Source organism: Leptopilina heterotoma, unplaced genomic scaffold, assembly GCF_015476425.1.
Source record: "Leptopilina heterotoma isolate Lh14 unplaced genomic scaffold, ASM1547642v1 Lhet_168, whole genome shotgun sequence".
NCBI lineage: Eukaryota > Metazoa > Arthropoda > Insecta > Hymenoptera > Figitidae > Leptopilina > Leptopilina heterotoma.
In genome coordinates this window covers 892,404-963,539 of record NW_025110884.1, presented here as the reverse complement: position 1 = coordinate 963,539, position 71,136 = coordinate 892,404, and the positions used below count along the sequence as shown (strand labels likewise).

Below are 71,136 nucleotides of genomic sequence, written 5' to 3'. Positions count from 1 at the left end.
TTAAATTATCAAAGTTTAGTATTTAAAGTAAATACTATTTGATTGACTTAAATAAAAATTATTTGATTGGAAATTATTAAATAAAAAAATGTTCTTCTGATAAAAAGTGAAAATTTTCCCCCTGAAAAAAAAAATTTCCCTCGTTTTATATAAAAATAGAAAATATTTTATCACACACACACATACATTTTTTGCCACAAGATGAAAACAACGAATAAATGAAGAATTCACCGTGAAATTTTCTCACGGGATATATAGTAGTTGCCTATATAATAGGGGGAGCGTAATCATGCAAAACTGAGTTTCTGCGAAAATTGGTTAAGTGTAAGTTAGCTCGCTACCGTCAGAGAAGAGGAGTCGATAAAAACGTCCCGTATTTTATCGTGAGTTATGATTCACAACTAAAAACTTTTTGAAATTTATTGAGTAACCGTTGAAAATTACTGAAAAAAAATATTTTTTCCCCTTTTTTGCCGAAAAAAAGAAAAACGATTAACATTTCTCGCTTCACAAAAAAGAAACATATTCATATTAAGTTAATAACAGCCAATTATTTTCTCCTTCCGAAAAAAAATATAAAGTTTGACAAATTAATTGAATAATTATAATTAAATAATTGCAGTACCTTTTAATTTTCTTCCGCTGCTATATGTGATATTTTGTATATATTTACGGAATTAATCAAACATTTTAGCATTTTGATCAATTGTTCCTGAAATCAATTACATTCGCAATGAATTTATTATACCAGAAAAGAAGAGATCGGGGATTTTTTTTTTTCTCGAGAAAAAAGTGAAACATGATGCATGTCTCGAGAGTTTGAATAATATGATTTCTCGTTTGCCTCAATTCTGGAATTAATAAAATCTTGACAATACGATTTTAAACACTTTGTATAGCTTTCTGGGGCCTTTAAAGAGTATATTTTATATTGGCGATGAGTGAATTTTTTAAAAAAGAGATACGCACTTCCTTTTTGCAAGATATTGAGAAAAATATGACAATGCTTTTTTGCACATAAAAGACAATCGACTTGGGTATATAAATCTCTCGTGGACCAAAAACCGATGCACGAAATCATTATTTATGGTGCTACCAGCGCGATTTCTTACAATGTGAACGGGTTGAAAAGGCGATCGGCTATAGAATGTCCAGCGGCAGCTGTTCTATAGTTCTTCCCTTCTTATTGATTTACGTCGATAGCTTCTAGAGCTTTCAAATCGCAGTCGAGATATTACTTCAAGTCTGCTTTTTTTATCAAAAGCAAAAAATAAAAAAAAAAAATGAATACAGAACGAAAACAAAAAGTGTATTTAAATCGAAGCAATTTTTATACAAGTGTATAGTGTGAATTGATGTTTCCAATATTTCGAAATTCTTAAGGAACTGGAAATTTTACCCTTTAAAGATAATTCGTATTTTGTTAAAATTATTTGTTACAAATATTATTTTTATTACGACAATTATCCGTTATTTCAATAATTATTCACTTAATTATTAATTACTAGAGTAATTTTTAATTTAATTATTAATTACTAGGGTAATTTTTAATTTAATTATTAATTACTAAAGTAATTACTTAGTTACTAACAATTAACATCTAAATTCTTTTGATAAACTTCATAAGAAAAAAATATTTTCAACTTTATTAATGGAAATAAATAAAATTTTAATAAAAAATGTTTTCCTGGAAAATGAAATAATTTTAATTCACAAGTCCTCGTATTTAAATCAAATTAAAAATAATTGAAATACTTCAAAGAATTTTATTATTTGTGAAAATAATTGAATTCTTGTAACGAATTTTATTAAAAATTTTGAAAATAATTAATTTTTTTCGAAGATTCTTGCAACGAATTTTATTAACATTCTTTTTTAAATAATTGAATTTTTTTAAAGCATTTTTTATTCAAAATTTTGAAAATAATTAAATTCTTTCGAGGAATTTAATGATAATTGTATGAAAAATAATTAAATTCTTATTAACCAACATTATCAAAATTATTTTTAATAATTGATTTTTTCGGAGAATTTTACAAAAAAATTTTAAAATAATTAATTTCTTTCAAAACATTGTTTAAAAATTGTATTTTAAGTAATTGAATTTCTTTGAAATTTTATGTTTATAAAATTAATTTAATTTATGCCAAAAATTTTATTACAATTTGTTTTTAAAATAGCAGATATTGAAAATCATTAAATTTTGAAAAATGTTGTAAAATAGTTGAAATTTTATCATGAATTTTTTAAATTCTTGAAAATAATTGAATTTCGGCGAAGAATTTTGTTATTTATAATGATAATCGAAATCATGAAGAGAATTTTAAAAAAAATTCTGAAAATAATTGAATTTCTGCAACGAATTTTATTATTTGTGACAATAATTGAATTCTTGTATCGAATTTTATTAACAAATTTTTAAGAATTTTTTATTAAAAATGTTGAAAATAATAAATTTTTTTCGAAGATTGTTTGAAGAATTTTATTATTCATGAAAATAATTAAATTCTTGCAACGAATGTTATTAACATTCTTTTTTAAATAATTGAATTTTTTTAAAGCATTTTTTATTCAAAATTTTGAAAATAATTAAATTCTTTCGAGGAATTTAATGATAATTGTATGAAAAATAATTAAATTCTTATTCACCAACATTATCAAAATTATTTTTAATAATTGATTTTTTCGGAGAATTTTACAAAAAAATTTTAAAATAATTAATTTCTTTCAAAACATTGTTTAAAAATTGTATTTTAAGTAATTGAATTTCTTTGAAATTTTATGTTTATAAAATTAATTTAATTTATGCCAAGAATTTTATTACAATTTGTTTTTAAAATAGCAGATATTGAAAATCATTAAATTTTGAAAAATGTTGTAAAATAGTTGAAATTTTATCATGAATTTTTTAAATTCTTGAAAATAATTGAATTTCGGCGAAGAATTTTGTTATTTATAATGATAATCGAAATCATGAAGAGAATTTAAAAAAAAATTCTAAAAATAATTGAATTTCTGCAACGAATTTTATTATTTGTGACAATAATTGAATTCTTGTATCGAATTTTATTAAAAAATTTTTAAGAATTTTTTATTAAAAATGTTGAAAATAATAAATTTTTTTCGAAGATTGTTTGAAGAATTTTATTATTCATGAAAATAGTTAAATTCTTGCAACGAATTTTATTAACATTTTTTAAAAAAATTTAATTTAAAAATTTTTTTACTAAAAATTTTGAAAATTATTAAATTCTTTTGAGAAATTTCATGAAAATTATATTTGTATTTCGTTCGGAGAATTTCATAAAAAAAATTTTTAAAATAATTATTTTTTGTCAAAAAATATTTTTTAAAAATAGTTGCTTTAAATAATTGAATTTCTCTGAAAATTTTATTATTTATTAAAATTAGTGAATTTTAGCGAAGAATTTTATTAAAATTTGTTTTTAAATAATTGAACTTTTTTGTGAATCTTTATTAAAATACATAGTTGATATTAAAAGTAATTGAATTCTTGGGTAAAAATTGCTTACAATTTTTGAAAATAATTGTAATCGTTTCAAAGAATTTTATTAAAATTTTGTGAATTATTTCTAAGATATTTATTAAATATTATATTAAATTTTTTAAAATGGTTTCTAAAATTTTTATTAAAATTTTTCAGAATAATTATTTTATTTCAATTATTATCAGATTTTCACTATAATATTGCCAAGTTCGATTATTTTATTCTATTTCTCATTCGAAAATATAAGTTTTTTTATTACAACAATTATTATTATATAAATTTTTTTTACTGAAAAATTTGTTTTCATTGAGAAAAATAATGCGCGCATTTATGTGTATAATATGAAGAAAAACTTAAAAAGAATTTTTCTCCGAAGAAGACTTAAAAGAATAATTCAAGGGCGTGAATTGCGAGAGTAAAATCTTTTTGCAATAATTTTACTTATATATCATATCCTCGATTTCACGCCTTTTTTTTGAAGAAGAAGAAGAAAAAAGAAAAAGATCGTTAAAAATCTTCCAAGAGCGCTGTTATAAGAGAGCTTCTTCCTCTCGAATGAATCTTTTCAAGCTACAAAAGGAGATATGCGCGCATTTGCTTCCAGAGAAAAGTTTATTTCAACAAGTGCCAAATTGTCTTCGCAATTGTTTTTAACACTTTCTTTCCATTTTTTTTTTTTTTGCTCACTTTTGATAATAATTGCCCCCTTTCTGAAAGGTGCAAAAATCACTTCCGCCGTTTAAACGAGATTTCCCCATTTCTTCTTTAAAAATTAAAATAAAGAAAATACGTCTTCTTCTGACTATTGCACTAGATGTCTGAGGATAAATGAGGGAAAATTAAATTTCTGTTTGGTTGTTTTAAAAATTTAATAATGTTTATTGTTTCGAACCGAAATTTTTAAAGCAGTCAAAAAGGAATTAAATTTAATAAATTAAATTTAATTGTTCTAATTTGGGACAGATTGCTTATTTTTGTAGATGTGAATAATTTAACAACCAACGAGCGAATAAATAAATATAATCTTCTTTCAAATAAATATTCCTCTTCTTGATTAAATTCAACTAAAGATGATGACTAACAATGGATATAGTAAATAAAGTAGAAAAAAATGTTTGTACAACAATTAATTTTTATAGTAATGCAAATAATAAAAAATAAAAGGGAAAAAAAATCACGAATGTAATTTTCGTTTGCAACAGGTGTTAAAGCAAAATCAATGAGTATAAAGATCGCCTGTTATATACACTTAGAAATGAAGAGTTATCACTTGTGTTAACCTCGTTTTTTATACACCACGGTATATATCTAAAGTCCAAAAGTTAATTGTCCAATTACAAGAAATTTTCGACGAGACAAACGAGGTTACCGAATTCCATATGTCCGAAGTGGAGTTCTTAATAATTTTCAATCACGCACAACGGTAGGGCGCTCTCTCAACTGCAACTGGCGAGAAACAACATATAAAGATGTACAAAAGAAAGTCTAATACTTAAGAACTGCTTCCTCTCTTAAAATGTATATAAAAGCATTTTTTCAAAATTGGTTTTTCGAAAATTTAAAAGCAAAACAATGTATGGAACGTTTTTTCGACAAACCGATAGAATAAGAAAAAGAATAATTTACACTTTTAACAAAGAATTCATTTAATAACAGATTTAAAACATTTTATGCTAAATCTCTATGTCCCCTATTGAACGAATCCATTCATTTTTTAAAAAATATTTAAAATTTTACAAAACTGTATAATCTACATTTATAATGAAATCACTTCGTTGTCGCTACAAATTAACTCCAACACACACACACACACACACATTCGCGTGATGCACTTTAATGATCACTGTCCGTCACGCAATATTATTTTTTACATCTAAATCGCTCTACAAATTATCACCTTTCAAAAAAAGGGAAAATGCGAAAATAAAAAAGTGAAACAAAAGACAATCCTATAGAAAAGGATCAATATTCGTCAAATTTTGGTTTTCTAACAAAGAATTATTTCAGTTTCGCTCTTTAAAATCAACAAAAGAATGATAATTCCTTCTAAATGTATAGTATTATTGTATTACATTCGTGAGCAATTTCAATAGAATATTAATAGAACAATTTTCAAAAAATACTGTCTTTAAAATATACAAAGACCATCATATAACAGATGTTTGAAATTGAATTTTGTAATTATGTCGAAAATTGTATGGCTATTATTTAAACACTGCAATGTAAATAATCTGCAAGGTTTAAGCCTTCGTGAACTAAAATCAAGATTAAAATGTAATAGAAAGCCTTTTTCGAAATCATTAAATCATTATTGTAATCACAAATGATTTAGTTTTGGAGTAGAAATAAATTTTTGTTATAGAAGAAATTTATTTATCTCATAATAATTAAATTAACTGCGTAAAAATAATAGTAATTCACGTAGTTTTTTCTAAGGATTATTAAATTGAGACAAAGAAATCAATCAAAAGTGTAGTTGATTAGAATTTCATAGAGGAGAAAATTAGGGGAAAAAAGATGATGAGTGGAGAAAATTCGAAATGATAAGAAAGGTGAAAAAAAATATTGAAACTGGAGTTAAAATGAAGATGGAGATACCAAGAGGACAAAAGGACCTCTGCACATTCTTGTTCCCATGTTATCCACAGCACGAGTCTGACATTACATAAAGAAACACCCGCTGCTCCTGCCGCCCACTGACCAATGTTCATCGAACCGTATCGTCTTGATTTTGCACCAAAAGAACTTGTATACTTACATTCTGTATTCTACCATGCCAAAAAGATTTATAACTTCCCCTTTTATATCCAACTTAAATTAAAAAAGAAGAAAAAAACGAAAAAAAACCTATCAAATTACTTTTAAACGATAGTAAATTAGTCACACATTTTTCCTTCTTTCACGTAATACACTAATTCTACAAAAATAATTTATTGAGTATTTTTTTTTAATTAAACTTTTAACTGACTCTGCTGTCTTTTCATCAAATATATTATTTTTCTTTTTTCTACTTTTATAAAAAAAAATCCACTTTCGATTTTAACATTGACTTCCATTTTCACTCTGATTTTGACTTTCAAAACCAAAACCAAATTACGAAAATGCACTTCAAATCTGGTCCACAATGTGTTATGAAAAATTTCCACATTATCAATTCATATAATATTAGTTTAGTTTTAATTTAAATCTGAATTCAGAAAAGATTGTGGCAGGCAAAAATTAGGTTAATTCGGATAAAAATTTTGATACTGTGTAAGATTGGGTCGAATTAGGTGAAGTGAGAGTTCAGAAAAGGCTCATATATTTTTTCTCTTCACGGTAATTTTTGAAAATAAACGACGTCATAAATTTGCGACTATAAAATGTTGCAAATCACTTGACATATTATAAAGCTCGTTTGAATTTAAAATATCTGTACAATTATGGACCATAGTTGAAAATCTAAATTTTTTATGTGTATGTGAGACGATTGGACCTTTGATGTTCCTTTCTTCTTTTTTTTTTGATAAATTCTGATATAGAAAGATACGAGATCGATATCAATATCAACGATGTGCACTTTTGCAATTTCTATATCATCATATTCTATACTTATCATGCGCGCATCATTATTGTAATGGGGGTCTCAAGCATCGACTATATTCATCTAGACGAATATATATGTATATTTATATATAGTACATATATATAATATATACATATATACATATAGGAGATCCTCGAGCGCGTTCGTACATCAAGTGGACTCTAAATTAGTTTATATAATAAATTCTTTTCCTCGCGGCCGCTTAGTAGCAACAATTCCGTATGCATAGAAAAAGGAAAGATGTTTTTTTGCTCCAGGCGTCGATGTGCATGTGTACATAAGTTTACCATGCACATATACATTTACCATACACATTTATATTTATTTATATTTATTTATGTTTAATTAATTTTATTTTGATGCAGATTAAAAAAGGAAAATTCTTCTTTACATCAATTATTTTCAGTAATTATTGAAAAAGATATTTGAAAATTTTCAAATCCATTTGTTTACTATTCAATTTTACAAAATTTCGATTACTCGGAAATTCTTCAATTAAATATAAATTAAAAAATAAAGACTTGAAATAATTTTAAACAAAATTTCAAACAGAATTTAATTAAACTTTTTCAAAAATATTAATTCTATACAGAATTTAGTTAAAAGTATATGAAAAATTCAGATTTTCAAAGATTTTAATTTGAAACTTTTTCAAAATTCAATTATTTATAAAAATTCATGTTATAATGCTTTCAATATTCAAATAATATAATCTAAAATTTTAACTAAAATTCATTTTTAAATCAGTTTTTCCTAAAAAATTCCACGAAAATTAAAATATTTAAATACAAAAATAAATTATTTATTGAATAATTGAATGTTTCTTAAAATCGAATTCTCATAAAGAATTTTAACAAATTTTTAAATAATTGAATTCTTTTCACGAATTTTAACAAAACTTTCAAGAATAATTACATTCTTCGAGAAATTCGATTAAAATTGTGATTATAAATAATTGAAATTCACTGTAAAAAAATTTTATTATTTATGAAAATAATTGAATTTCGAAGAAGAGTTTTGTTATTTAAAAAAAAATATGTAATTCAAATTATAAAAAGAACTATTTAAAATTTTCTGAAAAGAATTGAATTTCTGATTAAAATTTTATTACTTTTCAAGAAAATTGCATTCTTCTGATGAATATTCTTATTTGTGAAAGTAATTGAATTTTGCAAAGAATTTTAATAAAATTTTAGAAAATAATAAATTTCTGCGAAGAATTTCAAGATTTTCAACAGAATTAAAATTAAAATTTTTTCAAAAAAATTAGTTGGTACAAATTTATTTCTTAAAATTATGAACAATGCAGATTACACAAAGATTTGAATTTCAAACCTTTCAAAATTCAATTATTACTAAAAAAATTGAAATTATTTGTCACTTCTTCAAAATTCAATATTTTGTAAATAATTGAATTTTTTTGGAAAACTTTATTAAAATAGTAGATAATGAAAATCATTGAATTAAGAAAATTTTTTGGAAATAATTGAATTTCGGAAAAGAATTTTATTATTTATAAAGATAATTGAAATTTTGACGAGAATTTTTTTCAATTTTTGAACATAATTGAATTTCTGTGAAAAATTTTATTACTTAGTATGCGAAAGTTTGATGTTTTTTTTGTCTGTTTCGTAAACTATGAAATTACCACGAATTTTAATACAAAACCTTCAATTTTTTTCAATTTATGACAATAATTTCTTTTTAAATAACTTAATTTTTCAAGAACAATCATAAAATTATGACTTACAAATTAGTTAATGAATAATTTTTACAATTTTCATAAATACTAGATTGATAGACGAATTTTAGTTTAAAATGCTACAAAAAAATTGAATGTTGGAAAAGTTACAAATAATTTAAGAAATTCAATTATTTTCAAAAGTTATAAATATTCTTCGCAGAATTTCAAATATATTCAAAAATTTTTAATAAATTTCTTCGAAATAATTTAATTATTTTCATAAGTAGTAAAATTCTTTACCGAAATTCAATTGTTTCCAAAAATTTTTATCAATTTAATGATTTTCAATATCAGCTATTTTAATAAAATGTTTTGATAAAACTCTAGGCAAACTCTAAAAAAAATTAAATTTTGGAGAAATGGCTAATAATTTTATCTTTTAGAAATAATTGAATTTTCAAAGGATTAAATTCAAATCTTTGAGAAATCTGAATTTTTCATAATTTTAATAAATTTAATTTTTTTTTTATTTTAATAAATAATTTTGTAGAACTAAATTTTTTGAAAAAGTTTAATTTCAATTCTGTTGCAAATCTTGAAATTCTTCGCAGAAATTTAATTATTTTCTGAAATTTTATTAAAGTCCTCTGCAAAATTCAATTACTTTCATAAATAAGAATATTCATCACAAGAATGCAATTTTTTTCAAAAGTAATAACATTTTTTTCAGAAATTCAATTATTTTTAAAAATTTTAATAAAATTCTTGGCAAAATTTCACAAGAATTTAATTATTTCCAAAATTTTTAATAAATTAAAATTTTTAAAAATTTTTCAAATAATATAAATTATTTAAAAACATTTTTATAACATTCGTCGCAAGAATTCAATTATTTAAAAAAATTTAACAAGGTTCTTTTCAAGAAGTCAATTATTTTTATAAGTAATAAAATTCTTTAAGGGCATTTGAACCTTGATGACGTTACACTTTGTGCAAAGCATGTGTGACGTCATCAAGGTTCAAATGCCCTTAATGAAATTTAATTATTTTTATAAAATTTAATAAAATTCGTTGCAAGAATTCAATAATTTATTGTAAATAATAAAATTCTTTACAGAAATTCAGCTATTGTTATAAACTTGAATAAAATTCGTGTTTTCGTTTTTTTTTAAAAGTAATAAAATTCTTCGCAGAAAATCAATTATATTCAAAAATAAAAAAAGAATTCTTGTCAAAATTTTAAGTATCTTTAAAAATAATAAAATTCTTCTCCAAAATACAATTATTTTAGAAATTTTTTTATAAAATTCTTGGAAAAATTTTAATTATTTTCATAAATAATAAAACTCATTGCAGGATTTTAATTATTTTTGATACAATATTTAAATCGAATTCCTCACAAAATGTAATTATATTCTTAAAAATTTTATTAAAATTTGTCAAAAGAATTCAATTATGTAAAAAATTGTTGATAAAATTATTTATACGAATTCAATTTTAACATAAACTGTCAATTATTCAATAAATTATTTATTTTTTAATTTAAATAATTGAATTCTTCTATAATTTTTTAATAAAAATTGATTTTGAAAATGAATTACCGAATAATCGATTATTTTATTATTTATGAAAATAATTGAATTATTGCAACGAATTATTACATTTTTTTTAACCTTCGTGCTACCAACGATTTTTTATAACGTGGGCTCCGATACGGTCACCCGAGGTGACCAAACGCTTTTTAATCTTTATTTTTCAAAACGATTTAAATCCATCAAAGTTTTTCCACATAATTATGTGTTAATACAAATACTGTATTTCAATAATGTTTTTATGCATATTGCAGATAAAAATTGAATAATTTTAACAATTTTTAAACAAATTATTGTTGTTAATTTTTCGATTTACTAAATTTTATATCATTACAGACGAAGAATAAAAATTGAATTATTATTTAAACAATTTTGAAACAAATTAATAATTTGATTATAAATTGTAATCTGTAATCATATATAAAGTTTAGTAAATTGAAAAATTAGGAAAAAACTACAACTTTCTAGATGCATTCCGTAAAAAGTTGGTATATAACAATAATAATTTGTTTAAAAATTGTTTAAATAATAATTAATTTTTTATTCTTTATCTGTAGTCATATAAAGTTTAATAAATTGCAAAATTAGGAAAAACTGCAACTTTCCAGGTGCATTCTGTAAAAAGTTGGTAAATAACTATAATAATTTGTTTAAATAAATAAAAAATTCATTGTAACATCAAAATATTTTGTATTTTTTGACATAAAACAATTTTACTGCAAAACTTTGATGATTTTATTTTTTTGCAATATACCAAATAAACATCCGGGCTATTTTCAGTAGTATTGTACATACGTTTTTTATTTGTTGTAAATAAACAAGAAGAAATGAAAAAAAAAATTAAATTTTTTTATTTTTCGAAAGTAGATAAAATTTTGTTTAGTGATTTAAAATCGCGATTCGATTGATGCAAAAGTCGAGCAGATTTACAACTTTTTACTTTTGTTTGGTCACCCCGGGTGACCGCTCTGGAGCGCGAAGGTTAAATAATTGATTTTTTTGGAGAAATTTTACTACTTGTAAAAATAATTGAATTTTTGGGAAGGATTTTATACTTAAAAAAACATTCCTTAACTTTTTCCTGATTTCCCTGACCAATTCTACTATCCCTGACTATTCCTGACTTATCCCTGACCTGTGGCATCCCTGCTTATCTTCTTGTAGATAAGTTTATTAACGCATATCTTCCGACTCTGTAACATTTTCTATATATATAAAATTAATTATCGTTTTATTTAACTATTTCTTACCTCTTCGCTTAATCCTCTCTCTCTCTCTCTCTCTTTAGAGAGCTAGCATAGCTCTATGTAGCTATGTTTTTTATTTCACTCACTCTCGCTCTTCCTATCTCTGTTTTCTATTTCTCTAGAGAGAGAAAAGGATACATATAGTGAGAGAGAGAGAAACTTTCTACACGGTATCGCTTTTTGTTCCTGTAATGGACCACACATTCCTCTCCCAGCTTCTTCTTCTTCTTCTACTTCTTCCTTTCCTTCATCGAATCGTCCATCGGCGAACCGCGTGTACGCTTGATTGGTAGCGCGTTAACTGTGATTTCTCGTTCTCTAATCCTGCGGCGCGACGAGAAGGCGATAAATTAAAAGCGATACGGCATGCCGATAACGCGGGAGCGCGATCGAAGCCTCTCTCTCTCTCTCTGTTTCTCTCTCCGGCAAGTAGTAGTAGTAGGATCCCAGGCGCGTGTACCTCTTCGTGGAAATCGAAGAAGGATGGTGTGCAGGTGGAGATATATTTATATAGCATATATGCTTGTATATCTATATGTTGCTGCAAGTGTCGTTGCACTAGTAGAGAGTTGATGTACCAACTTCCACGTATATGCTACTGCGGAATAGCAACTTCATAAAAGGACATTGCCTAACAAAGGGACATGTTATCCATGTTGATTTTGTCTCTTACTTTCTTGTTATATGTGTTTATCATATTTTTTATTTTTTCCTCACTCCTCGTTTATCGATATTCCTCCTTCTTGTTTCTCACTCATGTTTCATTTCTTTCATTCATAATTGAGGAAAAGAATTTTGTTTTCATTTTTTAGAATATTTTTATATTTTTAATATTATATTCTTTGAAAATTCAATTCAATTAGCTATACTCTCTTAATTTGAATCAGTATATTATTCATAAAATCATGGTTTCAATTTTAACTGACAATCAGTAACTGACTTTTTCCTTCCGAATCAGTTATTTTTAACTCTCTCTAAATCTGAATAAAAAAAATTGAATTGAATAGTATTGACGCTAATGGGGTAAATAGATTTTTTTTCTCAGTGCAGTAGCTAATTTTTCTCTCCGTGTTGAAATGAAAAAATTTCTTTGAAAAAAAAAATTTAAGGAATTACAGGAATTACAGGAGTAAAATATTAAGTTCAAAATTAGTTTAGAGAAAAAATTTGGAATTAAGCTCAAAACTGGAACTGTTGAATATAACATATTCTCTTTCTTCTTTTCCGTCAGTAAGTAAGAAGTTGAGAGTAAAACGTGTATATATATATATATAAGAGAAAAGAAGGAGAAAAAGTTTTAAAGTAAGTATTATGTAAAGTGGAGAACAAGTTGTGACAAAAGAGGCACTTTCCATGTGAGTTGTATGGAACAAGAGACTATTAGAGACAGAGAGATGATTCTAAGAATTGCATAAGCGAAATATGTAAGAAGTCGCGTGGGTTGTATACGCGAAACGTGGTCACGCGTTGGCTAAAGGACAGGCAGGTGCGTGCAATAGGTCAAAACCTCACACTCTCGGTCACGCATCATACATGCATATAAAAGTTTATGTATACACATTTTGTGTCGCACGTAAGTCAAACAATTTGAAAAAGTTCAAACAAATATAGTCAAAAAAAAAAAAAAAATACTTTCACCACTTATTTTAATAATGCACTTCATTTAATTTACGTAACATAATTTTTCGATATTTTATTTTTGAATTTAGTTAAATATATGAATAAGTTGATAACATATTTTGTTATCGGTTCAATAAATAAAATAAATTTTTGCTTTTTTTCAATTTTATTTTTTGTTTACGATTTCTTGTTCGTCCCTTTCCAATTTTATATTTTTGGTTTTTTATGACTGAACGACATCGATTTTTGATTTTTTATGATTCAAAATCGATTTTTTAGGGAAAAGTCAGGGATAGTAAAATTGGTCAGGGAAATCAGGGAAAAGTCAGGGATTTTTAGTAAAAGCACTGGAAAAAATAGAATTTTTAAAATTCATGAAGAAAACTCTGAATTTTGATGTTTTTTTTCCCCCTCCTAAACTATATGAAATTACCACGAATTTTAATACAAAACCTTCAATTTTTTCTATTTCTGGCAATAATTTCTTTTTAAATAACTTAATTTTTCAAGAACTATCATAAAATTATGACTTATAAATTATTTAATGAATAATTTTTACAATTTTCATAAATACTAGATTGATAGAAGAATTTTAGTTAAAAATACTGAAAAAAAATTGAATTTTGGAAAAGTAACAAATGATTCTAGAAATTCAATTATTTTCGAAAATTATAAAAATTCTTCGCGAAATTTCAATTATGTTTAAAAATTAAAAAAATTTCTCGTCAAAATTTCAATTATCTTCATAAATAATAAAATTCTTCATCAAAATTCATTTATATTAAAAATTTTTTAATAAAATTCTTAGGCAAAATTTCCCAGGAATTCAATTATTTTAAAAATTTTTAATAAACTTCTTCGATATAATTCAATTATTTTCATAAGTAATAAAATTTTCACAAGAATTCAATTATTTAAAATACATTTCATAAAATTTTTCAAAAAATATAAATTATTTAAAAAGATTTTTATAAAATTCGTCGCAAGAATTCAATTATTTAAAAAAATTTACAAAGTTCTTTTCAAGAATTCAATTATTTTTATAAACTATAGAATAAAATTCGTTGCAAGAATTCAATTATTGATATACCTAAATAATAAAATTCTTCACTGAAATTCAATTTTTTTTTATAAACTTGAATAAAATTCGTTGGAAGAATTAAATTATTTTCAAAAGTTATGAAATTCTTCGCAGAAATTCATTTATGTTCAAAAATTCCAAAATAATTCTTGTCAAAATTTCAAGTATCTTTATAAATAATAAAATTCTTCTCCAAAATCCAATTATATTAGAAAATTTTTTATAAAATTCTTGGAAAAATTTTAATTACTTTCATAAATAATAAAACTCATCGCAGGATTTTAATTATTTTTTATACAATATTTTAATTGAATTCCTCACAAAATGTAATTATTCTTAAAAAATTTATTACAATTTGTCAAATGAATTCAATTATATAAAAATTTGTTAATAACATTCTTTATGAAAATTCAATTTTAACAAACATTCAATTATTTAATAAATTATTTATTTTTTAATTTAAATAATTGAATTCTTCAAAGTTTTTCTAATAAAAATTGATTTAAAATTGAATTACCGAATAATTGATTTATTATTTATGCAAATAAAAATAATAATGATTAAATATTTATTTGAAAAAGAAGTTACTGATGTTTTCGAATTATTTTACTTTTAGAGAAATTTGTAAATAAATGTAATAGAAATTTTTTTGACTATCTAATAATTTTTAGAGTGAATCAGAATATTCTTCAGAGCCAGGGAAAAAGGGAAAATTTTGTCTGGAAATCAGGGAAAAGTCAAGAAAAAATAAAATTAAATATTTGTGGCAACCCTGAGTAATTTATTATTCATTACAAACTTGGTTTCTGTAATTAATTGTCTTTTTTTTTATTTAAATATTCCAACAGTCCATTGAGGACCATAAATGGCTAACATTACCACTTATAAATAAAATTGAAAAAAATGTTCTTAATTAGAATTTTAATTTGCAAATTTAGTCGATAATTATTTTGCATATATAAAATAGTAGTATTCTTGTAATTAGTAAATGAGGAGGATAAATGAAGGGGAAAAAAAAGAAGTTCTGCCGATGCTATATATGTTAGAGAGGGATTTAAAATACAATAAACCAATCTTCGTGTTCTTGTATTCATTTGTCCTGTACGATGGAACTCCCACTGTCAGATATCGTTTTCCATTTAAATTCCAGTCATCATTTTGGATCGATAACGAAGTCCAGTAAAGTCGTTATTTGTTCGATGAACATCGTTGATTGGAACAGAATCTTTTAATGAGAATGTAGAGTAGAAAATGCTTTGAACTCGAATTTCTTGTCACACACGGAAGAAATTCATTCTCTTTCCTCTGTCATTATCTTTATATTCGTTTTTTTTATTTTCATTATTTAAAAAAAAAATATTTGTCTTTAATTGTAAATATTTTAATCGAAAGATTATTTTTATTTAAAAAAATATTTTTACCAGCAGGAATATAATCTTCTATTCAAAAGAATATTTAAAATTTATTTTGAAGAATTTTTCTTGTCAAAAGAATTTTTTTATTTAAAAAATGAATATTTTTTATTCGAAGCGATATTTTTATTTCAAAGAAATATTTTTATTCGAAAAAAAATTTTTACTCGCAAGAATTTTTCTACTCGGAAGAATTTTTTTATTATTAAAAATAGTCCAATATTTTTATTCGAAAAAATATTTTTACTCATTAAGAATTTTTCTACTTGAAAGAATTTTTTTTTATTAAAAAAATAAATAAATATTTTTATTAGGTATATTTTTATTCGAAAGAATATATATTTATTCAAAAAAATATTTTTATACTCACAGTAACATTTTTTTATTCGCATTATTTTTATCCCAAAAAAGTATTAATTACTCCGCAAAAAAAGAATTCAACGACAAAAATAAAAATCTCGCGCGTGTATGTAAAAGATAAATCTAATTAATATTCAAAAAAATTTTTTGTTTATTCATATAGTTTCGTAATGATTATACGCACCTTATATATACCATTCCATAAAATTAAAATACATTACCGACACTTTGAATTATTTACGACCAGCGCTAATTGATCTTCTGTATAATCAAGAAAAATTTAAATTAAATATATTACGAGGAAGATAAAAAGAGCCGAATTTGATATTGAATTTTATGGTTATTGAAATTTAGTGATGCATCGTTGAGTGTCAGTCACAAATTTAAAATTTTGCTCCCTTCTTTCTTTTCTTTCATTTTTTCTTTTATTTCTTTTTTCTTTTTTTTTTTGTAGATTTGTTTTTTCGAGAATATTCGCAGTGGGGAGAAATTGCTCAACCATTATTGGGTTTTATTTTATAATTAAGCGAACGCGCGCACCGCCTTCGGATTAGGTTGGTTTAATTAAAATTTTATAGGCAATAAAGCTTACGCGAATACGTGAGAGGAAATCGAATATCACACATTTTCTCAAATCTACGTCTCACCTTTTTTGATAAAACATTATACATGGAAAGGAGGGCAAATATTAATTTTTTAAATTATTGTGAAATTTTGCAGTGGAGAAAAAAGGTTTTAGGGAAAAATTTATGGAAATTGCAAATTTATTGCTTTTTTTCAAGCCCGTGTAGTTATAATTAAAAAATTAAATCACTGAATAATTAAATAATTAAAAGAAATTTAAAAAATAAAGAAATAAAAATAAATGATTTAATAAATAAAGAAATAAAAAACGGAAAATTTTTTGAGCGGGAAATTTACTAATAAATTTACTAATAATGATTAGTATAATTTTAGTATTAACTTTTACTAATTACTAATTAGAAAAGTAATTAACTGCTGATAAATTTTCACCAGGATTTTAATTAAAAAGGAATGTAAAATTTATTTGCGAATTAAACTCTAAAATATAGTTGAATATCTAAAATTTCCATCTGAGATAATATTCTAAGAGAGAATTATTTCTCAAATGTCTCATAACGCCTGAAGTATGTCGACCCAACTGACTCGGGAGTAGAACGCAAGCCCCCAAAAAACTCTGGTACTTTGTCCACCTTTTATTAAAAAACTGATTTTTTTAAAAAATTAATTTGCAATTCGATTTTATTTAAAATTTACTTTTAACTAAAATTTCCAAACAAATTTTCTTTGTAGAAAAATGGATTTTTTATTCAACGTTCATAAAAAACTGTTTTGAAAATTAGGTTTTTGGTTCGAATTTTCTATAGTAATTTTAGAAATTGAGTATTTATTTCATTTTTTAGAACTTTTCATAATTTTAATTTTCAAAAACCTTAAAAATAATAATTTAATAATTAAATTAAATATTAATTATTATTAAAAAAAAATTCTTATGAATTTATCAAAGGGAAATCGAAAATAAAAATCTATCAAAGCAGAAGTCTACAAATTAATAAGTTACATTAGTAGAAATTTTTAATTAATTCACGAGAAATTAATTTATGGTTTACAATAAATAATTTATAACAAATTGATTTAATTGATAAATAAATACAATAAACTAAGTTAATTGCTAAATAAATGAATCATTTAAGGGCATTTGAACCTTGATGACGTCACACATGCTTTGCACAATCTGTAACGTCATCAAGGTTCAAATGCCCTTAAATTAATTTTGCACGAAAATGAAGAAATAAATAATCTATTAACCTAACGAATTTAATTAACTCAAAATAAAATGGATTTACTTTCCATTTTAAAAAAATGAATAAAAATAAGAAAAATCGAATTTTTTTATGTAATTTTTTGAGACATTTGATTATTGGACCTATTGACCTCCCACGTCATCTTGTATGAATCGTCGACGATCTTAAAAATAAGAAAGAAAAATATGATTTATAGTAATGGGGGATGATATGATTGTATTGTTGGCCCGCGGGTCTTATTACATGGCTGACCTTAAGCACCTACGGTGAACACGAGTATTCTGCATCGACAGTACCTTTCAAAAAGTCGGCCAGGATCAACCACGTCCGATCATAATAGTTTTATATCTCAGCAAGATTTTCAAACTTTGTTGTAATTTTTTTTTATTTCATTTCTTGATTTACACATACAAGATATCGATCAAAACTTTATTATTTTTGACCTGTACTCAATATTATTACCTTGTATTAATTTAATTACTCGGTTTAGGTTTAATTTAATTAAACGATCATTGATTAATTATAGTATATTGCTTCGATGTTTTATTTTTTTCTAAATTTTCAATTTTCAATCCTATAGTTAATTATTTTTTTTTTTAAATTAATTAATTATTTTGTTACCACAGGTCAGAGAATTTAAGAAAAAACAGGGATTTCGATTATAAGTACTGGAAAAAATTTAATTTTTAGAATTCATGAGAAAATTCTGAATTTTTGTATTTTTTTATGCTTGACTCTAAAATTAAGAAATTACCACGAATTCTAATACAAAACCTTCAATTTTTTATACATCTGAACATAATTTATTTTTAAAGAACTTAATTCTTGAATAACTATTATAAAATTATTACTTATAAATTATTTAATGAATAATTTTTACAATTTTCATAAATACTAGATTGATACAAGAATTTTAGTTAAAAATACTAGAAAAAAAAATTTAATTTTGGAAAAGTTACAAATGATTCCAGAAATTTAATTATTTTCAAAAGTTATAAAAATTCTTCGCAGAATTTCCAGAAATTCAATTATTTTTAAAACTAATAAAATTCTTTGCATAAATTCAACATATATTCAAAAATTAAAAAGAATTCTTGTTAAAATTTCAATTTTCTTTATAAATAATAAAATTATTCTCCAAAATTCAATTATTGTCAAAATTTTAATTATTTTCAAAAAATTTGCTCAATTCAATGATTTTCAATAATTTTAAAACAATTTTCCAGAATAATTCAATTATTTTCAAAAAAAATTTAATAAAATTCTACGCAACCGTTTAATTATTTTTATAAATTATAAAATAAATTCATAGCAGAATTTCAATTATCCTTATTACAATTTTTATCAAATTCCTCGAAAAATGTAATTATTCTTTAAAATTTTATTAAAATTCATCAAAAGAATTTAATTATTTAAAAATTTGTGGATAAAAATTTTTTTTGCATCGGAAATAAAATCTAAAAAAACAATAGAATTGAATTTATCGATCAAAAAAAGAATCTAAAAAAGCTCTAGGAATCTCCGTGTTTTGGAAAAAGCTCTTCTTTAATACAAATGCTTCAATTTGATGAAAAAAGACAAAATTTGATAGGTATTTGACTCAAAAAATTGTTAAAAAAAATTGTCAACGCGTCATTTTTCAATACCCAAATTTTTTTTGAATTGGAAATAAAATCTAAAAAAGTTCTAGGGACCTCTGTATTTTAGAAAAAGCAGCTCTTTTAGTTAGAAAAGCTCTAATTTGATAAAAAAAGACCAAATTTGATATTCGACTTTAAAAATTGTTAAAAAAAATTGTCAAAGCGTCGTTTTTGAAAACACAAATTTTTTTTCTAAATTGGAAATAAATTCTAAAATTTATAAATGTAAATTCTAAAAAAGTTCTAAGTATCTGCGTGTTTCGGAAAAAGCTCTTTTTTTAATAAAAAAAACTAAAAAAGCTCCAAATTGACGAAAAAAGCTCTAATTTTATTTTCGACTATGAAAATTGTTTAAAAAAATTGTCACGACGTTTTTCTAGTTACAAATTTTTTCTGAATCGTAAATAAATTTTAAAAAAGCTCTGAGTATCTCCGTGCTTCGAAAAAAGCTCTTCTTTAATAAGAAAAGCTCAAATTCTATGAAAATAAGACGAAATTTGATATTCGACTCCAAAAATTGTTTAAAAAAATTGTCGTTTTTCGATACTTAATTTTTTTCCGAATCGGAAATAAATTCTAAAAAAAGTTCTGAGTGCCTCCGTGTTTTTTGGAAAAAGCTCCAAATAGATGGAAGAAGACCTAATTTGTTTTTCCGGGTTTTTAGTCATAAATTGTACCAAGATTTGAAAATCTAATAAACTAATTCTAATTGCCTATTATTTAAATTATATTCAATTGTATTTAATTAATTTTTCATCATTTTTTTTATTTATTTATTTTAATATTAATTATATTATCTAGTAGTTTGGAAAATATGAATATAGAAAAACAGAATTTTTTAATTTATTCTCCATTTCCGCTCTTCAATTTCGTTTCATTCTCTAAATGCAAAAAGTAAAATCTTCAATTTGGAGTAAATTTTTTTTTTGTTTAGCGACGAGCATTTGTACAAAAAAAAACAGAAATGAAATATGACAGTGATATTTTTTTGATTAAATGTCAATGGTTTTTGAGGCGTGCAATATGTGAATCGATCAGAAAACTCGTTTAAAGACACGAACTGGGTCGTAAAGTAAACGAAAATTACGATTCCAGTCACCAGCGCGTGGGACAGCTGGCATCAGGTATTTTATATATTATATATACATTTATATAAAATGGTATGGTTATATATATATATATATATGAAATCTCATGAAAAAAACGCTAGACAGTAAAAATAAGAACCACCTCTCATAAGTTTGCAATTTTCATCTTACTTTCTGTACATTACGCACGAAAATCGTTTCTCAAGATGTCCCTATTTTTTTCTGGACAAATAAAAATGAGGAGAGGATTTTTTTTTGAATGTCTTTTACGCTATATTAAACATAGTTCTATATAAAAGGATAGTTTCAATTGCTTTTCAGCCGCTTCGTAAAATAAGTATTATTGTCCTATTTTTTTCTTTTTTTTGTAGTAGATGGACTTGGCCAACAATTTTCGAATCATATATTGGGTTATAGTACAGATTTAATGTTTCTCTCTCTATTCTCTAAAAAGATTTATGTTCGATTTCTATTGTCATATGTGTCCCATCAGCACATATGTACACAATATGATTTGAAGTTGACATTCTATTTTTCTCGTTTACGATGTTTTGGGAGGGAAAGAGAGAATAAAAAATTCGTTCAGTTTAGAGGCCAATAAAATGTATTTTAATAACTTGTTTTTCTTCTTTGATTTCTTGTTTTCAAAATTTTTTTTCTTTTTTTATTTTTATTTATTTTTTATGTTTCTTTGATTTGTTTGTACACACGAAATAAAATCTTCGACTGGAATAGTTGCAAATTTCACTATTATATTAGCGAAATTTTTAGTTGCTTAAAATTTAAATTAATATACTTTCGCTATTTAAAAAAAAAAAATTTCGCTCAATTCTATTTTCTAAATTTGAATCAGAACTGAAATATTAGTTATTTTTAAATAATAATTTAATTTTATATTTAATTTAATAGGGGAAATGCGCCGGTTGTGGGCACCCTCCGGTTGTGGGCACCCCTACGTAAACTTCGACGGCAAGCAGACTTTACTGAACTAAGTATTGCAAGTCGTGTTCGTTGACAATACGGACTTTTCGTATTGATAACGAAACAAATATATGCATTTGTGTAATAGCTGTGAGCATAATAAAGAAAATTTGCATTAAATAAATAAAAAAGTAATTTTGTATTGTTTTCGAAGAGCAACATATGGGTGTAGATTCGTTCAGAAAAAAAGGGTTTAATTTTTTTTTGCAGTGTTGTCATTATATTTTGTGATTTACCTTCGTGTTTAACCAAAATCCTGCATCACAAAATGTGTTGGTCTTTTTAAAAAATGACTTTCATTCCCGGTTGTGGGCACCTTTATGTTAAGGAGGCTCTACCATCTGACAATGATGAGGACTACTGTCTCATCTATCTAAACTTTCTGCCAAGGAAATTGACAGCCGCAAACTCCATTAAATGCGATGAATATAGTCGTTCAGTGCATTAGAAGTGCGTTATGGTATGCGTACTAGCTACTTCACATGCAAGCATTATGCTTTTGTTAGCGATGAGCATAGTGTGAAAACGTGTCATCATTTTTGTTCTTTATCCCGGCAAATTCTCTTAAAATAAAGAAACTTTCATTTCTTCTTTATTTGTGTTGGTTTCCTTTAATATTTTTCCATTTTTAGCGGATTTTTCAAGGGTGCCCACAACCGGGTACAAAATTTTTTTTGTCAAAAAATTCCCATTTCACTAAATTTCTAATAAAACTTTTTTATTTAAAGGAATCAATTTAATTCCTTCACTGACAGTCACCTTAGACCTCTAGCTTTAAATTCGTACACATATATTTGAATAATATGCACATGGACAAATGTTATGAGGCAAAAACAAAAGGGTGCCCACAACCGGAACACTTCCCTTAATAATTTATTTAATAATAATTTTTAGTAATAACTAAATTATAAGTATAGGAATATTACTATTTGAATTAGTGACTGATTTTTTTTATCTTCAAATCAGTTATTTTTAACTGATTTAAAGGGTATAGCCGGATAAGTATGCAAAAAGTGCCCCCGCATGTATTTAATTCATAATTTATCCATACATTCCTACCCACTTAAAGATAACATTCTGAAATTTTGAACTCAAAATTCGCTTTTTTGGGGGAGTTATGGAGGGGGAAAGAAAAATCAAAAAATGCGTTTTTCTCGAAAACTACTGAACCGATTTTAATGAAATTTAAATATGTTATAAATGTCAACAAAACAGTTTAAAAAAAAAATTTTTTTTTGAATTTTTCAAAAAAATTTTTTTTTCATTTTTTTAAGAGCGACACCCGCCATTTTTTTATTATTTACTCGTTAAAGTGTCTATTTAAAGAAAAAAATTTTGCCCAATTTTTTTTTGAGGTGCGTGATAGTGAAAAAAATAAAAACCGCAAGTGGGTACAATGTACAGCTTAAATTTTGAAAAATCCATCATATTCTTTAAAAATTTGTTATTTCGAGTCATTTTTAGGTTTCTAATTATAAATCTACTATAAAATTTAAAAAATTCAAAATGGCGCATCCAAGATGGCGGAAAATTTTCCGAAACGTGAATCATATTTTGAAGTTTCATAACAAAAATTTCAGATACAATTAACTGGGGCTTAGGGGGTTAAGTGTGCAAAAATTGCCCCCGCATCTATTTTTCTCAAATTTGGCCCATACATTACTATCCATATGACTATAACTTTCTGCAATTTTCAACTCAAAATTCGCTTTTTTGGGGGAGTTATGGAGGGGGAACGAGAAATCAAAAAACTTATTTTTTTCGAATACTACTGAACCAATTTTAATGAAATTTTAAGAGGTTGTAAAAATAGATAAGACGACTTTAGTAAAAAAAATCAAAATTTTTTTGTCAAAAAAAAGAAAAAAAATTTGTTTTTGAAATTTTCAAAAAAATTTTTCAGAGTAATTTTTTGAAGTGACCACTTTATCTTTTGTTGTAAAAAGTACCTTATAATGTCCCCTTTAACCTTTTTTTTTCCCAAATTTTTAAAAAATATACTTTTTGAGTAAAATGTCAAAAACCGGACAAGTATGGAAAAAGTGATCCAAATATATTTTTCCTATTCATTCCTACCCACAAAATAACTTTTTGAAATTTTAAACTCAAAGTTTTGAGTTTTTTGAGCTTATGGAGGGATAAAAAATCGAAAAACGCATTTTTCTCTAAAACTATTGTATGCATTTTAATGAGCTTTGTATATGTTGAAAAGACAATTAAAGAGATAAAAAAAGTTTCAAATTTTTTTTTCAAAAAATTCCAAAAATCTGTTTTTTAAAAAATTTCATTTTGAAATTTTCAGAAAAAAAATTTTTTGGTTCTATTAAAGTGACATTTTTATGTATTTTATCATTTCAGTCTCTTATGTGATCTACTTAATTAAAAAGTTTTGCCTGACATGATTTCAGTGTGTGTCACAGTAAATAACTCAAAAACCCTACCCGGTACATTGTACCCACTTGCGGTTTTTATTTTTTTCACTATCACGCACCTCAAAAAAAAATTGGGCAAAATTTTTTTCTTTAAATAGACACTTTGACGAGTAAATAGTAAAAAAATGGCGGGTGTCGCTCTTAAAAAAATGAAAAAAATTTTTTTTTGAAAAATTCAAAAAAAAAATTTTTTGGATTTTTTTGAAAAAAAAAATTCAAAAATTTTTTTTTAAAACTGTTTTGTTGACATTTATAACATATTTAAATTTCATTAAAATCGGTTCAGTAGTTTTCGAGAAAAACGCATTTTTTGATTTTTCTTTCCCCCTCCATAACTCCCCCAAAAAAGCGAATTTTGAGTTCAAAATTTCAGAATGTTATCTTTAAGTGGGTAGGAATGTATGGATAAATTATGAATTAAATACATGCGGGGGCACTTTTTGCATACTTATCCGGCTATACCCTTTAGAAGTAAGTAAAACTTTTTCTCCGTGTAAAATGAGAAAAAAATTTATTTTTTAAATTTAATTCTTGTGAAGTCTCTTTAATAAAATAGGTAAAAATTAAATATATTCCTGTTAGCATTCGGATGCTATTCTAAATTTTGTATAAAAAAATAAATAGGGAAATTAAAAATACATGATACGAACCTTTAATCAGAATTTTTGAAGAGTAGAGGAAATACGTTAAAAATGCAAACTTTAAATATAGGTAAAAAAGTTTATTGTTGAAAAAGTAGAAAAAAACAATTGTTCCATTTCTAGTTGTAGAGGTGAATAATTTATTCAGACCTATTTTTTTCTATCCGCATTTTTTTTTAAATACAATATGTAGAAAAAATTACAATAGGCAAAAAATATTTTTTGCAAATAAATATAAAATACGATGAACGTAGAAGGATGTTTTTAATTCCTAGTTCCTGTGACATTTAGATTTATAAACCTGAGCAGTAGCTAAGAAATAGTGCCCTTCCTGAAAGGATAAAAATTATTTTATTTTAATTATTTATAGGTATTATTATTTCATTCAGGAATTTATTTCAGATGAGGGAGAAATTGAAATTTACTATTAATAGGTATTATTAATTAATAATTATTATTAAATATTTATTAGTTATTGATTATTATTAATAGTATTATTAATTTTTTTACCAGTTTTCTACTAATTAAAGAGTGCGAATTCATTTATCAATTAAGTAGTGAGGATTTTGACTATTAAAAAACTACTGTTAAAGGCGAAAATTTTCCTTTATAGCTTTTCAGAATTTAGATATTTATAAATAGAATTATTTAGTGGAAAACTATATTAATTTAATATTAAAATCCGACTAAATTGATAGTAAAATAATCTACTGATTTAAATAAAGAAACTTTACTATTTTAATTAATAGAAATTTGACAAAAACAATTAAAACCGCACTGAGGTCAAAAACTCAAGAAGCTGCAGGTTTTTGAGATAATTGCAATTTAATTTTTTTAACTACTTTAAACAATTGTTAATGCCACTCAAAATATATTACTCTTATAAAGAAATTTATATTCTACTTTAAATATGAAGTCAGAATTTAAAAATTCAAAATGGCGGATTCAATATGGCTGACAAAATTGTTAAAATTAATCAGGTTTGTTTATAACTTTTTATTCGGGTGTTTTTTGGGGTCATTGATTCTGAATAATAAAATGACCCCAAAAACCCCTAGAAAAAATAAGTTTTAAGCAAATCCAAGTGACGTTTAACTCTTTTTTCCGCCATATTGGTTCCGCCATTTTGAAATTTGACAAACTATGGAAATTCTAGCAAAGGATTTAAAATCAGTGTAAAAAAATACACCGTAAAGCGTTGTTGCTTTTTTGGGGTCTAAAAAATTGTTTTTCGGGGTTGACCTAAATTTTTGAGTTACGGAGTTTCAAAATTTGGACTTTTTTGAAAAAATCTTTTTTTCGATTTAATATATCGATAAGTAAATTTAATCAAATTAAACATGTGAATAGTGTTTTTCAAATCGTTTTTCACGAGCTACAAGCTGGTGATGAAAAAAATTTATTTTCATTCAATTTGATCTTGAAATTCAAGGTCAAATTCTTAATTTCAATATATCTCAAAAACGGTTTTTTATTTTTTTTCTAACCTGTCCCAAAATGGAAAGCTTACATTTTTTCCTATGAGCTATGTAAAAATCAGAGTGGGACCTTAAAAATTTCTCAAGAAAATAATTATAAATCATTATTTTATAAAGAAAATAATGATTTTCTTGAAAAATTTTCAAGGTCCCACTCTAATTTTTACAAAGCTCATAGGAAAAAAAGTAAGCTTTCCATTGTGATAGGTTAGAAAAAAAAATAAAAAAACCGTTTTTGATATATATTGAAATTAAGAATTTGACCTTGAATTTCAAGGTCAAATTAAATGAAAACCATTTTTTTTCATCACCAGCTTGTAGCTCGTGAAAAACCCTTTAAAAATCACTATTAACATGTTTAATTTGATTAATTCTACTTATCAATAAATTAAATCTAAAAAAAAAGATTTTTTCAAGAAAGACAAAATTTTGAAACTCCGTGACTCAAAAAATATTTTATCAAATTCTATAATAATTGTTATTTACACTTCTACTAATAATAGTAAAATTTTGACAAAGTTTGGAGAAAATTAATTTTTTGACCTGGACAGTTGATGAACTTTGTCCCAAGTATAGAAAACTTATATAATTCAGATTTTCGAGATTATAGGGAAACTTACGGCAATTTCCAGAGCAGCAATCTGAATTCTCGGAGCATTGTTTTCCGTGTTTTAGGCAAGGCCTCGATGGTTCCGTTGGACATGTGACAACTGGACATTCGGGAGGTGGACATGGGGGACATGTGGGACATGGTAAAACTGAGGGACATGCAGGACATGGTGTTATTATGGGGCAATCGGGACATGTCACGGTAGGACATGTTACTGGAGGAGGAGGAGTAGGGCAACTTGGAGGAGTCACTGGAGTTGGAGTAATAGCACAGGGTGGTGGAGGAGTAACACAAGGAGGGAGAGTTACTGGAGGAGGAGGAGTCACGCAGGGTGGTGGAGTTACTGGTGGAGGAGTTACGCATGGAGGTGGAGTAACTGGTGGAGGAGTAACTGGTGGTGGAGTAACTGGTGGAGGAGTAACTGGAGGTGGTGTATCCGGAGGTGGAGTAACTGGTGGTGGAGTAACTGGAGGTGGAGTAACTGGCGGAGGAGTAACTGGAGGTGGAGTAACTGGAGGTGGTGTATCCGGAGGTGGAGTAACTGGAGGTGGAGTAACTGGTGGTGGAGTAACTGGTGGAGGAGTAACTGGCGGAGGAGTAACTGGAGGTGGTGTATCCGGAGGTGGAGTAACTGGAGGTGGAGTAACTGGTGGTGGAGTAACTGGAGGTGGAGTAACTGGCGGAGGAGTAACTGGAGGTGGAGTAACTGGAGGTGGTGTAACTGGCGGAGGAGTATCCGGAGGTGGAGTTACTGGCGGAGGAGTAACTGGAGGTGGAGTAACCGGAGGTGGAGTTACTGGCGGTGGAGTGACTGGCGGAGGAGTATCCGGAGGTGGAGTTACTGGCGGAGGAGTCACTGGCGGTGGAGTAACTGGAGGTGGAGTATCCGGAGGTGGAGTTACTGGTGGAGGAGTAACTGGCGGTGGTGTTACAGGCGGTAGAGTCGGAGGTTCCGGAGTATCTGGTTCATCAGTATTAGTATCATCCTCATCGTCCGTTTCCTCCTCAGGATCCTCGAGATCATCGGGATCGTCTTGTGCCGAAACAAAAGTCAGCAGCAAACCCACACACAGCAGAAGAATAATTTCACGTTTCATAATTGATACACACAATGGCACGTCTTATTGTCACATCCTGACTTATATACAATTTTTTCCCCAAAGAATAATAAGGAAAATTCTTTTTTTTCGTGTGTCAAATAAAAAAGGAATTTGTTCATTTTCCTCATAAAAAAATGTACACACATTGCAGAATATCAGTATTTATTCTCATAATACGAAAATTGTTCACCAATATTTGCACTTGTGTCTGAAATTTCTTTCATTTACCTTGAAAATTGTGTAAGTATGTTATAAATTTCAGCGGTGTTGCAAAATTCAAAAGGGGAAGAAATAAAAAAGTTGGGTAAAAAAATGTTTCCATAAATTTTTTCATAAATTGTTTCTTAAGAGAAACTGTCCCGCCCTGTAGTGACAGTATCAGTCTTTCAACTGGTATTATGTTATTTATCACGTGGTCCTTTCTCGACATGACAATCGTTATTTTCAGTCACAGTACATAAAATGTGACTTTAATGATATTTACGTTTCTTTTTTTACAGAAAGGGAGTAGTGTCTTCTTTCTTCTATATATATCACCAGAGTCCTTCATTTGAGGGTTTGATATTTCTTTGACATATAATGTAGATATTTCACTGTGACATATAAATTCGACGATCAGGGCTCTTTATGGCTTCAATATATATGTAGATAATATGAAAGGCTATTGCAGCTGGTACACTTTTTAAAAAAGATTTTTTACAAATGAATGTAATTTACCAAAAAAAGCTTTTACAGAAAATATAAAAGTTTTTTTTTCAAGTAATTACATTTTAAAGATTGACAAGATTAATGAAATTTTGATTGACAAGATGAAATGAAAATAAAAATTTCGAATAAAAAATGTGAATTGAATATGAGTACCAAATGAATCTCATAAACATCAACAAAGTAGTATACTCATTGCCCCTTTTCGAAACATTGATTCAAGATAGCAGTTTCCTTTAATTGTATACAACAGCAAGGGAATGCCGAGTTGCTATTTATCTGAAGACTGGCTTTTAATGTTCAATACGTGTAACCGCAACGAACGTTCCAAGCATAAGTATACGGTAACAATTGCAAACTACTGCTTGTATAAATGCAATTAAAAAAAAGAACAAAAAGTCCAGTATGCATATATCAATCTGCTTTTACGATTAATAGTGATCTTAATTAACTGTCAGTAATCTGTATAAATAAGCGACTTACGTACCAATTTTTGTACTCCAATGGCGAAAAAATTGACAATATTTCATTGTAGTAAATATTATATTTAATTATTTATTTATTTAGAATGATTATTTATTTGAAATATAATTATTTATTTCTTGGTGCTTAATATTTATTAAAGAAATAGAAATATAATCATTTATTTGTGCTACAATTTTGTTTTACAGCTTTTACACCTTTTACAGTCTTAATGAAAAAATTGTATCCACCGGGATTTGAACCCTAATCAACGTTAAACTTGGTGCCTTAGACCTCACGACCAAACGATCACATTTCTTAAAGTCCTAATATTTACTTATTTATCTAGTTATTTAGAATTAGAAATAGAATTATTTACTCCTTAGTGCTACAATTTTGTTTCACAGACCTCTTACAGCCCTAATTTTTATTTATTTATTAATTCGTTTTTTATTTATTTGTTTATTTATTTATTCATTCATTCTTCCACACTATATACATAAAAGAAAAAAATTTACATCATACATCAAAGCAAAACAGAAAATCGTAAAAAAAATATACAGAAAAATAACGAATTGCTTATAAATGATAGAAAGTAAAAGAAAAAAGGAGGAAACGATGTATACGTGTGCAATATTAAAAGCATATTATTTTTGTGTGCTTTACACGTCTCTGTAATATTTCCTCGATATCTAGGAAGAAACATTTATGAGTAAATGCATACACCCTATGGCGATCAATATATAAGCTGATTGCAGGGCTTAAAATCATGAAGGACTTTATACATAAGCTCCTTATACACATTTAGTATTGAAACTATCTTTACTGAAATTAGTCCACACATACACTCACTGTGTAAAAGATGTTAATGGAGTTTAAGGGATTTCGAAAATTCACGTAGACAATTAATAAAATATTTACAAGACTAATATATAGTACACCACACCACACCGCAAAACAATGGATAGCATTACAATTCCGTTTTCTAAACCATAAATCCCCTTTTGAACTGAAATACTACTGAAATACTGCTGTAATATATATGCACATTAAAATATATATACACTAATATGCGGTTTTACTATATGGTCTAGTTAGTAGCATATTCCACTTTTACGATAAGCTGTAAAAATTTAAATTCCAAAAATTAAACAATAAAAATGTTTTTACAAAATTAAAAAAAATAAAATTTAAAAATTAAAAGAATGAAATATTAAAATAGTAAAATATTAAAGTAGGGAAATATTAAAATAGTAACATGTTCAGATAGAAAAATATTAAAACACTAAAATAATAAAATATATAATAATAATAATAATAATAATAATAATAATAAAAACGATAGGAACTTACACTTTAAACACATCCTTGTGCAACAAATAACATCCTTTATGCAAAGTTGCCCTTTCAATAAGCAAGCATTTGCAATAATATTTGTGAGTAATATGAAATATAATATTTTACAAAACGTGACAATTGATTGAAGCATGACTTTATTTTGGATTAATAATAAACTGAAAGTTTAATTCAAATTTAAAATACATTTATACTATCAAATTTGTACGTATAACTGAAAATAGTTTCCTCCAATATTAACATTTGAAAACGATATTTAAATATTTTATTTGCATATGAATACGACAAGTTGATATCATAAATTCATTGTATTTGATGTTTTTCTAGAAATAGAATTTGTAATTTAAAAATTAAATTCTTAATTTTAACCTTGTTACTTCATTGAATGTTAAATAATACATTTGAATTTTAAATTTTTACTTTTTAATTTAAATTTAAATAATTTTTACTTTATTAACCCTTTCTCGTGCCCCTGGAAAACCCCTGGAAAACTAAGTGGATTTTGTTAAAAATTCTCACTCGAAAGTTTTCGGGCTCGTTGATTACGAATTTAAAGTCAGATTTGAAAAATTTTAAAAATTCAAAATGGCGGATCCAATATGGCGGACGTTTTTTCAAATTTGCTTAAACTTGCTTGAAACTTGTTACCCGGGGGTTTTCGGGGTCACTGATTACGAATCTGAAGACAGATTTTAAAAATTTTAAATGGATCCAGTATGACAAATATCTTTTTCAATTTTTTAATTATATTTTTTTATATTATAAAAATTGCAGGGTACCTTAACAGGTGAACTTGCAGCAATATTGCAGAAGCAGGGACAAGATAAATAAATCTAATATTTAATATTAAATAAGTTTTCAGAAAAAAAGAATAAAATAAAAATAATATACAATGAATAGGAATAATAATTTTTTGAAAAAACCTTGTATGGAATGCGTTTTTATTTTATATATATATATATATGTATATGGTCAGAATAGATGTAGGTTCTTGCTGTAGCAGCTGATTATTTTCTATCGTACAAGAAAATTGCACGCTTTGATCCATTGAGAGAAGCAGACACTGGGGAGAGTTGGGTGTTACTCGACTGGCACGGTAGGATACCACGATTACCAGCAGCAGACGAAGAGCCGAGGTCAAAGTTCGTCCCGCCTCGACTTACCGGATAGTCTGAAAGTAATTGCTAACCGCGTCACAGGAAACTGTATCCTCCAATGAAAAATTCGCTTCACCGCTTGAATGAGCCTCTTCAGTGTACATCCCGGACGTTAAATGACGTTCACCATGGTTCCGCATTTTTTTAATCCCCACCCTCCCCTACCCCCATTATCCTCCTTCTTCATATATTGCTTATCCCTTGATATCTGACAAGCAGAGAATTACAATCAGTATCAAAAATAACTTTTCAGGAACAAAAAATCAATTCTTTTTAAAAACCATTGTTTTTAAAACAAATTGATTTTTTGTTCTTGAAAAGGTTGTAAAGAATATATTTTTATATAATCTTTTTTTGACTAGTTTGATTGGAGGTTTGATTTTTAGGGTTTCGTGGTTCCTAACGCTCCCCATAGGGGCCGTTACGTTACGCCACCAACAACCGTGAATTGTTACCATAGCAACTGCTTTTCTTTGGTTTAAACTTTTAGTTTTAAGTATATGAAAAGTATAACGAAGAATATGAAAAGTACTGAAGAGTATATGAAAAGTACTAGAGAGTATGAAAAGTCAAAGAGTGGAAATTGAAAAATAAGTGAAGAGTATAAGTATATTAAATGAAGAGTACGAAGAGTACATAAAAAAGAAGATCAGAAAAAGAACAAAACAAACAATAAGAATCGATGAGAGAACAACTGATAATAACGAGTGGATGAATTATTATATATACGAGTATGAGAGTTAAAAGGTGCGAGAATGTAGCGCGTGAGATAGAAACTGTAAGATATCATCAAGATCCGATTAAGCCATGCCATGAATGTCGAGATACCAATAGCCTCTTTAGAGCCCTTGTCTCATGTGAATTACATGATTATAACCCATGCCGTTGTATTGGCCATTATTTCATCCCTCGGTCATCGCGAGTGCAGTTTAAGGCCATTATTATTATTTTCTGCGACTTTACCTCGCTCCAAAAGAGGATACTTAACCTTAGAGATCCAATATCCGGAACGCAGGTGATATCACAAAACGTAATATAGATTGTTCCAGAAAAGTCATCAAAATATATTAGGTCATCAAGTCAACACTCAAGTGAGTGAAAATTGCCCTTTTTTCCGTATCCATCCATCCATAGTGCTATTCAATTATATCCCTCATAAAATCATATCTTTTTTTTTATCTTTATTGGTCCAATCATTATTTGCCATCATTTATATCGCCTCACTGATATTAAAAGTGTTGTCTGCGTCGTAACAATTTTTTTTTAGAAAATGTCGTCTTATTAAAAAGGAAAAGGGGTCATTTCTATCGACAAGTAGCTTATCGTTTTTTTCCCCTCTAATCGAATCGACAATGGGAGGAAAAATTGTCTATTTTTACCCAAGTGAATAATAATTTTATTGTGAATCATTTTTTTGGCTTTTAACCTTTAACCTCTTTTTTTCCTTACCCTGGGGGTAAAAGAAGGAAAATTATATTCCTCCTTGGAATTATAGTTTCTCTTTTATTCTCTAGGGTAAAAATACCCACCTTTTCCTCTCCTCGTGAATAAAAGATAAAATAAATAGTCAACCATTTTCACCACTTCGTTGGCTATGCTTACAATTTACATAGCAATGGTTGGTATGGTAATGGTTACCATAAAAAATAATTAACCATTTTCATAACAACGGTTGCTATGGTTACAATTTACATAGCAACGGTTGCTTTGGCGTAACGTAACGGCCCCTATGGGGGGGCGTTAGGAATTACGAAAGAGCGCCTGAGTTTTGTCCTATTTGATGGCTACGAAAAAAGAATATTTTCAATTCCTATTCACTGAAATAAAAAAATTGTTGAGTTAGAAAATAAAAAGAAGTTCCATCGCTTTCTTCGACAAAATGAAGAAAAAAATAGCGAAAATTTTCTCCATTTTAGCGCTCATCTAGCTGTAAATAAATAATTTATTCAACGAAGTTTATAATTTTCTCTCTCTCGCTCATAATCCTTAGAATCTTTTAGTATAATCTTATATAGTGAGTTAATAAATGTTTTACAGAAATTAATATCTCACTATATATACTATGAAAGTTTCTTTTATAACTCTATATATACCGCGTACTCTCTTTTGCCTTTCCTTTATTAAACCATTTATGATAAACTTTTTCTTCTCAAAAGAATGAAAATATATTCGCGTTGCGGGAAAATTTAATATAACGAGGAAACCTTTTTTTTTATTGTAATTCCTGTTTTTTTTCTTATTTTCTTTATTTTCAAATATAAACTGAATTTTAATTGTTTTTCATTTATTTGTTTACGGTAAACATGTTTTTAGTGACCTTGTTTTTTATTGTTATTGTGGTGTATTATTTTCTTTGGTTTTTCTTTTGTTGTCTTTTTTTCTCTGGAATTCCTTGTTTTATTTTTTCTGGATTCTTTTGCTTGTACTTTTCTTTTTTATCTTCTGTTTTTTTAATTGTGGCTTTTTTATTTTCTTTTTTCTTCGCTGTACTTTTTCCTGTTCTTTTTCTATTTTTATTTTCTTCTTCTGTGTTTCTTTTTGTTTTCTGTTCTTTTTACTGAACTTTCTATTCTTTTTCTCTCTGTTACGAATTTTTTCTTTTGTTTCTTTTTTCTTGTTTCTCTAATTTTTGCTTATTTTTCTATTCTAATTGTTTAATTTTCTTCATTTTGCTTTTTCTTTTACTGAAATTTTACTTTTTTTCTTTTTTGTTCTGTATCTCGTATAATTTCTTTTATTTTTACTTCTTTTTTATTCCACATTTTTTTCTTTTAATTTTATATTTTCTTATTTAAGTATTTTTTGCTTTCATTCACTGTTTTTTTACTCCACTTTTTTTTCTTTTATTTTTGCATTTTCTTATTTTTTAATTTTCTCTTCTTTGTTAAAATCAATTTTTTTCTTTTGTTTCCTTAACTTCTTAATTCTTTTTTTTTTTTATTTTTTTACTCAAAATTTTTGTATTATTTAAAAATTTTTTTTTAATTTGTTTCTGTATTTTTTTTTGTTTTTACATTCTCTTTTACTTCTATTTTTTTGTTTCCTATTGTATTTTCTCTGTATTTTTTTGCTTCTTATACTTCAATTGTTTTATTTTCTTCTTTTTGCTTTTTTTACTGAAGTCTTTCTTTTTTTTTCTCTATCTCGTGCAATTTCTTTTATATTTACTTCTTTTTTACTCCAAATTTTTTTTTTATTTTATATTTTCTTGTTTCAGTATTTTTTGCTTTCATTCACTGTTTTTTTTCTTTTTTCCTTTTCCTCTATTTTTTATTTTGTTTCTGTATTTCTTGTTGCTCTAATTTTTGCTTCTTTTTTTACTCCACTTTTGTTTCTGCATCTTCTTATTTTTTTAATTTTCTCTTCTTTGTTTACTTCAATTTTTTTCTTTTGTTTCTTTAACTTCTTGCTTCATTTTTTTTTATTTTTTTACTCAAAATTTTTTATTATTTAAAATTTTTTTTTTAATTTGTTTCTGTATTTTTTTTTGTTTTTACCTTCTCTTTTACTTCTATTTTTTTGTTTCCTATTGTATTTTCTCTGTACTTTTTTTGCTTCTTTTACTGTAATTGTTTTATTTTCCTTTTTTTTGCTTTTTCTTTTACTTAAATCTTTCTTTTTTTCTTTTCTTTCTGTATTTCGTATAGTTTCTTTTATTTTTACATCTTTTTTACTCCAAATTTTCTTTATTTGATTTTATATTTTCTTGTTTCAGTATATTTTTTCCTTTTAGTCACTGTATACTTTTTTTTCCTTTTCCTTTAATTTTTTTATTTTGTTTCTGTATTTTTTTGTTGCTTTAATTTTTACATTTTTTCTACTCGAGTACTTTTATTTCCTTCTCTTCTTTCTACTTATTTTTTACTCCATCAGCATTTTTTTTCTCTATTTTCTTGATTCTTTATTTTTTGCTTTTTTTACTCCACTTTTTTCTTCTATTTGTTTCTGTATCTTCTTATTTCTTTATTTTTCGCTTCTCTTTCTTTACTCAAATTTTTTTCTTGTTTCTTTAATTTCTTGCTTTCTTATTTTTTGCTTTGTTTATTGAAATTTTTTATTATTTAAAAAAATTTTGTTAACTTTGTTTCTGAATTTTTCTGTTTTTTATTTTTCTCTTCTTTTTTCCCCTTTCTTTTTTTCTTTCCAACCTTTTTGTTTCTTTATTTTTTTTTCCTTTTTGCACCACCTCCTTTCTTATCATTTTCTTCTTTCTCTTCTTCTTTTACTAAATTTTCTTTATTATTTCGTTATTTTCTTTTTTTTCTCTTTCTTCTTTTCTTGTCTAATTTTCTTTTTTTTTCTTTTGCTAAATCTTCTTTATTTTTTATTTCGTTATTTCCTTCTTTTACTTCTTCTTATTCTCTCTTTTCTTCTTTTTTCTCTTCATTCTTGCCTCAACAGTTTTCCTTTTCATCTTCTCTTACTAAATCTTCTTTATCATTTATTTCTTTTTCGTTTGCTTCTTCTTCTTCATCTTCTTCTTCTTTGCTGAACAGTTTTTTTTCTTCTTCTCTTACTAAACCTTTTTTATCTTTTATTTCTGTTTTTCTTTTTCGTTTGCTTCTTCTTCTTCTTTTTCATCTTTTATTGCTTCTTCTTTTTACTTTTTTGCCTCTTTTTTCACCTTTAGCATTTTTTTTCCTCCCGTTTATATCTCTTATATATTCGTTTTCTTCTTCTATCCTTATTCCTTATTCGTTTGTTTATTTCTTGTTTCTTTTTCACTTTTCGTATTAGACCTCCTGAACAAAGGAAGAATCTTCCCTTTTGGTGGATTTAATTGAATATTTGGGAATACGATTTCTGAGTGAAGGAAATACGCTACTGTTTAGAAGGCGGTGGACACACATTGTCAACGCAAATTCCTTGCGTACGACATCCGCTCATTGTTCGCGTGGGCGTTCGGACATGTTTTGCCGAAACAGGAAAATCTGAATTTTAAAACGCGTGACGACACACGCACAATAGTCTGCTAACGACTTTGGGGGCTAAACGTAAGCGCAACATCTGTCAGAAGAATAAAATGTATTTATGTACCTGTTAAGCATAATCGTATATATACATTTCGGAATATCAACAAACGAAACATACATTCGGTAAAAAAAACTGTTACATTTTTCGAATTTTGAACTCAATACACGTTATTTTTTTCTTTTAATAAGAAGTGAAAATAAACAGATTACACAAACATTTGACAAAGTAGAAAATCATTTTTGAAATACGAAGTGTTTTTTAAATATTTCGTTTAATTTTCTATAAAAATTGCCTCTGGTTTAAATAATTTTTTATTTGGTTTTTAAATGTTTTTTTATTTTATTATTATTAAAGATACAGAGTAAAATTTTTTTTATCGAATTTTGCTGGTGTTTTATTTTATATAATATTGACACGGTAGCGTTTTCGGGTCGGGGGAATAAAATGTTGCGTTTTGAAAGGAAAATTTTCGGGGTGACAACGATTCGGATCACAATTGATATGTAAATCGTTGGTGTCATTAGTGAAGTTGAAGAAAGGTACGTGGTTGCGGTGAAAAGAAGGTGTGACCATTAGCATCATATGAAAAAGGATTCAAAGGGTGTCTGAACATTCAACGGAAGAAGTAGGAAATTACACCAGTGGTCATTCGTTGTTAAAATGAAAAATTACACTTTTCTACTTTCTTCCCAGTGTGCAGTCTATGGATTGAATTTTTAACGTTACATCTGCATCGTCTGGTCAGCTGTCCGGATGAGCCAATTATTATTTATTTCGCAAAAAAAAAAAAAACAATGAAATAAAAACTCGCCACTTCCGGACTATGTGAATCTAAAATTCTAAACAAAAACCTAAACGATGCAAAGAAATAACAAAACGAGAAGAAATAAATAAAGAAACAAAAAATAAATATAATAATAATATAAATAATATAAATAAAAATAAAACCAAACAAACCAAGAAGAAAAAATTATAAAGTAGCAAAAAACCAAAAATAAAAATTAATAAAATAAAAAAATAAATAAAATACCAAAAAGAAATAAGAAAACCAAGAAGAGACTAAATTACCAAAAAGAAACAAGAAAATAAAAGAACCAAAAAGTAACAAACAATAAAAAATAAAAGAATCCAAACAAAAAAAAAAAAAAATACAAAAACCAATAAAACCAGACCCAATAAAAAATTAAAAATTGACAAAATTTTCTATCAAAATGATTTTTTTTTTGTTATTAATTAAACAAAATGAAGAAATAAAGCACAACAATGATAATTACCAATCTCTTCATGAGGAGATAAAATAAAAAAAATGCTTCTTGTACATACAAAAGGGCGCATAATGTAATACATTTATGATAATTCACCTTATATTCGGTGTAAAATATTCTTAATTGTGTTTCGTAAATTTTCGCCCACACTTGACGTTTTGTGAGAACATTGGAGAATTCATAATAAATAATGCACTCGTGATGGAAATAATTTAAGGATAAAATGCTTGATTATAATTTTATTTGATTTTAATTCGACTAATGTCAGTCGCGCGGGAGTTTATAATCAACTGAATTTGTATGCGGGAGGCACTACCTGCCTAATTAAATTTTCGTAATTCGACGATTTTTTTTAAGAGTGTAAAATTTCTTCTCTTATATATACATATACATCTACACTTTTATATACTTTGACCCATCGTTTTAAAAATCCCATGATTTTACTTTATAAATACCCCAGGCATATTTTTTTTTCTTTTATGTCAGTGCAAAATTTAGCGCGTGAGAAATAATATACATATACTATTTTTTTTTTCCTTTTTTTTTTGGTTGGTTTTTATGGAATTTACGAGACAATTAAAATTAATAGACGGAGATAAAATAAAAAAAAAAAAATTTTACTAAGAGAATATAATTTTATTAAAATTAAAAAATTCTTCTTTATATGTATATATATAGTTTTTGTGGAATAAAATGTTTTATTAAAGGGAAAAATGCAGGAATAATTAGTTTAAGTAATGTGGAAAAAAAAAATTTTTTGTAACAATTTTTCTTTGTCGAGTATAATAGAGAGGGGGGGGGTTTTTTTTTATGAAAACTAAATTATTATATATAGAGGGAGCAGCATGCTGTTTATGAACCGTATAGCACGAACCTGACCTATAGGTCTTTTATACTCGCTTTCATAAACTCACTTCTCATGGGTTTTAATGAAAGCTTATCATCAAATGTGTTAAGCTCGTAAGTTAATTTAGTTTATAAATTGCATTTGCGGCATTAATTTATCAAGAATTAACATGCCTCTAGTTTATTTATATACTAAAGTAATTAATTCATTGTATTTTTGGTTTTTTTCTTGAAAAATAATTTTTTTTCTATTTTTTTTTTATTTTTCTTTAATTTTTTTTCTATTTTATTTACATTTTACTGAAAACAGTTCTTTACATATTTTTAATTATTGTATTGTTATTTTATATTTTTAATTAATATTATTTTGATTATTGAATATTAATTAAAATTATTTCTCATATTTATTTTTTATATTTTTAATCATTATTCATTATTACTGTTCTTGTTATGATGTTATTATTAAATTATTATTTTTTATCATTCAATGCGTATTTTTATATATTATTTTTATATTTTTAATTGTTATTATTGTTATTATTATTCGATGAGTATTTGTAATAATAATTATTATTATTATTTTTCATATTTATTTTTATATTTTTAATTATTATTATTATTGTTCTTTTATGATTTAATTATTATTCGATATTCAATTTTAATAACTCGATGAAAAGAACTTTTATTTGAACAATGGCAATTATTTTTATTGAAATTATTTTTCTTCACTACTCTCTAAATTTGAATTAGTAAAAATGTTTTCTATTTTGAATTAGTAACCGATTTTTTGCTTTTGAATTGGTAAATTTACTAATGGTAAAGTCGAAAAATTTACTAATAATAAAATAGTAAAATTTATTAATAACAAAATAGTAAAATTTATTAATAACAAAATAGTAAAATTTAATAATAAATTTTTATTTCTTTAAATTTATTAGTAAAATTTTATAATTCAAGTTAGTAAACATTTTTACTAATTCAAATTTTAAAAACAGAGTAAAATTATTAGAAATAATGTGAAACAACAAAATTTTTTTTCTATTTCTTTTCATTATAATGAATTTGAGAAATATTTCAAGAGAAACAGAGATTTGGAAAGATTTTCGTCATTTGAAAAAAACTATCGAATAAAAAAAAATGTGTATCTCTCTTTTTCTCTCGTGGGAAGAAGAAAATATCAAATTGCTCGGCAATGCGAGTGTTTTTACTCGCTTCCTCATTATGCTAATCCACCATACTTTAAATTTCAAGTCTGACTTTTAACCTGCTCCTTCGGGGGCCTGTCATTTCCCCACTGGATATTAACTGACGGAATAATGAGGCATCTCGCTAGTGTCGGATTACGTTTCAAAGAAAGCTGGAAAACAGGTTGGATTTGTTATATATATACAAACGCCCTGCAAAAATAATAATAATAATAATAATGATGAAAAAATTGCATTTTTGTAAATCAATTTTATTGTCGATAAAAATAAAATTTATGTTTATTTATAGTTCTCTAAAATATTTTTGATCAAATATTCAAGACGTTCTCATCCAATACAATTATTCGCATCATATTCAATAAGCATCTGTTTTTTCTTCCTTTTAATCAAACCGAATTTTTCTCAAGAAGCAAAAAAAAAAAAATCAAACACAGGAAATTGAGAAAAAAATTTCCCTTTATTCAGACAATCAGATTTTGAAGAAGCGATCTTTTTTTTCATATATATTTGTGAAAGAGGAATATAATGCCAAAAAGCTATTGAGTAGCTCGGCGAACATTTAGGTCATGAATGGACGCCTTCGTAATATGTCAATAAACCACTTGATATATTTTTCACAATAGACTTTTTTGGCAAAGATTTTTTTTCCCAAAAAAAAGCTAAGCGTTAAAAAAAAATTAAACAATGACCGGATGTAGATAATCCAGTAATAATAAAAAAATAAATAAAAGAATGTTCATATTTTTAGAAACGTTGCACATTTTACCAGTTAAAAAAAAAAAAAAATTACAAGAAATTAATTTTTATGAGAATGTAAAAAATTTTATTGACGAAATTTATCTTTTTTGGGGAGTAATTAAATTAAAGAACCATTGGGCCAAAGGAGAAAATTAAACAGGTAATAATGAATATTAAAAAGTGAAATAATCGTAAAAAAAATGTCTACAAAAGATGAACATAATTTTTGACATTTGTTTGCTTTTTACTACTTGGCATTTTTCATTTACATTTCTATTTTTATAATCTTTTTTTGAAATCTGATATTATGGGTAAAAAAAATGAAAAGAGAGAGAGAGAGAGAGAAAATGTTAATGTCAAAAGCTGCGTGAGAGGCGAAATATAAACAATATGAGAAGAGTGTTAAGATGAGTGGAGGTGGAATAACAAATATTAGGTTGACTGGTGGGTTTGCGAATGGCGAAATGAAATTGAGGGCAGCAAAGTATTTTTGCAGGCTGGTATTATGTCAAACGTCATGTTGTCTGAGGGTTCGACCATCCAATTATATTTCACGAATTACAAGATGTCGGAGCTAAATTGAATCCGGCCCAGAAAACAAACAACTAGAATCTCAGACCTCGACTTAATGTGTCCGTCCGTCATTTGTGGCGTTTATGCCCAGCGTGCGGGCAAAATGCTTTTTTTGTTTCTTCAATTTACAGAGGAAATTTGTCTAGGCACGTGGCGTGTTGTAGAAATTTTTTTTTTTAACCCAAAAAACCGTTATCTGGGTCAATTGGAACTTCATCAACTTCTACTCTTCTATTATTTTTAATTTTAATACTTTTATTAACAGTAGCAATTCAATTCTTATTTAATATATTTTTTATTTTTATTAAAATTTTTCCCCCATTTGTTTGGGTATATCGAGAAGAAATATTAAAAATTCGAAAGCAGAACAACATCTGAAAAGGGAAAAATACAAAAGAATATGAAAAAAAAATTCTGGTATAGTGAAAGAGTGATTTTGATCCGCACATCTTGGGTCGAAATCTCTAATAAAAAAAAGAAGGATCATTTTCCCACGCGAGAGCTATTTTTTTGATATATTTTCCTTTTATTGTCGACCACACATATCAGATGAATGTGAATTATTCTGAACCACCTATATATATATATATATATATATATTTGAATGTATATATATATGTATGCTACAATTCACCTGAATTAGCTCCTACGAATTACCAAGTTGGATTTACCGGCTGGACAAAAGCTTTTCGTAATCCTTTGGCGCGGCTTCTTTGATAAAATGAACACACAAATCGAATTGCCTTACATTTCATCACGTATCGTTTGAAATTGTCGACGTTTGAGAATAACATACCACGAGTCGAGAGCTTGATTATAATTTATGTATCAAGTATAAAATTTTCCCTTACTTTAAAGCTTTAACTTCTCCTTTTATACTTTGTGCTTAATATTACTTTTTTTTTAATAAACAAATTATGGATAATGGACTAAAAAATTAGAATTATAGTAAAAGTTTTTTCTTCTTTCTGCAATAAGTGTATTTCTTGTAAATAAAAATAAATAAAGAAAATAAAATATAGTAAAATTAAATAAACGAAATAAAACAATAAAAAAAAATAAATTCCATTCTATATTTTATTTTCCTGACTTTTTCCTAATTTTTATCAAAAATATTTACTTCTTTCTTAACCTGCGCTAATAAATTGAATTCCTGCAACGAATTTTATTATTATTAAAGGAGAAGAAGCTATCAATGAATTTTATTATTCATTAAAGAATTTAAATATTTATAAAAATAATTTAATTCTTGCGAAGAATTCTATTAAAATTTTTAACAATAATTGAATATCTGTGTGGTACTTTATTAAATTTTTACATTTTTATCAAAAATGAGAAGGTTTTGTTTTGAAAATAATTGAATTCCCAAAAAGCATTTTATAATTTGAGAAAATAATTGAATTTTTGCGAACGATTTTATTAGAATTTTTTTAAATAATTGAATTTCTGAGAATAAATTTATTATATTTAAAAATAATTGTATTCTTGTGATGAATATTGTTATTTATCAAAATAATTCAATTTTGCAAAGAATTTTATTAAAATGCCTCAAAATAATTGAATTTTTGGGAATAATTTGGTTATTTATCGGTATGATTCAATTCTTTTGAAGAATTATTTATGTAAATAATTGAATTCTCGGGAAGAATTTTATTAAAATCTAAAAGAATAATTAAATTATTTCAAAAAAAGTAATTAAAATTGTATTTAATTTTAAAATAATTGATTTCTTTCGAACAATTTTATTAAAATATTTGAAAATAATTGAATTCCTGTGAAAAATTCTAATATTTTTGTAAATAATTGAATTCTAACAAAGAATTAAAAAAAAAAATTTTTAACTATCTAATTGATTTTTTCGAGTAATTGAAATCAGATTTTTAAGAATAATTACATTTTTTGAGCAATATTCCTGTAAAATTGTATGAAAAAGAATTGAATTCCTACGAAGATTTTTAGACAAATTTTTTTAAATAATTGAATTCTATTTGTAAATTTTATAAAAATAGTAGATATTAAAAATCATTGAATTGCGAAAAGTTTTTAAAAATAATGAAATTTCACAAAGAATTCTATTAAAATTTTTGACAATAATTGAATATCTGTGTGGTACTTTATTAAATTTTTACATTTTTATCAAAAATGAGAAGAATTTGTTTTGAAAATAATTGAATTCTTGCGAACAATTTTATTAGAATTTTTTTAAATAATTGAATTTCTGAGAAGAAATTTATTACTTTTAAAAATAATTGTATTCTTGTGATGAATATTGTTATTTATCAAAATAATTGAATTTTCGGGAATAACTTTTTTATTTATCGTCATAATTGAATTCTTTTGAAGAATTATTTATATAAATAATTGAATTATCCAGAAAAATTTAATTAAAATGTAAAAGAATAATTGAATTATTTTAAAAAAATTTAATTAAAATTCTATTTAAAATAATTGAATCTGTAAAAATTCTAATATTTTTGTAAATAATTGAATTCTTCCAAAGAATTTTGAAAAAATATTTTTTTAAACAATTGATTTTTTCGAGGAATTGAAATTAAATTTTTAAGAATAATTACATTTTTAGAGCAATTCCCGTAAAATTGTATTAAAAATAATTGAAATCCTGCGATGAATTTTATAATTTATGAAAATAATAGAATATAGTTGCTAAGAATTTTATTAAAATTTTCAAAAATAATTGAACCCCTCAGAAGAATATATTAAATATTATGAAAATTTTATTTTAAATACTCGAATTCTTGCGGAAAACTTTATTAGTGAAAATAATTGAATTTTTCGATGAGTTTTATTATTTATGAAAATAATTGAATTCTTGCTTAGAATTTTATCAAATAATTTTTTTTCAAAAATTGAATTTCCATGAAAAATGTTATTATTAGTGAAAGTTATTGGATTATTTTAAAGAATTGTATAATATTTTTTTTAAATAAATGATTTTTTTGAAAATCCTATTCTAAATTAATTGAATTCCTGTAGAAATTTTATTATTTATGAAAATAATTGAATTTTATCAATTGTTTTTTACATAATTCAATTCTTTTGCGAAATTTTATTAAAATACTATAGATATTGAAATTAATTGAAATTTGAATATTTTTTGAAAATAATTGAAATTTGGATTTTTTTTTTTTGAAAATAATTGAATCTTTTTAAAGAATTTGATTTGATAATTTTTGAGAATAGTAAAAAAAGTAGAAAATAGTAAATTTTAGTAGATGAGTACGAAGCCTGAATTTATCTTTGTTATTAATTACCGCTAAGTGATAAATTCAAATTTTTAACTATTTATTATTTATTATTTGTTTCTATCGCAAAGTCCATCAAAATTGTAGCAAAAATTTATATGAGGAAATTAACAAACAAAACAATAAGGAAGTATAAAATAATCTGTTATTAACACTTGGGAAAAAAATTTTTCCACCAAAAAAATAATATTTACAGTTGACAAAAAAAACATATATTCTCAAACGAAAGAGGAAATATTGACAACCAAAAAAAAAATAATATAATGATAATTGAAGAATATGCGAATTGTATATCGACAATAATTTTTGTTGATCGTCCAATAGGCCTGATAAGGTGAATTTCATCGAAATCTGTTTTCTCAGCTGTTATTATATACTCCCGCTGCATTACTATATCCTTTTTCGAACATCTTTTCATGTGAACCACGGTCGGCTACCCACAAAAGGAACTGGCAAAGTTATTATACTCTTTACACAATATCCTTCTCTACCTCAAGAAAAAAAGGACTTTATACTTTATATATATATATATATATATACGACTACTGTACTCAGTACAACACACGCGTCTTTGTCATCGAAACAAGATGATTTTCTCCTAGTATATAGATTTTCGATTCCAGCCACGAAAAAAAGGATGAGGAAAAAAAATCTTGTCTTAATTTGTTGTTATAGCTGCTTTTCAAAATGTGGATCGATTATCATCTACACAGAGCTAACGGGTTCTCTTTTTTTCTCTTTCATCAAACATTCATTATGTTTTCAGTAACACGTTAAAGAGACTCTCTCCTTAAGAATATTCTTCTTTCCACCCCAGTGATGATGACGATGATGATTTATTTTTATAAGAAACTGTTTACTTTTTGTCAACCTCACTCAAAGGCGCACATTTGGAAATAAATCCGAATGTATATATCTGAATGTCAAAATAGAAAATAAGAGTTTAATTTTACAATTAAAAAACAATTTGAAAAATACTATTTTATTTGTTGCATAAAAACAATAATTACGGACAGCAGAAAAAATGGTACTAATATATAAAGTAAATTTAAAAATAAAATCATAAATATTAAAAAAATATAAATAGTAATAATTATTATTATTATTAATAGTATTATATTTATTTATTTATTTATTTATGAAAATATCCCGCAGTCCAATTGGACTATTACCTATATATGGTAATAGTAATAGTTGTAGTAAAAAAGAAAATATTTCATGGAAGAATTAAATTCATACTTTTTTAAGGGAATAAGGACTATTTGATGTGTCCGATGGTGAAACGATTAGGAAGGTATTATGACGGTCCATTAGCGATTGCTTGCGAAGGAATCCGAGTCGATCTCGGTGAATCGTAAATATCGATGGATAGGTAATCTTGAGAGTTTACTGAAGCATCGTCATCGACCTCTCTTCGCTCGATGTTTTCTGTATGATTTAAGACTTATTGGCGCGAAAAACATCACTAAACGTATAGTACACATTATATACACGCCTACAGGGAATGGCCCTTCAAAACTGTTTAGCTTCATCCCTTAAGAGACACCTTTCAAATCACTTTCAAAAAAAGAAGAAAAAAAAAGTAAAACATTTTACCCGAAAGAGCGGACGACGTCCATGTCAATTTCTCAATTTTTTAAAAAATATTTCTCCACTAGTTTCTAAGTGAAAAAATAAAAAAAAAATTTATTAACTATTCTTTAGGTTTAAATAAGAAAAAGTAGATTCCTCAAATTTTTATTTACTGTTCTTTATTTTTGAATATATATAGTATAATATAATAAGTCGTTGAATTTGAAATTATTGAAAATCTTAATTCCTATAGAAGAGTTATCTTTATATTTATTCAAAAAAGTTGTTTTCGAATAATTTTACAACAAAAGAAATTCGTCAATAAATGTAAAGGAACATTTTTTTTGAGTATCTAAACATTTTTAGAGTGAATCAGAATATTGTTTTATTCACATTTTTGGTATCAATTCGTTCCAATTTGATACTATTAAGTTAACAGTGTTAATTTATTAATTAATTTTCATTTCACGTTACAAATTATAACACAAAAATTCGTAAAATTCATCATACACAAAAAAAGAAAACAAAAGAAGAAGAAAAATAAAGTTTGTTTGTATAGAGAAACAGGAAATATGAAAGTTTTTGCTTTAAGAGTAGTTTTATATAATACAGATGTATATATATAGAGCAGGTACAGGAGTTTCTTTGAAGTGAAGAAGTGAAGTATATAAGAAACTCAAAGAAATAAAATTCCCTCGGAGAAAATTCTTCAAGTGGAAGCAGGAAACACGAGTTCACATTGTAGAATATCTACTGTAATTTTAGGATTTTCAAAAGTAGAAGACGGAAAAGACGAGTGGTCGTCGCGTATCACATTCATAAAATATATCACGTGACTTTGCCATTATATATATAGCTATATATATACAATACTGCCACACTATCTTCTATATCGGAACTGCTTGCACAATCTCTCGCGTGTGGAATACTCAATGGAGCGAGCAATTTTTGCGCAGATATATATCTACTTTTTTTTTTGCTGAGAACAGCATGAGGTTACCTCCCTACCTCCCTCGTTTTGAACCAGTGCAAAATCGCGCATCTTTTGTGCGAATAATAAAATTGAAAACTGATCCTTGTGAAATTGTGTTTGTCACAATAAACGGCATATTTAATATCGTTCGAATGCAAGTATACGGACCAATTAGTGACAAAAATATAAATATAAATAATTTTTTATATTAATAAAACAATATAAATAAACAATAAGAGAACATTTTACTTAACAGTATAAATTAAATTTATCTTCTTTAAATCGATTATCTATATTAATTTTTATATTTTTAATAATTTTGGAAAAAGTTCTTTGACAATTTACAAATCTATTTCTTTCTTTTAATATTCAATTATTATCTACAATTTTTACTGAAATTTATTTTTAAAAAACAATTTCTATTAAAAAATTCTATTAGAATTCAATTATTTATATACAAAAATAATTAAACCACAAAATTTTCATAAATTTTTTAAAAATAAATGAAAACTTCAAATAATAATAATAATATCTAAAATTTTAACTCAAATTCATGTTTCAATCATTTTTTATTAGAAAATTCTACGAGAATTTAATTATGAAACAGCAAAACAAAATTATTTTTCAAATTCAATTATTTAAATACAAAAAAAAACAATTTATTGAATAATTGCACGTTTCTTAAAATTCAATTCCCATGAAAAATTGTACCCACAAATTTTTAATTAATTCAATACTATCGACGAATTTTAATAAAAATTTTACAAATTATTACATATTTTTCGAGAAATTCGATTAGAATTGCATTGCAGGAAATAATTTCAATTATTCGTAAATTTTCCAATCAAATATATATATTAGAAAATAAAAACTTCAAATAATTTTTTTAAAAAATCCAATTAAACTTTCTCAAAAAAATTAATTCCACAGAATTATTAGTTAAAGATATGAAAAATTCAAATTTTTAAAAATTTTAATCTGAATCGTTTTAAAAATTCAAATATTTTTAAAAAATTCACGCTCTAATGCTTTAAATATTCAATTATAATCTGAAATTGTAACTGAAATTCATGTTTCAATCATTTTTTATTAGGAAATTCTACGAGAATTTAATTATTAAAGAAACAAAACAAAATTATTTTTCAGATTCAATTATTTAAATATTCAAAAATGAATAATTTATAGAATAATTCAATACTTCTTAAAATTAAATTTTCATAAAGAATTTTACCAAAAAATTATTAAATAATTGAATTCTTTCGACGAATTTTAATAAAATTTTTTAGAATAAAATTATTATTTTTTATGAAAATAATGGAATTATTGCCAAGAAATTTATAAAAAAGTTGTAACTAATTGAATTCTTATAAAATTTTTATTATTTATCCAAATAATTAAATATTTGCGTAGAATGTTATTAAAAGTTTGTTTAAATAATTAAAATCTTTTGGAAAATTTTATTAAAATCGTAGATATTAAAAATTATTGAATTGAAGAAAATTTTTAAAAATAATTGAATTTCGGACAAGAATATTTTATTATTCATAAAGATAATTGAAATTTTAACTAGAATTTTTAAAAATTTTTGAACATAATTGAATTTGTGCGAAAAAATTTATTACTTTTGGAATAATTGAATTCTTTTGACGAATTTTAATAAAATTTTTAGGAATAATGATATTTTTTTAAGAATTCGATTAAAATATTGTATTAAAAATAATTGTAATTCTGCAATGAGTTTTATTTATTCCTAAAAAGAATTTTATTATTTTCGAAAATAATAATTGAATCCCTGTGAAATTTTTATTACTTTATGAAAATAATTAAAGATTTGTGTAGGATTTTATTTAATTTTTTATAAATAATTGAATTCTTTTGGAAAAATTTATTAAAAATCATTGAATTGAGGAAATTTTTTGAAAATAATTGAAATTTTGTCTAGAATTTAATAAAAAATTTTTAAAATAATTGAATTTCGGACAAGAATTTTATAATTCATAAAGATAATTGAAATTTTAACTAGAATTTTTTAAAATTTTTGAACATAATTGAATTTGTGCGAAAAATTTTATTACTTTTGAAAATAATTGAATGTCTGCAATAATTTTGTAATTTCTCTGAAATTCTCCAAATTATATCGTACAATTAAAAATTGCATGTTTCTTAAAATTGAATTCTCGCATAAAGAATTTTATTAACAAATTTTTGGAACAATTGAATTCTTTTGACGAATTTTAATAAAATTTTTAGAAATAATTATATTTTTTGAAGAATTCGATTAAAATTGCATTAAAAATAATTGAAAATTCTACGATAAGTTTTAATTATTCCTAAAAAGAATTTTATTATTTTCGAAAATATTTGAATTCCTGTGAAATTTTTATTATTTTATGAAAATAATTAAAGATTTGTGTAGGATTTTATTAAATTTTTTATAAATAATTTAATTCTTTAAAAAGATTTTATTAAAATAGTAGATATTCAAAATCATTAAATTGAAGAAAATTTTTGAAAATAATTGAAATTTTGTCTACAATTTAATTAAAATTTTTGAAAATAATTGAATTTTGGAAAAGAATTTTATTATTTATAAAAATAATTGAAATTCTGAAGAGGATTTTTTTTTAATTTTTAAACATAAAAAAATAAGTTTTTAAGTTTTTTAGTACGAAAATTCAAGACTTTATTTTTCATGAACACAAATTTTAATTAACAAACATTTATAATGAATAGAATCGTAAAAAAAAATTTAAATCCAATTCTAAAATCGATGTTTCCTGTGGCTGAAAGTAGTTAAAAATGCATGTTGAGCTTGACGTGATGGGAATATTGGTCCCATGCATTCTAAAAAGAGTACATTTTTCTTGACAATTTCTGTAAACTCCATTTGTGAGACCCTTCCGTTACGATCGACATCCAATTTTTTTAGCATCATGTCTAACAGGTCCTGAATAGAGATAACATACATTCATTTTTTTTTCTCTCTTGAACAAAATTGACGGGTATATGGCAAAAAAAAAAAAAAAAAAAAAAAAAAGTACTGACGGGTATAGAGGAAAAAAATATTTCCAACTGAGTATTATAACACTCAGGAAGAAAGATTGAAAAGATTTTGCGCCTCACGTAAAACGAGTGCGGATGGTGCGATTTTAAGAAATGAGAGATTATTTAAACCTTAAGTACTCTTTAAGATCCCCTCATTATATTTTCAATTACTTGAAATGATTGTGCATCAATACCTTGACCATCTCGTCTGGATCCTCATCAGGTTTGGGCATTATCAGACATCCTCTCATCATTGGAAATATTTGCTCTTTCTTTAAGCTATCCGTTTTCATTAAGTCATAAACCTGTCGATAATGAAAGAATCAATTTTTTTTCTTGGTTTTATTTTGTTCATGTAGAAGCTACTCTTTTTTTTGTAAGTTTTGTATTTTAATTACTATTTATATTTAATCATAATTATTACAATTCAATAGCCAAGTAAATAAATAATAAAAATAATAAATATTTGCTGTTTGTTGAAACTGTGTTTTAAATTATTTTGTACTAAATTTAATCCTTTTTATTACAAAATAATAATATAAACAATTTAATGAAAATTAAACTACACTACAATAATAAATAATATAAAATCATAATTTTTTAGCGTCAAGAAATAAAAATTCAAAAAAAAAAAAATAATTTAGTTAATTAAATGAGTACCATTAAAAAAATACAATTTTATTTATCTTACACTTATTTAACAATTATTTAAATATTTTATAACATCAATTAAAAAAAAAATTATTTAATTTAAATTCTAATCGAAAAAAGCAAATGATCTACTTTATAGGCAAATTCAATTCTTTCGTCGAGTGAGCCTTTCAACATGATGGAAAAGCCTTCAATCCATTGATCGACAGTTAGCTATGTAGAATTCAGAAAAGAACGTATTTTTTTGATTATTTTTTTTTTCGTTTTTTAGATTAAATTTCAGTATTTGATGTGATATTTATTTTTCAAAGTAAATTACTGATGATAAATCCTTTTTATCGATAGCTGAAAACACTCTATCGACTAATAGGTGTGGTAAATTTTCCGTATAATCTAATCCTGAATGAAGAATGTCTCTAAAAGGAATTCGAGATATAGGTCCCATTTTGCGGTTAATTTTTTGTTTTATGAGGGCTAGTGCTATAAAAAAATATATATATTTATTCGCCTCTGTACGATCATTTTTAATTATCGCCTTATAAGAGAGAGAAAGAATAAGGATATCAACTTGAGTGTTTAATTGTCCATTAACACGGATAAAATTCAAATTATGATAAAATGTAAAACTATCTTTAGATTAGCTGTTAATTTTTGTGCCAATAAAAAGGGTTATAAAATATTCTTTTTTTATTTGGCGATTTTTAAAAATGTTTCATATTATATTGCAGTAAGATATCGTTTGCACGTGCGACAATCGATAATAAATTTATTTTTTTCTCGAAAATTGTAATAATAAAACATTCCTTTTTAATAATTTTTATTTTTATTATTTATATCAATTAATAATGATTAATTATCAATTAATAATTATTACTTATCAATTAATAATTATTACTTATCAATTAATAATTATTACTAATCAATTAATAATTATTACTAATCAATTAATAATTATTACTAATCAACCATTAATTATTAATTTTTTTTGAACTATTATTTACAAATTAATAATTATTAATTATCAACCATTAATTATTAATTTGTTTTGAACTATTAATTATCAATTATTAAATATTAATTATCAACCATTAATTATTAATATTAAACTCTTAATTATCAACTGTTAGTTATTAAAATTATTTTCAAAACAATTTTAATTGAATTTTTCGGATGAATTCAAATATTTTAAAATATTTCCATAAATTTCAATTATTTCCTAAACTTTTAATAAATTCTTCGAAACAATTCAACTATTTTGATAAATTCTAAAATTCTTTGCAGATATTAAATTAATTTTAATCAAATTTAAATAAAATTACACGAAAGAATTTAATTATTTTCAAAAATTTCCATAAAATTTAATTTCAACAAAAATTTAAAATTCTCTAAAAATAATTGAATTATTCTTAAAATATTTTTAAAAAATTCTATATAAAAATTAAATTACTTTCAATGGAATTTTTAAATATATTAGTCAAAAAAATTGAAAGAAATCAATTATTTTCAAAAAATAATAAAATTGTTGTGATGAATTCAATTATTTTGAATATACTTAATTTTAATAAAATTCTTTAAGGAAATTCAATTATTTTCAAAACAACTGTAATTGAATTTTTTTGAAAAAATTGCATTATTTTGAAATATTTCTATAAAATTCTTTATAACAATTTAATTATTTCTTAAAATTTTAATAGATTCTTCGAAACATTTCAATTATTTTTATGATTTGTAAAATTCTTTGCAATAATTCAATTACTTTTATAAATAGTAAAATCCTTTGCAGAAATACAATTCTTTTCAAAATAATTTTAATAGAATTCCTGGAAAAAATTTAAATTTGCAAATATTTACATAAAATTAATTTATTTTCTAAAATTCCAATAAATTCTTTAGAACAATTCAATTATTTTTAAATAAATAGTAAAATTCTTTGCGAGAATTCAATTATTTTCAATACATTTTTAATAAAATTCTTCTTCATAAAATTCAATTGCTTTCAAAATTTTCAATTAAAATTATTAAAGAAACTCCATTAGTTTAAAAGAAATTCAAAGAAATTCTTCAAAAGAATTTAATTAGGATTTTTAAAAATTTTAATAAAATTCTTCGCGAGAATTTACTTATTTTTCTAAATAATAAAATTCTTTGAAGGAATTCTAATATTATCAAATTTTTTGATAAAATTCTTTGCCAATTTTTAAATATCAGTAAGTAATTATTAATTGTAAATTTTCAATGATTAATTATTAATTATTAATTGACAATTATGCATAAAATTATTTTTAAATACCAATTAATAATTATGAATATTCAATTATTAATTGACAATTATTCATTAAAAATTTTTTGCATACAAATAACAAATTATTAATTATTATTAAATATCAAATATTAACTATCAATTATCTGTTATTAATTTTTAATTATCATTAATTAATTATAAATTGTCTCCTAATAATTAATAATTAGTTAATATCAATTGTTAGAGTATTAATTTATTTTAAAAGTAATTTTGTAATTTACTAATAATTAGTAATTAATTTTAAAAAAATTAACATAATATTCAGATAAATAAGTGTGAAGAAATAACCTTCGACTTCTTGATAATCAAAATTCGTCGATTTTGCCAATTTTTTCAATACTTTAGCATTTTTTCTTCTATAAACAATTTCCTTTAAGGTATTATTTAATTCATCGATGGGGGGTTCCTTCGGCATATTTAAAATTTTTTTCTTATTTTTAACGAAACGTAAAAATATACTTAAAATTTATAATTTTTATTTTGTCAAAAAGGTTAATTATTTCGTTAAAACAAAAAACAGTTGAAAATTAATTTATTCGAGTAAAATTTGACAAAACTAATCATAATTATAATTAATTATGATCAGAATTAGAATTCTAAATTTAATACCTGTGGGAAGATTTTCTCTTTAATTATAATTAATCAATTCATTCATTAATTAATATTTATATTAATATTTGAATATTATAGTAGAAAAAAATTAAAATACTAATATTCTTACCAGTAATTTATTTTTGATTGACTTACAAAAATTTCTGTAAAGTTTCTATTCAATTTATTTATTTATATTTATTTACAGTATTTCTCTGTTTTCCTACTCAAAATGTTTGTTAATTTTCTTTTTCCATTCGTATTTAAATTTTCAATAATCCTTTATAATGTCTCAATTTAATGGATGATTCTCTTCTCTCTCTCTCTCTCTCTCTCTCTCTCTCTCTCTCTTTTTCTCTCTCGCCATGAAAAGCACAATTAATCAGACTTATCGTATATTTTAATCCGACAAAATTTTTTCATCTTATATCCTCTATTCTTGGGCAATTTGTTTTTGAATTACCATAAATAGAAGTAGATCTCGTAATATCACGTAGTCTCTCTCTTCACACACGTGTGTGTGTGTGTTAATATTTGTCTCTCTGTGTGTATGAAAAGAATCTTGACTCTAATAAAAGTAATAAAAAAGGAGGAAAAAAAAAAATTTTCTTCTTTTTTTTTGTAACAAAAGTGTCCCAGTCATGTTACGGTATTCGAACATAAAAGATTGAAAAACAGGGGCGATAAACTTCGGCGTAAGTATATCTAATGACATCATTTGCCCATGCAGTCGCAATAAACCGGTACCGAGGTCTCTCTCTCGCTCACACTTTCTGGGGATTTCGTCGAGAACGTAAAAAAGTAAAATCAGCCATTCAAAAACCAGTAGAAGGCTTAAGGTGCACCCTCTTTAAAACGACAAGAATTTCGTGTGTGCGAGAAACGATCTCCATCTTTTGAAATAAAAGCGAGGAGAGAAAGAAAAAAAAAATATGAATGAGAGAAAGAAATGAAACGTCTTCTCTCGCTTGTTATATCGCGTGTTGTCGTATTTCTCAGCAGGGCCTCCAAGTCACGGTTCTTAAAATATTTGTTTAGCGAAAGTCTCGCTCACAAACATGTGTTAGAAATGTCGGATGTTCTTTTCTAAATTGCACTCAATTTTTTTTTTTTTTAGGTAATTGCTCTACTCGTGATGTTTAAAATTGCCCTCTTGTTTACCTTTCGGCTATGAAAATAATAAAATATAATTTCTTTTGTGAAAAATTTGCGAACATGCAGCGAGAATCCTTTTTCGAAAAATTATTTCTTTAATTTTTTTTTGTATTTATTCCTTTCTTTTTGTGTTTTTTTTCGATTTTTGTATTTTTTTCGTACAAAAAAATAAAAAAAAGAAATACAAAGAAATTAAAAAAGAAATGCAGAAATGGGCAAAGTAAATGCTTTTTATTCCTTTCTTTTTGTATTTTTTTTCTTTGTATTTATTTTTTTGTACAAAAAAAAATAAATACAAAGAAATGAAAAAAGAAATGCAGAAATTGACAAAGTAAATGCTTTCGCATTTACTTTGTCCATTTCTGCATTTCTTTTTTCATTTTTGCATTTCGCTTGAATAAGCATCAGGGGGGAATTCCTTAGCATTCGAGAAAGAATATATAAATTTTTTGGCTGGCAGGTGTTGGGCGAAAAAAATATAAATTTTTTGATAGCTTAAGAGAATATATTTAGAGATTCTCACCAGTTGAGGAACTGTGCGCGCACACACACCGGAGAGTGGTAATCTTCGACAATCTAACGCAGTTAAAGCAAGGTGATGATTTGCGACCTCCCCGAAGCATTTACAGAGAGAACGTGGCAAGGAGAAAAGAGCAACTTAAACTTTAGATTCAATTTCGCAGGGCGTCAGCGCAACTTGACGTCCTGTCCGCCCACCTGCGAAAACGTGATGTACGGTGTATGAAAGCTTTCTTCAAAAAAAAAAAAAAAAAAATTGAACAACTAACAAAAAAATATTCAAATAGTTGCAATTTATCCGGGAATCTAGATTGAATGCAAAAGGAAAAATAACAAGATATTATTAGTCAGGATATGTAGTCTTGGAGAAGAGGTCGATTTCACTTGAATTAGGTACGGAATAAACTCTCCTGTCTACTGTCTGTCTTTGAAAGTATGAAACTGATTTACACTATTAAAATATCTAAAGTCTAAAGAGAAATAAAAGATGTTTTTTTTTCTCTATTTTAAATTTAAATTTGAAGCTGAGGATGAGTTGTAATTAAATATTTTTTAAAATTTAGGAGTAGTTTCTCTAGAAAATAAAAAATTATGAAGTTTAACTCTCCAAATGCTCAAGACCTCGAAAAATAAACCCTCCAGGACTCGAACCCCTGACTCTTTCATTGCAAGTCGAGAATGCTAACCCCTTGACTACAACACTTGTCTAAATCGAAAATAGTACAAAACAACTAATTAAACAAAAAACAGTTATCTAGAATCTGCCCTTCCCCAATTAGTAAAAAAATGACTTATTATCACAGTAGAAAGCAACTAATCTAAACAATTATTTGCAAAAAAAAAAAAATACTAAAATATTTAGTACTTTAGTAGACATAAATCCATTAATTTTTTAGCCACTTAACAGAACCTAAAAATTAGATTTGACATTAAATTATAGTCAGTTTTTAATTAATTTTTTTAATTTGTCATTTTAGGTAAAATTTAGTCATCAGAACTAATACAAATTCATTCACGATTCGTTGCTTTAAAAGTGACAAATTGAAAATTAGAGAGATGGGGATTAAAAATATTTCTCACTTTTTTGCAGAGGAGATATAATTTCGGACACATGTAAGAAAACAAATGTGCTATTATAAAAAACAAAGTATTCTCATCATAGAAATTTTTCTCAGCAAAAATTTATATGCGTATATAAGTACAAGATTAACATCTGCTAAAGAAGTTTTATAGCAATTACTATTATAGTCGTTAATCATAGGGCAATAAAGTGTCAATTTTTTTTTGCTTTTTTTTGACATCTGGTGAAAGATTTTGTCCCGCTGACATCATTAATATTTTCACACACAACGGTAAATTGAACACGTGATTGTTCTTAGTGAATTCCTAGACAACACCTAAAGAAACAATCTCGCAAACATCAATTAATCACGTAGCTATATGTCTTAAATAGTCCAAGTGTTCATATTTACTTTAAACACTTTTTTATATTTTCTCTCTCTCTCTCTCTTTCTCTCTCTGTCTCTCTTTCTTTCTCTCTTTTTTCTTTTTTTCTCTACTTTTCTCTCTTTTTCCCTTTTTTCTCTCTTTCCCTATTTTTCTCTTTTTTCTGTCACTCTTTCTCTATTTTTTCGCTTTTTCTCTCTGTCTCTCTCTTTCTCTTTTTTTCTCTCTTTCTCTACTTTTCTCTCATTTTCCCTTTTTTCTCTCTTTATCTATTTTTTTTCTTTTTTCTCTCACTCTTTCTCTATTTTTTCTCTTTTTCTCTCTGTCTCTCTCTTTCTCTCTTTTTTCTCTCTTTCTCTACTTTTCCCTATTTTTCTCTTTTTTCTGTCACTCTTTCTCTATTTTTTTCGCTTTTTCTCTCTGTCTCTCTCTTTCTCTTTTTTTCTCTCTTTCTCTACTTTTCTCTCATTTTCCCTTTTTTGTTTTTTCTCTCTTTATCTATTTTTTTTTCTTTTTTCTCTCACTCTTTCTCTATTTTTTCTCTTTTTCTCTCTGTCTCTCTCTTTCTCTCTTTTTTCTCTCTTTCTCTAATTTCTCTCTTTTTCCCTTTATTCTCTCTTTCTCTATTTTTTTCTCTTTTTCTCTCTCCTTTTCTCTATTTCTCTATTTTTTTTCTTTTTCTCTCTCCTTTTCTCTTTTTTTCTCTATTTCTTTCTTTCTCTATTTTTTTCTCTCTTCCTCTCTCCAGAAAAGATCTTAAAGTACCTAGATTAATTTCCCTATACACTATATACATACATGTTTTCCAGGAAGGAGGAAACGATTATTTTTTTCTGTTTTTGTTACCATATGTGCTTGACTTGTTGAATAACAAATTTTACTTTTAAGATTGTAGACAGAATATCTGCAAAAAAAAGGGAGAAAAAAACGAAAGTTATGAATACATCTCTCCCAAGGGGTAGAAAATTTTTTCCCAGTTATATATATGCATCTTCTATCGAGATTATATAGACTGAAATAATAACATAAATTTTATTCCTCGTACTTTTACCAGAAAACGTCTGCGGGCTCTTACCATAACAAAATATTTACAGGAAACAGAAAGTTCATAGATAGAAAATATTTACAACTTTTAGGAAGTTTGGCATTTGTTTGCAGTAAAAATCAGTTGTAACAAATTAAATTAGCCAATGAAAATTAGTTCCAAATCAATTAATATTAATTAATAAAAATCGGTTCTCGGGAATTAAATTTGTGAAATAAAAATTAGTTTTACTTGCAACGGATGAAACAAGTTCTGTGAGAACTAGTTTTGACAAACGAAATTAGTTACGAACAGTTAGTTTTTGACGAATTAAATATAACACGTTCTTTTAGAATTAGTTCTGAGGAATTAAATTGGTTAATAAAAAATAGTTCCAACGAATTAAATTAGTTAAAAAAATTTAGTTTTGATAAATTACAATAAGATAATAAAAATTAGTTTCAACAAATTAAATTAGGTAACTAAAATCGGTTCTCACGAATTAAATTAGTTACGAAATATTAGTTTTGACGAATTAAATAAGTTGTTAAAGAATTAGTTCTAAAGAACTAAATTAGTTATTAAATATTAGTTCTAACGAATTAAATTAGTTACGAAAAAATTAGTTTTTAAGAAATAAATTTGTTAGAAAAAATGAGTTTTGACGAATTAAATACGTTCTTTGAGAATTAGTTATCAGGAGATTAAATTATTCACGAAAAATTAGTTTTGAGGAATTAAATTCGTTAATAAAAATTAGTTATAACGAATTAAATGAGTTCTTTAAGAATTAGTTGTAGAAAATGAAATTAGTTGCGAAATATTAATTTTCACGAATTAAATTAGCCATTAAAATTCAGTTCCAACAAATTAAATTAGTTATTAAAATTTAGTTCCAACAAATTAAATTAGTTATTAAAATTATTTCTAACGAATTAAATTAGTTACAAACATTTAGGTTTGAAGAATAAAATTAGTTAATAAAAATTGGTTCTCACGAATTTAATTAGTCAATAAAAATTAGTTTTAACGAATTAAATAAGTTATTAGAGAATTAGTTCTGGCAAATTAAATTAGTTACGAAAAATTAGTCTAAACGAATTAAATTAGTTAATAAAAATTGTTTCCGACGAACTAATTTGAAACGAAAAATTAATTCTGACAAATTAAGTTAGTGCTGATTAAGAGTTAGTTCGAATGAATTAAATTGTTTATTAAAAATTATTTTTAACGAATTAAATTAGTTAGGAAAAATTAGTTGTGACAAATTAAGTTAGTTATTGAAATTAAGTGATAATTAATTAAATTAGTTAATAAAAATTATTTCTAACGAATTAAATTGCTTACGAAAAATTAGTTCAGACGAATTGAGTTTGTTATTAAAATTTAGTTCTAAAGAATTAAATTAGTCGATAAAAATTAGTAACAACCAATTCTTACAAACAAATTTTTTGTTTCAAGTTCCATTTAAATCCCTAATTAAAAGAAAAAGAATTTTCAATTAAAAAGCAGATTTAATTTTTTATTACTATTTTTAAATATTCTTTTTTTTGTGTTCCATTAATTTTCTTTTTTTTCGTGCATTTTAACATTGAGTCGCCGGTCGTCAACATCGATTTGTGTGTAATTAGCATAAAAGAAGCGAAAGGTCGTTGATTTACACGGCAGCTTTGGCGGGAGGGATGAAAAATACAGCTCGGTTCGGTTCAAAGGTTAAAACAAAACGGTTATTGCTTTCTTTTTTACCACAGGAATACCTTACTCTTCTATATATATACATATATATTCCTTTGCTGTTAATCTGAGGAACCTGTTTTGCACTCTCGTGAAATTTCGATCTCTCATTTGTTTCCATCTTTGTTTATTCAAAGCTAAGTCCATTTAAATATACAATATGCATATGAGCAGTGGGGGAAGTGGATTCACTATAAAAAAGTGTATTATAAAAAATTATTAACTTTGTGTGTGGGAAAAAATTATTCACCTTCAATATGTTACCATTTTCAACAATATTGAATGTGAATAATTTTTTATTATCAGTTTGCTGTTTTATTTGTAATTCAATTTTATTTAAAATATTTTCATAAAATTCTTTGTAATAATTCAATTATTGTCGTAAATAATATAATTTTTACAGGAATTCAATTATTTAAAATACAATTTTTATAAAATAATCGAAGAAATCAACTATTTAGAAAAATCAAATTTCTTGAATTCATACAAAAATTCCAAATTTTGTTGTCCAGAAACCTTTATAAATATTAAAAATATTTTATTTTATTCTATTTATTACTAACAATAATTGAACTTCACAGAATTGAAATTGAAATTATTTCAAATAATATAATTCTTGAAGAATTAAAATTATTATTTCTATAAATTATTTAGCAGATAATTTTACTTAAAAATTCAAAAAATGATTGATTTTTATAAGTTTACAATTTTTATAAGCATTTTGAAGATTTAGAATAATTTTAGATGCAAAATTTAAAAAAAAATTATTTTCCAAAACTTTAATAAACTTCTATAAGACAATCCAATTATTCAATTATTTTCATAAGTAATAAAATTCTTCGCTGGAATTCAATTTTTCAACAATATTTTCGACAATATTGAACGTGAATAATTTTTTATTAACAGTTTGCTGTTTTATTTGTAATTCAATTATTTAAAATATTTCCATGAAATTCTTTGTAATAATTCAATTATTGTCGTAAATAATATAATTTTCACAGGAATTCAATTATTTAAAATACAATTTTTATAAAATAATCGAAAAAATCAATTATTTAGAAAAATTTGAATAAAATTTTTTTCAAGAATTCAATTTTAATAGATATTTAATTATTCCGTAAATTTTTAATTTTTGTATTTAAATATTTAAATTCTCGTAGAACTTTCTAAAAAAGAATATTAAATATCTTAATTGTTGTAAAACTGTAATAATGTTCAATTTTTTTATTTTAAAAAATAATTAGGTACTTTAATATATTCCTAAAAAAATCATTAACGTTTTGAACATATTTACTTAAAAATTGCAACAAAAGAATTATTGAATTTTGGAAAAATTTAGAATAGAAGTTAAGTATAGAATTAATAAGAAGAACTGTAAAATTTTTTTATGAAAATTAGGAAAAATTCAGTGAAATAAAAATATAATACAATTATGATCAGAAATTAGTAAGAAAAATAAACAAATCAATTTTCAAATAAAAAAAATCGAATAATAATGGAATTTTTTCAACATTTTCAAGCTAAAAACAAAGTCTTTTTTCTTAAAAAAAATGCTTCTAAAATTAGGAAAAATCAACTTTTTTATTTGGCAAATTTTTTTGTGAATTCAAAAACACGTATTCTATAAAATTACGCATGGTTTTCAAAATCTACCAATTTTTAAGTAAAATAAAAATTTAAAAAGTGTCAAAATATTTTCTGATCGATTTTATTTATTGACCATTGAATTCTTGATAAAAAATTACATCGAAAATAATTTTGTGGAATATTTAAGATATTTGTTTGACATAATTAAAAATATTGGTGTTCCCTCCCCTTAAAGATACTTATATTTTTGTTACTTTTTTCAAATTCTTTCTGGAGAGCGAAGCTGTATGAGTGAAAATGAAAGTCGAAGTAAAAATCAGTGAAACCTTTTTTTTAATAAAATTTCATACAAAAATTCTCTTTTAAAAAATTATTTTTTATCTACGTCCCTTAATTCTGTAGATTGTTTTAAAAATTCTAAATTCTGCAGTTTGCACATTCCATCGAAGTAGGAAGTAATAAACAAGAGACGTAATGAGTAGGACAAAAAAAGCAAAAAAAAAAAAAAAAAGAATTGCGGAAGCAATCGTAAAGAAATAGTAAAAATTATAATTGTATAAAAAAGAAGAAATACATTACAAACTAAGATTCATAAGTGTGCGAATTTTACATGAAAAACACGAAAATTCATCAATCAAACAACAAGAGTCATGAGGAGAAAACAAATTATTGCATTTTAAGAGAGCTGTACACGAGGGATTATTGACTGAAACAGTGAGTAAACCCAGTATCATTTATAAAACAGTGGTTTACCATAAATTTCATCCTTTATCATCAGCTTGAGATCGTATTTATCTAACGAATAATTATTCTCGATTATCTCTCATGGCGGGGCAAATTGGAAAGGGGGTAAAGAACAACATGAAGATGAGTGAGAGAGAGAGAGGGGAGCGCACTGTGTGAGCACGAGCTGCGAGATATGATGCATGCTTTAGCAAACAGAGATCAAAGATATCGTGCCAGACGTCCCGCAGTCTTTTGTTTAACGCTTAACAGCCAAACGCATATATAGCTTTGGTCGACAATTTCATTTTATTTACGATGTGGTGTGTCTGGCGCGTGGGTGTCGAGCCAAAGGGGTTGAGCACCCATTACTTTACTCGCCTTAAGGGGTAAACTTCCCCCGAACCCTTTAACGGTCCAGTATAATCAAATTTAAGAGTTACTGCTTGTCGAGACTCTCGCAGACTATCAACGAATCTATAGAGAGAGAGAGAGAGAGAGAAAGAGGGGGTCGGTCGTTAAAAACGATCCTCACCCAAAAAAGAAGTGTAGTCCTTGCGGAATTTTTTGTTATGTATACATAAACAAATTTTGGTACTGGTTTCCCGTGTGGAATGAGATAAATGGCAAATGGCCAAAGAGAAAAATATTTTTTACCCAACACGTAGTCATCAGTAGACAAAATTTTCTTTCTTTGATTTTAAATCTGAAATATTTTTTACTCTGGACATAGTTTAGAAAATTGAAAGTAAAAATTGTTTAAGTAAATTTAAACCCCAGAGTTCAAAATTGAAAATTTATATTAAAAAAATGTTGTAATACTTACAAAAATTAAAAGTCAAAGAAAATACTTATAAATGTTTTCAGGGTTGCCATAGATCGGTGAATTCAGAAAAAAGTCTGGGAAATCCGAAAAGTCATAGAATTTTATTAAAAGTACTGAAAAACTACAACAAATTTCTTGCATTCATATACAAAAATTCCAAATTGTGTTGTCCAGAAACGTTTACGGATATTGGAATATTGAAAATATTTCATTTTATTCTATCTATCTCTAACAATAAATGAACTTTACAGAATTGAAATTGAATTTATTTCAAATAATAATAATTCTTGAAGAATTAAAATTTCTATTTTTATAAATTATTGAGCAGATAATTTTACTTAAAAATTCAAAAAATAATTGAATTTTATAAGTTTACAATCTTTATAAGTATCCCATGTAGAAATTGCAGTAAGATTCTCATAAGGGCCATGCAAAATTTCCCTTTTACCTATCTAAGTCTAGTAAGGCAAAATGTAGGAAACTACTTAGTTAGGCTCCTGGATTTTCTGAGATGCTCAGATAATATAAAATAATCTGCGTATGTATTTCTAAAATATATTTTTAAATATATATATAGTAAGTAGGGCTCAGTCCCTACTAGAACTCAGGTAATTTTCAGATGATTAGAATTATTAAATTTGAAAGAAAAAAATTTTTTATGACGTTTTCACAAAATTCCGATTGTCTGATAGCGTTCGGGTAAGGGTGCTACTACTTAAAAATTTAAATAAAATTCTTTATTCTTCAAGATTGTATAGAACTCAGTCCCTACTAGAACTTAGGTAATTTGCAGATGATTTAAATTATTAAATTTGGCAGAAATAAATTTTTAATTTGTTTTTACCTAAATTTCGATTGTCTAAAAGCGTACGGGTAGACCTGCTACTACATAAAAATTGAAATAAAATTATTTATTTTTCAAGATTGTATAGAACTCAGTCCCTACTAGAGCTCAGGTAATTTTTAGATGATTTTAATTAATAAATTTGAAAGAAAAAAATTTTTTATGACGTTTTCAGAAAATTTTGATTGTCTGATAGCGTACGCGTAGACCTGCTACTACATAAAAATTGAAATAAAATTATTTATTCTTCAAGATTGTATAGAACTCAGTCCCTACTAAAACTCAGGTAATTTCCAGATGATTAGAATTATTAAATTTAAAAGAAAAAAAATTTTTATGACGTTTTCACAAAATTCCGATTGTCTGATAGCGTTCGGGTGAGGGTGCTACTACTTAAAAATTGAAAAAAAATTCTTTATTCTTTAAGATTGTATAGAACTCAGTCCCTACTAGAGTTCAGGTAATTTTGAGATGATTATAATTAATAAATTTAAAAGAAAAAAATTTTTTATGACGTTTTCACAAAATTTCGATTGTCTGATAGCGTTCGGGTGAGGGTGCTACTACTTAAAAATTTAAATAAAATTCTTTATTCCTTAAGGTTGTTTAGAACTCAGTGCCTACTAGAACTTAGGTAATTTTTAGATGATTATAATAAATAAATTCGAAAGAAAAAAATTTTTTATGACGTTTTCACAAAATTTCGATTGTCTGATAGCGTTCGGGTGAGGGTGCTCCTACTTAAAAATTGAAATAAAATTCTTTATTCTTTAAGATTGTATAGAACTCAGTCCTTACTAGAACTCAGGTAATTTCCAGATGATTAGAATTATTAAATTTGAAAGAAAAAAAATTTTTATGACGTTTTCACAAAATTCCGATTGTCTGATAGCGTTCGGGTGAGGGTGCTACTACTTAAAAATTGAAATAAAATTCTTTATTTTTCAAGATTGTATAGAACTCAGTCCCTACTAGAACTCAGGTAATTTCCAGATGATTAGAATTATTAAATTTCAAAGAAAAAAAATTTTTATGACGTTTTCACAAAATTTCGATTGTCTGATAGCGTTCGGGTGAGGGTGCTCCTACTTAAAAATTGAAATAAAATTCTTTATTCTTTAAGATTGTATAGAACTCAGTCCTTACTAGAACTCAGGTAATTTCCAGATGATTAGAATTATTAAATTTGAAAGAAAAAAAATTTTTATGACGTTTTCACAAAATTCCGATTGTCTGATAGCGTTCGGGTGAGGGTGCTACTACTTAAAAATTGAAATAAAATTCTTTATTTTTCAAGATTGTATAGAACTCAGTCCCTACTAGAACTTAGGTAATTTTTAGATGATTATAATAAATAAATTTGAAAGAAAAAAATTTTTTATGACGTTTTTACAAAGTTTTGATTGTCTGATAGCGTTCGGGTGAGGGTGCTACTACTTAAAAATTTAAATAAAATTCTTTATTCCTTAAGGTTGTTTAGAACTCAGTGCCTACTAGAACTTAGGTAATTTTTAGATGATTATAATAAATAAATTCGAAAGAAAAAAATTTTTTATGACGTTTTCACAAAATTTCGATTGTCTGATAGCGTTCGGGTGAGGGTGCTCCTACTTAAAAATTGAAATAAAATTCTTTATTCTTCAAGATTGTATAGAACTCAGTCCCTACTAGAGCTCAGGTAATTTTTAGATTATTAGAATTATTAAATTTGAAGGAAGCAAATTTTTAATTGCATTTTAACAAAATGTTGATTGTCTGATAGCGTACGGGTGGACCTGCTGCTACTTAAAAATTGAAATAAAATTATCTATTCTTCAAGATTGTGTAGGGTTTAGGCCGTATTAGAACTCAGGTAATTTTTAGATGATTAGAATTCTTATTCTTAAAAAATTCTTATTTCTACTCTGTAAATGTGAATTAATAAAAATGTTTACTTATTTGAATTAGTGACTTAATGTTTGCTTGTGTTTTGTAACTTTTACTAATCAATTAGTAAGATTTACTATTTATTAGTGGAATTTACTATTTATTAGTAAAGCTACTATTTATTAGTAAATTTTACTATTTATTATTAAGATTTACTATTTATTAGTAAGATTTAATATTTAGTAGTAACTTTTTACTATTTATTAGTAAAATTTATTATTTCAAAAGCAAAAAGTCAATCATTCGTCTAGAAATCAGGAAGAAATAAAATCATATTTTCATCTCAATCCTGTTTAGGAAAATTTTAAACTAAAATAGACGTATCAATCCTGTTTCGAGTACAACTTTAAAAAGAAAAAGAAGAACGTCCACAAAATTAATGGTAATGTACACCTGGTGACCTTCCTAAATTTCTATATGTATACCGAAGACTGCGAAGGATAAAAAATGAGTTTTTAAAATTGGCATCAAAACTAACCAGTGGCTTACCATTTTAAAAGCTGTGAACAGAACACACAATTGTTATGTAACAAATATTGAAGTAAGTTGTACGACAAATGTCGAACCAAGGGGCTCGTACTAAGTGAACCGTAAAGCCAATGGGTCGACATTTCTTTGCCATTTGTGACGATTCTTCTTCATCTTCTTCTTCATCTTTTTTATTTTGCTTTCTATGCCCCTTTATTGTGTGAGAGGAGAGACACCTTTTCTCGGACCCCATACAGTGTTATTGTGCAATTTGGAAATATCATCAAAAGAGAAGCGGCTAGAGCGGATCATCGGCAGCTTTTGGGAAATTGGGCGCGTGGGTGGCGTAGTCAGGCTTGTTGAAACATGTTTAAAAACATACTTCTTTTTTTCATGCATCATCAAACGTTTTATACCGAAAAAAAAAAATTTTCTATCAATAAAAATTGATGGATGATTTTGTCACGATCGATGTTTTAAAATTAGTACCTAGATTTTGACTTGGTAACCATGTATTTACTCCCTAGGGTAAAAAGAACCTATTTTCCACACTGTCAAAATTTTTTATTTTCTTATTTTTATTCTTTTGTTTAAAAATTTTTTATTTTCTTATTTTGTTATTTTTATATTTTTTTTGTTATTTATTTTTCTGTCAGTTTTTGTTATATACTCCCTAAGTTTATAATAAATAACAAATTTCCTTTATTTTGTGGTTTTTGAAAATTAAAATAAAATTTTAAAAATGAATGATTTATGCAAAAAGTTATTTCTATCACCTCCCCAAAAAACTCATATACATAATATAAATGACGTGAATTTTTGGGATAAATGTGGTGTTAGATTTCTGGTATCGGAAACTTGAAAGTTCAGCTGTTATTTCTGTTTTGGACGAAATGTAGGCGCCCACGTTCGATTTCAGATTTCATCGGTGTCTCTGAAAAGGACACACATATATCCCCCCAAACGAACCATGCACGACAAGGCGCCACTGAAAAATTGGACCAGTTTTATATCGCCTCGCACCGTGACAAAAAAAAATCCATTTAAACTGGCATGTGTCCGTTCAATGAAGCATACTACCGTCTCGGAAAAATTCTCCAATTTAGAAAAATTTGGAGGAAAATTAATTGTCCAAATCTGGATAGAATTTTTCCTTTTGGACGAATAAATTATTTTTTCGAAATTTTTTTTTATCAATTTCTTGGCAAAATTTCATTTAATTGCAAAAATTTTCCTCAATTCAATAATATTGTCTACTATTTTAATAAAATTTTCCCAAAAGAATTTAATTATTTAAAAAAAATGTTAATTAAATTCTACTCAAACATTTTTCATAAATAATAAAAATTTCGCAGGTTTTATAAAAAAAATTTTACAGGGGTTCGATTTGTTTCGTAAATAATTAAACTCATCAAAGAATTTCATTTGTTATCAATTTCAATTTAATCGAATTTCTAAAACATTTAAATAAAATTGTATATAAGAATTGAATTATTTTCAATTTAATTTTAATTTAATTTCTCGAAATAATTAAATTGTTTTTAATAAATTTAAATAAAATTGTATATAAGAATTGAAATATTTTCAATTCAATTCAATTCTCTTTTAAATTTGAAAACCCTTTTTAAATAGTAATTCAGGATAAACGAATAATTATTTAATACCAAGTAATTGAGTATTTAATTCGTGTTATTTAATATAATTCTTTTGAAATAATATATTATAATATACAGTTGGACAAATCTACAGGGGAATTATTATATATTATATTAAAAAAAGGCAGGTGTCTCGCGACAAAAACTCAGGCTCAGAGAGTGTTTAACATACAAATATGAAAAGAGCCACATTTCTAATTTTGAGTTTGGCCCACGTTCTAGTGGGGGCCGCACAATGCCACTCTATTTTCTTGACATGTATACAATCATGTCAAAGTAATCCTGTTAGAAGATGCTTCACTGGTCCGAAGACATCCCGCTGCGATATCAAGCTAAAGATATTTCACGTAGGTGTAACCCATTTCATACATGATTCACAAAAGTGATATAAGCTTATTTACTCGAAAAAAAGAGAACCCCCCTTAGGAAGAGGCACTAATCGAAATTTTGCAATTGAATTAAAATTTTATTTTAAATTCACCAAAATTGATTAAAAATTAAAACTAAGCTAGTGCCATTGGTAGCTTTTCTCAACTGTATCATCATAAAAGGTAACTTTTATTGTTCCCTCAAGGCGTCAATATTTTGACGACTTCTGACAATAACGGTCGGTTAATTAAAATTAAAATCGTTATCAGTGAATAAGCTGAAATTGTTGCATAAAATTTTTACGTACCTACTATTGTTAATTTTTGGAATAAACTTTTTTGAATTTATTCATAATACATTCAAATGATGTTGATTTGAATTCCCTTATATTTACAAAAATAATGAAATTAATACCGTTTGTGAGAGAAAAAATTATTTTTCCAAGTAGCAGGCTTCGCAATCATCTACTAATACTAAATTCTTTAAAACGATTCAATTATTTTCATAAAATATTCGAAATTCAATTATTTTCATAAAATATTCGAAATTCAATTATTTTCAAAAAATATTCGAAATTCAATTATTTTCATAAAACATTCGTAATTCAATTATTTTCATAAGATTTAGCAAAAGAATTCAATTATTCAAAAAAAAAAAAAAAATTGATAAAATTCATCCAAAATTCAATTATTTTCATAAATAATAAAATTTTCACAGGAATTCAATTAATTTAGAATAGAATTTTCAAAAAATAGAAAAAATCAATTAGGTTCCAAATTTTAATACAATTCTTCACAATAATTCAATTACTTTTACTAATAATAACATTTTCATGAAAATTCCATTTTTTTAAAAAATTTTTTGATAAAATTTTAAGCAAGAATTCAATTATTTTTATAAATAATAAAACTCATCAAAGAATTTCAATTATTTTTAATACTATTTTAAATCAATTAATAGAAAAATTCAATTATTTTCACAAATAAAATTTTACACGAGAATTCAATTATTTAAAATAAAATTTTCATAATATTTATTGTAGGTATTTCGAAAAAATTTGTTATTTAAAACAATGTTTATAAAATTTTTATGAAAAATTCAATTATTTTCTAAAATAACAATATTTTTCACGAAAATTCAATTCTTTTTAAACATTTTAGTAAAATTTTTCGCAATAATTCAATTATTATCATAAATATTAAAATTCTTCTCAGGAATTCAATTATTTTTGAAAATTTTAATAAAATTCTTTGCTACTATTCAATTATTTTTAATACAATTTTACAGGGATATTGCTCAAAAAATGTAATTATTCTTAAAAGTTAAATTTCAATTCCTCGAGAAAACCAATAATTTAAAAAAAATTTAATTCTTTGGAAGAACTAAATTATTTGCAAAAATATTAGAATTTTTTTTACAGAAATTCAATTATTTTGAAATATTTTTATAAAATTGTTTGAAAGAAATGAATTGTTTTAAATATAATTTTAATTAAATTTTTTTCGAAATAATTCAATTATTTTTTTAGATTTTAATAAAATTCTTTCCAAGAATTCAATTGTTTACACAAATAATTCTTCGAAATAATTCAATTATGTCTATAAATAACAAAATTATTACCAAAAATTTAATTATTTTAAGGCATTTCAATAAAATTCTTTGCAAAATTCACTTATTTTCATTAATATTAATAATAATCACAATAATTCAATTACTTTCACTAATAATAACATTTTTTATGGAAATTCAATTTTTAAAAAAATGTTTGATAAAATTCTTATGAAGAATTCAATTATTTTATAAAATAACTAAATGTTTCACAGTAATTCAATTCTTTTTAAACATTTTAGTAAAAAATGTAATTATTCTTAAAAGTTTAATTTTAATTCCTCGAAAAAATTAATCATTTAAAAAAATTATTCAAAAAAATTCAATTATTTTGAGGCATTTTAATAAAATTCTTTGCAAAATTCATTTATTTTCATAAATAACAATATTCATCACAAGAATTCAATTATTTTTAAATGTAATAAATTTCTTCTTGGAAATTCAATTATTTAAAAAACTTCTAATAAAATCGTTCGCAAGAATTCAATTATTTTCATAAATAATAAAATGCTTTTTAGGAATTCAATTATTTTTAATAAATTTAATAAAATGACACAGACATTCGATTATTGTTAAAAATTTTAATAGAATTCTTTGCAAAATTTAATTATTTTTAAAAACTTTTCGCAATTCAATGATTTTCAATATCTACGTATTTTCATTAAATTTTCAAATAGAATTCAATTATTAAAAAAATTTTTTTGTAAAAATCTTCGTAAGAATTCAATTATTATCATGAATAATAAAAATTTCTCAGGAATTAAATTATTTAAATTAGAATTGGCATAAAGTTAATCGAAAGAAATTAATTATTTAAATTTTTTTATAAAATTCTTTGCAAGAATTAAATTATTTTTATAAATATTTAAATTCTATCATTAACAATAAAATTCGTTGCAGAAATTCAATTTATTATCAGGATAAGAAAGAAGTAAATTTTATTGATGAAAATTAGGAAAATGTCAGGAAAATAAAATATAGAATAGAATTTTTGTCGTCAAGTTTATTTGTCGATTTTTCGATTCCATCGTCTAAAATATATATTCATACAAACTGTAAACACTATTTATTAATTTAACAAAATTTTTAATTAAAATAATGGCAACACTTATTTCAAACTAATTAATATTTTTTTAATAAAATTGTATCAATCCTACATCACAACTATTTTACATATTTCATTAGACAACATTATGCTTCTAGTTCTAAATTATGAATTTTTGTATTTTAATATGTATTTTCTTAACTCAATACAGAAATTATTGTTTCAAAAAAATTGAATTCAATAGCATTGACGCTATTGGACCAATAGTTTTTTTTCTCAGTGATGGGTTGAAGTAAAGAGTTTAGAATATTATTTTCCCAGTGCAGCGCGACAGTTTCTATATTACCATCTAAGCTGTTTAGCAAATGTTTAGAAAAACTTTAAAAACTATTTAAAGACAGAAAATCCTTAAATGCAGTCAAAATTTTTTCTTTTTATTTGAGAAAAAAGTCCCTCGAGGGAAAATGAAAATTTTTCCGGCTATTTAATTCTTTAAACATACAATACATTGTCATTTTATGTCAGGGAATACAGAAGGAACGAGTTTTCGTAAACATTCACGACAAATGGCTTTTGGCCAAAGATCGAAGCTGATCCGCCAGTGAATAATCCTTTCTTGGTAAATTAGACTTTAAAGCGAAGG

The 71,136-nt window shown here is 25.1% G+C and overlaps 2 protein-coding genes across 2 annotated transcripts; both read right to left on the bottom strand.

Annotated features, from left to right (window-relative positions):
• Positions 1 to 24,763: 24,763 nt before the first annotated feature.
• Positions 24,764 to 27,914, bottom strand: LOC122499461 (proline-rich extensin-like protein EPR1). The gene is made up of 2 exons (XM_043607836.1): positions 26,797 to 27,914; positions 24,764 to 25,029 (listed from the first exon to the last, which is right to left on the bottom strand). Exons 1-2 carry the CDS (start codon positions 27,881 to 27,883, stop codon positions 24,992 to 24,994), a joined length of 1,125 nt encoding a protein of 374 aa, XP_043463771.1. The 5' UTR covers positions 27,884 to 27,914; the 3' UTR covers positions 24,764 to 24,991.
• A 21,822-nt stretch (positions 27,915 to 49,736) lies between these two features.
• LOC122499460 (EF-hand calcium-binding domain-containing protein 1-like) lies at positions 49,737 to 53,388 on the bottom strand. Its single transcript, XM_043607835.1, has 5 exons — positions 53,262 to 53,388; positions 50,991 to 51,151; positions 50,804 to 50,884; positions 50,215 to 50,325; positions 49,737 to 49,922 (listed from the first exon to the last, which is right to left on the bottom strand). The coding sequence occupies exons 1-5, from the start codon at positions 53,386 to 53,388 to the stop codon at positions 49,737 to 49,739; spliced, it is 666 nt and encodes a 221-aa protein (XP_043463770.1).
• Positions 53,389 to 71,136: the final 17,748 nt, after the last annotated feature.

What these genes read in the sequence shown, in the direction of transcription:
- LOC122499461 (XM_043607836.1), bottom strand. Translation starts at nt 27,883, where the DNA reads ATGAAACGTGAAATTATTCTTCTGCTGTGTGTGGGTTTGCTGCTGACT. An exon ending in TTGCTGCTCTGGAAATTGCC is followed by an intron (nt 25,030 to 26,796) that starts GTAAGTTTCCCT and finishes TTATCCTTTCAG; the next exon opens with GAAGGGCACTATTTCTTAGC.
- LOC122499460 (XM_043607835.1), bottom strand. Translation starts at nt 53,388, where the DNA reads ATGCCGAAGGAACCCCCCATCGATGAATTAAATAATACCTTAAAGGAA. An exon ending in GAATTGAATTTGCCTATAAA is followed by an intron (nt 50,326 to 50,803) that starts GTAGATCATTTG and finishes CATTATCGACAG; the next exon opens with GTTTATGACTTAATGAAAAC. An exon ending in ATCCAGACGAGATGGTCAAG is followed by an intron (nt 49,923 to 50,214) that starts GTATTGATGCAC and finishes ATCTCTATTCAG; the next exon opens with GACCTGTTAGACATGATGCT.